This window comes from Capsicum annuum, chromosome 5 (assembly GCF_002878395.1).
Source record: "Capsicum annuum cultivar UCD-10X-F1 chromosome 5, UCD10Xv1.1, whole genome shotgun sequence".
Lineage (NCBI taxonomy): Eukaryota > Viridiplantae > Streptophyta > Magnoliopsida > Solanales > Solanaceae > Capsicum > Capsicum annuum.
Genome location: NC_061115.1, coordinates 48,664,740 through 48,736,828, shown reverse-complemented (window position 1 = coordinate 48,736,828; position 72,089 = coordinate 48,664,740).

Sequence of the window (72,089 nt, the reverse complement as noted above, 5' to 3'; positions counted from 1 at the left end):
TGGACCCATATAGCCCATAGGTGGTTTTAGGAAAGTTAAGATACATATACCTAGGTTAATGGTTTTAAAGACATGCTAAACCTAGTTCCCTTTCCCAGTATGGTTATATATATGTATGCATGGTTGTGAATTCATATGGTTAGTTTGCTTGGTTTTAACGTTTGACATTATTTCATCCTTATCCTAAGTGCATGCTAGCGTTCACCCACTATTCAGTCTTCTTGCGATGTATCCTCTCCCAATGCAGAAACTAGCCATTTCACTCCTTATACTCAATGATCAAATATGAGATTATCTTGGTTGGATTGAAGTGGTGAGTTTCCATATTTTAGAAGGCTCTATTTTATGTCATGGATGTCATTACTTACTTTGGTCATTTTATTGCCTATATTTAGGGGAATGTCCCAATCAAATGGTTTTTACTTTTGGTTAGAGTCTTTATGGGACTACTATGGGTTGGTATGGGTGGTGTTGGTAGTGGTGTCAGTCTTGGCATTGGTATTGGTATTATAGCTAATAATATTTGGCTATATTTATGATTGTTCTGTCCTATTATGTTATAGACTCATACTTCATATTTGTTTCTGTTTTGGCATGGTTATTGGTTGGGTATTAGATGGTTGGAATTTCTTGGGTTGGTCATGGTTATGGGCATATCCTAGAGTCTAGAATTGTACAAAACACTATATTCTTATTTATTAATAATTCATCCAACTCAGGGTGCAGGTTTGGAGGTTGGGTGGGGTAATGGGGGAGGTCCTTTGTCCTGGCAGGACTTAGGATGCCTATTATTATAAGGCCCCAATTCAGGTAGTGTCATATTTGTATCAAAGCTTTAAGTTTATGGTCAATTAGGAGTCCACATAGTCATGTTGAGTAGAGTCTCTTTTAAGGGTTATAGTGTGCCACACTCATAAGAGAGAGGCTACAAGGAATTTAGGAATGTTTTTCTTCTTAGTGTTTTATTTTTGATCATGGAGTCTAAGTCTTGGAATCTTCTCTAATTCCTCTTTGTTCACCTTTTACATCATGCCTCGATGATTTGATGCACACGAAAACTCCTCTATCTTAACTAGGGATAATGTTAGTGCAACACACTCTACTCATGGGATCCATATTCAGTCTAAGGGTCCTGTCCCTAATTTTTCTAGAGCTCTACTCGTTCCTTCTAGTCCTCCTCAGGAAGATGCAATGAATGCGGAGCTTTATCAGTTGATCCATGTGATTACTTAGACGGTAGCTTCTCAGGCCGAGTGTGGTGCACCTAGTATTATATCTTCTGAGGCTACAAGGGTTGTCCAATTTATGAGGTTGATTTCTCCAACTTTTTCTGTTATTAGGTGGAGTAGGATCCTTAGGGTTTTCTGGATGAGATTGAAAAAATCTACATGGTCATATAGGCCATAAATATGGAAGTGGTGAATTTTGCAGCGTATCAGCTAAACATGTGGCATACCAATGGTACAAGGAATGGGATCAAGCAAGGGTTGAGGTTGATGAGTCATCTCTGTGGGAGAATTTCTCTAATGCTTTTTTAGATCACTTCTTTCCTGAGGAGTTGAGGGAAGTGAAAGTGGAGGAATTTGTTAATCTAAAATAAGGAAAGATGCCGGTCATTTAGTATTCCTTGAAATTTCACCAACGATCTAGGTATGCTCTAAAAATAATGTCAGATTATATGCCAAAATTTTAAAATGTGAATTCTGGTTGAACGCTTTCACTTTTTAGGGTCATTTCTTTCTAGTGAGGGGATCATGATGGATCCACAAAATATGGCAGTGGTTGAGAAGTGGCCTAGACCCATAAATCCAACCAATATTCAGAGCTTCTTGGGTTTGGCTGAGTACTATAAAAGGTTTTGGAGAGTTTTTCAATGATAGGTACCCCATTGACTAAGTTGACTTAGAAGAAGGTTAGGTTCTCTTAGTCGGATGCTTGTAAGGGTAGTTTCAAGAAGCTGAAGGATAAGCTAACATTTACTCTAGTTTTGACCTTGCCTGAAGGAAATAAGGGGTTTGTGGTTTACTATGATGCATCCCGACTGGGACTTAGCTGTATTTTTATAAAACATGGTAAGGTGATTGCCTATGTTTTTAGGCAGTTAAATATGCATGAGTGGAATTATCCTACTCATGATCTGGAATTGTTAGCTGTAGGGCTTGCATTGAAAATTTGGCATCATTATTTATATGGAGTGCATGTGGATATCTTCTAAGATCATAAAAGATTGTAGTATGTGTTCACTATGAAAAAGCTTAACCACAGGCAGAGGAGATAGCTTGAGCTTCTCAAGGACTATTACATGAGTCTTCACTACCATCTCGGTAAGCTAATGTTATGGCTGATGCTCTTAGCAAGTTGTCCATATAGATTTTAGCTCATGTTTATAAGAAAAGGTGAGAGTTGGTTAAGGATATTCACCGTTTGGATAATCTTAGAGTTCGCCTTTTGGACTCCGAAAGTGGTGATGCGTTGGTACAGAAAGTAGTTTGGTCGTGTCTTAGTGCAGAGATCAAGGAGAAAAAAATGCTAGATCCTGTCTTGATGAAAATCAAGAGTGATGTAGGTGGGAAAAAGGTAATGGTATTTAAGATCAGTAGTGATGGTACCTTACGATACAAAGGGAGGTTATGTGTTCCTTATATCGATGGTTGGAACATACAAGTTGTATGTTAGCGTACTAATGGTAAGGTGTCAATCAAATGTTTCCCTAAGTTTAGCCTAGGTAATTATATTTTCCCTAGGGTACAATTTCATGGCACTAATCATATGGTTGGGTATGGTTTGGCTTGGGTGGTCGTATGTTGGACAATATTGGGGTCCTAGGGGAGGCCTAGTGTATAAGATAAGGGTAGCACTCATACCCTAGGGTATGGTTAGGGTGGGGTGGTTGTACCATCCTATGGGAATTTTAAGCAGTTTAAGTTGGAGGTAATCTGGACATTTCCCCTCTTAATCTATGAGCACCCCATGACACAAAGCACCTTTTTGGGGCTTCATTAACCTATTTGCAATCAATCAAACTCTCTTAAACACTCTCAAATTCTCTCAAGGCTCTTGGGTTAAGGAAGACTATAGTTTTCTTCAAGGTGGTCAGTTTGGGACTTACAAGGATGATTTCTCTCCGTCATATTTGTAATCTAAGGCATGTTTCTACTCCCTCGTTATTAGTTCCAACTAAAGGCATGTTTGAGGCATTGTTTTCATGGAATAAATGTTGTATGATTTTGGGTTTTGAAATACATGTTGGGGTTTTTGGTTACAATGGTTTGTTATGGTATTCCCATGTCTTTTACTTAGAGTTTTCATATTATTATGGTTGTTTGAATATTTGGTTGCTTGGGAATGGTTAATTGGTGCATGATTTAAGCTTTGGAAACACTATACCCCCAACTTGTTTAGTAAAATGTCTATGAGAATGTTTTTTGTTAAATATTTGGACATTCATTAAACAATGTATAATATAATATGGTAATGAAAACCTAAATGGTATAAATGGTTTAAATGGTTGGGAATGGTTAAATGGTAAGGTCTTGGTGGTTATGGTTGGTCTAGTTGAAAGCCTTATGTGGTACAAGGTAATCCCCTATGAAAACTTAATAACAAACACTTGTGGGGTACATGGGATTCCCCCAAGTCAACATAATAAATTATTCTATGGGTACATGGGAATCCCGCCTTCTTAAAATATATGGCTAAGGACATTGCTTGCTAGTAATAGTCGGTATGACGATACCATTACTTATAGACTTGGTTAATAATAAATTCAATGGTAATTTGGTTGTGTGGTAATGGTTTTTAATTAGGCAATAATGGCGGGGTGTGATAGGTAACCATAAATATGTGAGTCCAATGGATGGACACTAGACACTTATATTTGCTGACATGAGGATTGGTCATGGAGACCATATATGATACTTATTGGGTACACGGGAATCCCTTAAGTATACTTGTACATACGTATCATAGAGAGAGAAAGGTACTCGGGAATCCCCTACTCCTATGGTATCTCCAGTTAGTGCAGCTACATGCATCGGGGATGGTTCAGGGGGTTACACTGACCCATGTAGACCATAGGCGGTTCTAGGATAGTAAAGCTACACATACAAAGGTTAACAATTTTAAAGGCACGCTAAATTCGGTCCCCTTTCCTAGCATGGTCATATATATATATGTATATTTGTGAATGCATATGGTTGGTTTCCTTTGTTTTAAAAATTGACATTATTTTATCCTGAGTGCATGCTAGTGTTCACCGCTAACCCATCTTCAATCACTGTATCCCCATGCGATACAGGAACTAGTTGATCTACTCTTCCTGCTTAGTGTTCAGATCTAGGATTAGCTCGATGGGATTTAGGTGGTGAGCTTTCATATTTTCTAAGGTTGCATTTCATGTCATGGATATCTTTACTTACTTTGGTTATCTTATAGACTATAGTTGGGGGCATGTTCCAACAGAATATTTTTTTTCTTTCAATTTAAGGCTTTATGGCACTACTATGGGTTGGTATGGGTGGTGTTGGTAGTGGTGTCTGCTTTGGCATTTTTATTAGTATTATGGTAGATACCATTTCACTATATTTGTGATTGTTTCATCTTATTGTGTTATATACTCGTACTTTGTTAATGCTTTTGGTTTGGTATGGTTATTGGTTGGGTATTGGATGGTTGGAATTGCTTGGGTTGGTCACAGTTATAGACCTATCCCATTGTATGGAATTGTACAAAATACTATCTTGTTATATTTTCGGAATTCATCCTATTCAGGGTACATGTTTCGAGGTTGGGTTGGGTAACAGGGGTGGTCCTCAATCCTGGTTGGACTTGGGATGACCATTACGATAAGTCCCAAGTTAGGGTCGTGTCATAACCCTTGTCTTGATCCCTGTTAACTATTACCTTTTGAGTCCCTTGTTATTAGATGAAAGCTAACCATATTACTTATATATTACCTAGTAGCGTGGATCGATAGTTAAACCTCAAATTACTATTGTCATTATAATTTTCTAGTCACTACTCCCCTTTTTGAGTAAGTAGCAATATCTAGGTGGGATCCTAATGTTTGCGACTGCTGAGACAACTATTATACTGAAGATAATATAATGCATGCCATGGGTATTTGTTTTGTTCAACAATCACACTTCCCCTACTTTGTTAATCAGCCAAGGTTTGTACAACCCTAGATATAGGTTTTAGACGCTTATTCTTGTGATGAAATCAATGACATTCGTGATTGAAAGCTTCAATGAAATTACAATAATAAGATTAAAAAAAACCCAAAACCATAACTTGATTAATCAACTAGAGTTAATATAAGGGAATCCTAAGATCAAAGATGGATCTTGGAATCAAAATATATTTCTGAGAATCAAAAGTGTGTAACTTCTACTAAAAAGTACATAAGTGGTATTTATAGTAAATAAGGAAACACAAAAAACAAAGCCCAAATGAACTAGGAGAAAACAGGGTCACTGTCCATATGTGGTCTGCACCTACGGTTTGGTCACTAGTGCAGGTTGTACCTGCGGTCTGGCTCTAGATGCAGGTATGGACTACAAGAATCGGATTGGAAAAAATCTTATACGCCCAAACTACACCTCCCTTACGAGAGAGTAAGTGGTCATTGTCAAATATATAACTCAACTAGGTTGGGGTCGAATTCCACAGGGAATTCTGTGTTCACTATGTATTGTGGTTGTTACTACACTATTGATCAAAGTTTCTGAATTAAAGGGGGTTCTGATCTACAAATTGTATTTTGCTATTTTTAACAGAAAGTGTTCCGGTCAGTGATTCTTATTGTAAATAATAATTCAAAGAGAGTAGATAAACTATAGTTATGGTTACCGAGATGTTCAAGTAGCTAGGGTTGTGAATTATCATGAATTTCTAATTAATCACTTCAATTGCAAGAGTTATTGAATCCTATAATTTACCCATTTGTCTCTCGACCTAAATAGGTAGATTATCCTTTAATTCTCTAAGACTTAAAGGAACTAAGTATTGTGGTTGTTACTAGACTGTTGATCAAAGGTTCTGAATTAAAGGGGGTTCTGATCTATAAATTGTATTTTGCTATTTTTAACATAAAGTATTCCAGTTAGTGATTCTTATTGCAAAAAATAATTCAATGAGAGTAGAAAAACTAGAGTTATGGTTATCGAGATGTTCAAGCAGGTAGGGTCATGAATTATCATGAATTTCTCATTAATCACTTCAAGTGCAAGAGTTATTGAATCCTAAAAGTTACCCATTTGTCTCTCGACCTAAATAGGTATATTATCCTTCAATTCTTTCAAAATTAAAGGAGGAGTTAATTTATTAAACTATTCTTGCATACGGGTTGATCCCGTTAAGGCATCAACCTTTATCCCAAAGGTTAAATCCCTTAGATTCCATGTAAAACTCTTCTTTTTCGAACAAACACTTTTCTAGTTGAACAAGTGATGTTCTTGGGCTCACCCTTCAAGTTTGCAACGAAGAAAGGTCATTATTATGAAGAAGGATTTATACAACTTCAGTTAACCATGGAAATCAAATGTTTTCAGAACCCCAACATCTATTAAGATGAAGACACCCTAAACCCTAATTATAGGAGCTTAGCCACACATCTCAATAGAAGAAGAAGAAGAAGAAGAAGAAGAAGAAGAAGAATAAGAAGTCATTACGTTTTTCATAAATAAGTTCAAAGATTACTTACAAAAATCACAAGAATTGTTCTTGAATTTTCAGTAGGAAAAAAGAATAAAAATGGTTAGATCCATAATTCTAGCTTTAATCTCAGTGAATACTACATTACATTGAGTTTCCCCAATGGAAATATGATTTAAAAATACCTAAATAAAACCTAAACTGGGTATTTATATGTTACCAGGTACAAAGGATTTAAAATTCGAACTCAAAAAAGTTGCGTCCATGTTGACGCTCAGGATGGCAACCCATCGCAAGCCTGATGGTCCGTCACATGGACGTTCACTGATGGTCATAAAATTTTATGTTTTGTTAAGGGTTGACGGTCATGTTGGTGGGCTGTTGCTATCCTAACATCGCATCGCTCGCCTAATGGCCCATCGTATGGGCTGTCGCTTGATCCTCCAGAATGTCATGTTCTGTTTCATCTTGATGGCTAAGTTGGCGGTTTGTCGGATGGTTGACGGTCTACCACTTGGACCTTCATAGTGATCACTCATTTTCTCCATTCTGTTTTACTCTGACGACTACCTTAGTGGTACATCGTATGGTTGACGGTCCACCAGTTTGACCGTCAGTGACCTTTTTCTGCTATTTTTCCAAGTTTCTTCTTCAGCTAACTCCTTAACCTGAAAACACTGAAATCCAATATTAAATACAACATCAGTTTCTTTAAAACATACAATTATCCTTTGAAAAAGTTGTAAAATATTCCGTCAAAAGCCAGAACATAAACCACCTTAACTTAAGACAATTGCTTGTTCTCAAGCAACTCAGCACCAAATTGCATGAACAACACAATGATAGGCAATTGACTACTGAACTAGATTTCATATAACTATTCACTTGCTATTTCACTTATAAGAACTCAACACATTAGGATCTATAACTGGCATTTTTTATAATTCAGCACATACATATAAACATGGATATAACATCCCACAAAGATCAATAAAACTAAGTGTAACTCAAGTTAACTTCATAGCCAATGTAGTCCATTACTCATTATATCTTATTGGACGAAAATCTAGACTCTCACACTCATCAAAGAAGTTACAAACATAACATACATAGCCATAGGCTTGCCGTTATCATCAAACACTCCCTTATGGTTGATTCGCAAAGATCAAGCAGGTCTTTTTAGGCTTGTAATGAGGCTCCAGGCTAGGTAGGGAAAGATTTTGGGAAAAGTCACTCAACATTATACTTAACTCTCTTTTCCCTTGAATTCTACTTACCAAGGCAAGAGCTTTACCACCTCACTTACAATTTCACTTATTCATTCGCACTTTGCCAGAACCCCCATTTTATATAAATTTTTCTTCTTTTATTTTGTAAGAATCAACCACCTTCAACTTATGCTGATGCAGTCAGTTAAGGTGCATAACATCTTAGATATATTAGGTCTGACTACTTTATTTTAGCTCTAAACCACCTTTTCATTAAGATGCTATCATCTTAACAGTAGCCACCCTCAACTTAGGTCTTTTGCCTAAGTTAAGGTGCACAATGTCCAATGTTGGACCTAGGCCAATGTTCAGTGTCAAAAACCTAAAGAGAGTTAATTTAGAGTTATCGAGAATGAAGAAAAACTAATATAAGCTCAAAAAAGGTTCAAAAATGGTAAAATCATTTTGGTGGGTCAGTTATTTAGGATAAGTGAACTGAAGATAAAAGGAGGCCTGCTATCATATATTATTAAATCACTCACAAAACAACATTAATAAACTAGGAAAGTTCTAGGTGAATAACCATGCAAGAACCAAAACAAATGCTCCCACACACAAGCACATGAGTTACACTTATTCTACTAACTTCTGGGATTATTTACATCACATAGTCATGCATACTTTTCATCCTAATGCCAATTATAGAATCACCAATGGTTGTTCAATATTTGCTAAACGACAAGAGAAAATAGCTATACAAAAATGCTCATAGCCTTATCCCAGAGTCATTCGTCATCCACAGATATAACAAGATGCTAAAAAAAGACATTTCATAAATAAACATTAACAAATGGATATTTACATCACCACCTAAGAAAAGAAAATGCAATCCTAGACATGCCGGTTCTACTAGATAGCACACAAGAGAAAAAGAACATAGGTAGAAAAAACCCCTATGGTACAAGTACACCCACCCACACATAAAATAAATGTGCTGTCCTTAATGCATATAAATATAGTATAGAGGAGAAGAGTACTTGTAAATCCTCTTAATTAGAAGAGGAATCAGTGAAATATGGTGAGGCGCCAGTGGCCTCACATGTAGCAACGATGACCCCTATGGTGGTAGGGGTACTCACAATTTCTTACTCTAGAATCGGAGGTATCACATCTCGGGATGGGTCTGAACCGGGCCCTCTTGTTAGGCCTGAACTAGTAGAAACTACTGCAGCTTCATCTCCTGCTTTCTTCCTTCTCTTCTCTTCATCTCCCCTTGATCTTTTTGAAGTTTTCCTCATATCATAATCTTCTTTCTATTTCAGTGTCATTGCTTCTCGCCTTCTTCTTCTAGCGGCTTTTCTATCTGTACTTTTATCTGTACATTCATCTACCTTCTTTTCTTTGTCTTTTAATGGTTTCCATAACAAGTCAACAATAACTTCATCTTCAACTCTGCTATGTTCGTTTCCGTTGTTTAAATTCTGCCATGAACTTAGCAAGATCTAGAATGGACATCGCATCCAGCCTTTTGTATATTCTCTTTTCTATGTAGTCCATCCTAATTTGAATGTTTTTAAATATACAGATGGCCTCAGCTACAATTTGATCAACAAAAGTCTTTAATTATGAAGCCAATATGCCTAGCTACTACTTAAACTTCTTCTGCAGCTTAACTATCTTGGCAAAATTTTCCTGCATCAACCTATACTCCAAATAATCTGTCCCACCCATTGGTGGCATAGACTATGATCCTGTAGATATACTAAACACCACATAATCAGGTGGCACATAAGTAGTGATGGGAAATGAAATACCTATTGGAAATTAAGAAGTATCGGGGGATAGCACTGACTGTGTCTGGTAGGCTGGAGGTTTGGTGGACTCGCATCTCAAACTTCAAGTCATCTTTTGATTTCTTAATATCTTGCCTTTGTGTAGCCCAAATTGTATTATCACCTCCTAAAATCAGAGGCACATTAGCCTACCTACATAGCTCCATGATTAAGCACGGGAACAGTAGTGCGCTTGACACTTTGTGTGCGCTCAAAAATATTTCATCAGCAATGATTTAGCCAAAATAGATCTTCTGCCCCGCAATTAAACTAGCCACTAGCACAGCCCTATGACTATTTAAATTAGCATTACCTTCTGTTGGCATCAACGTTAATCGAATAATAACCCACCAGAACTTAGCTCGGAATATAAGGGAGAACTTAGCAATGCACTCTCGTGGGTTGGTTGTCCAGGCAGGGCTGCTATCATTAGTAAGTATCCCAAACAACCATGACCTTTAAGTTGAGGCCTAAGTTATATGATACTCAAGATCAAGAAAAATAGATGGTTCCTCATAGTCTGGCTCACACAATATCCTATTGATTGTTCGAGCCGATATATCAATATAAACTCTTCTCACCGGGACTTATTCTCTTTCTGGCAAGTTGAGATCTTCATAACTTTGGGAAAATCTTTCTCTATTAGTGTTAAATAGTTCGCAAAGAAACCCCTTTACCAGATTCGGTTGATAAGAACCAAGAGGCTTGCTTAACCAGGCCAAATCATAATCATTGAACTGCTGCTCTAATTCTTGATATCCGTGCAACTCACTTGTCACTATTTGGCACTTTTTGAAGATTGGCCTTGTGATGGGCCTACTCGCCATCGATTCCAATCCATCAAGGAACTTGTCCTTTGATCCTTCAATTTGCCACCTGAGTGCCTTTCTTATTTGAGGGTGTTTGCTCTTAACCATAGTTTTCTCATTAGTTTCTATCTCAACATGGCCAATTTTTACCTCAATGGGGTTGGGGTTAGGTGTGGTGACGTCTTCCTTGTGTGGGCTTAAACTAGTACTACTAGTACTACTCTCACTCTCCTCTTTAGACTGGGAGAGTGTGGGGATTTCCCTATCTCGTTGTCGAGTATTAAAGGCAAGTTCCTCCTTACTTCTAGATGGCTCGCCTCTTCCCCGTGATCTACCACTACCTGTGGTCAGAGGGAGTTTCCATGCCATAATGCCTACAATAGGAACATGGAATTAGTTTGTAGGTCAAATCCAATCTAAAATAGTGAAAATCTAGCTTGATGGTAGGTCTGAAATGTCTGTTGAACTCACCGTCAGGCCTTAACCAGTGTGTCATGCATCTTTGAGTCTTGCGATGGTTGACATGACGGTCTGTCAGGTTATTGAAGGTCCGCCAAGTTGTCTGTCAAAGCTTATACAGTGAAAATCAGCTTTGGCATCATTGCAACAGTCCACCTGGTGCTCCATTGTAGGTCGATGGTCCATCGAGGTGAGCATCACCATCCCTTTTTAGTTTCAGCCTTCACTTCGACATTTTGTTGAACACCTGGTGTACATTCTCATTTTTAACATAACAAATGGTATGAAATTAGTGTTTAATCACCCTTTTTCTCACTTTTACTATATGGTTTACTCAGACTTCACCCAAAATAGTGCACAACTAGGTCTGACTTTAAGATTACAATTAGAACTAAAGACAAGTAAGAAGGAATTTCCTTTTATAAACAAAAACTTACTCGCTTTGTATGTACTAATTCAAAGAAGATGAATAAGGTTGTGATCATACCTTGAAGGTGTAGTAACTTCACTCTTTTAACTTGCAACTTTAGAAGTAGAGAAAACTTAAAGTCTTTGTCAGTGATTGATAAATTTTGTTGTGATGAGAAGAAGAGGGGGAAGGTATTGTTTAAATACGATAAAAGGGAAGAGAGAGAGTCCTAAAAGGGAATAACTGGCCTCAGATACTTTGAATACAAAGGAAGTTAAATAATTTTAGAATTTAAACAGGTAGCAACATATGTAAATGCCTCTTCTTATCAGTATAAAAGCATTTGGGTCCGATACAGACAATTTAAATAGGCCTTAAAATTACCCAAACTGACCTATACCTAGGGTTAAGTTGATGGTTTACCTGACGGTCCATCGGGTGTCCCACGGTTTGATAGGTGAGCCGTTATGGCTTACCAAAAACCTAGAAATCATACCTTGTTGTGACGACTAATGCAACGGTCCATCAGTAACGGGATGGTCCATCGACCTATCCGTTAGTTTATTCTAGATCCCTCAAATTTAAGCTTCTGGTTAACGGTGGGAGAGAAGGTCCGTCAGACTAGCGATGGTCCGCTAACTTGACCATCAAGCCTTATCCAAAATGTTATTTTTTTGATCATGACTTTGATGGTTCTAGTGACAGCCCATCGAGTCTTCAATGACCCGTCAGTCTTCCCATTTCCTTGTTATCAACTGTAGAATTCCTTTCCTTCTACATTCTTAGTCCTGCACACTTCACAAACACATCAAATTATACAGAAACAACAAATAAATTCTAACTATGGTTACAACAACACTTTGTCAGTTGCCTCCCACTAGCGCCTGATTTATTGTCGCGGCACGACTTAGTTACCTTGACTACTCAGACATCATCAGGATACAAAGTGGACACATGCTTTACATCATTGGTTGGACCAATATAGGTCTTGACTCTTTGCCCATAAACCTTGAACAAACTTTCACCTTTACCTTTAAGTTCCACCATACATGATGGAAAAACTTGACTTACCTTGAACAGTCTAGACCATCTTGATTTTTATTTGCTCGAAAAGAGCCTAAGTCGACAGTTGAATAATAATACCAGTTGCCAGATTGAAAGTCTCTCTTCTCTATTCTTTGATCATGGCAGCTATTTATTCTTTCTTTGTATAGATTGACTTTTTCGTAAACACCGAGATAGAATTCATCCAATTTATTTAACTGACCCAACCTTAACTCAGCCACTTCTTTCCAATTCAAGTTCAGCTATTTAAGAGCCTACAAAGCCTTGTACTCTAGTTCGATCAGAAGGTGACATTCTTTTCCATAGACCAGATGGTATGGTGACATTCCAATAGGTGTCTTGAAAGCTGTTCGATATGCTCACAAGGAATTATCGAGCTTTCGAGACCAATCTTTTCTTCTTGCATTTACAGTTTTTGCCAAAATTACTTTTATCTCCTGATTTGAAACTTCCACCAGACCACTGTCCTGTGGGTGATATCGCATAGCAACCTTATACTATTTCACACCATATTTCAACATAGCAGCTAAGAATACTTTGTTGCAAAAGTGTGATCCACCATCACTTATGATGGTACGTGGTACCCCAAAGCGAGAGAGGATATTCTTCTTAAGGAATGCAACCACTCTTTTTCTTTCATTATTAGCCAAAGAAATGGCTTCAAACCATTTTGACACATAATCAATGATGACCAATATTTATTTTAACCCATTAGATCTCATAAAGGGGTTCATAAAATCAATGCTCCATACATTGAACAGCTCGACTTCCATCATTTTTGTCATCGGCATCTCATGGTGCTTTGAGATTGATCCTTGTCTCTTGAATTGGTCATATATCCAAACAAACTCATAGGCATATTTGAATAAGGTCAGCCATTAAAAATGGCTATGCAGCACTTTCCTCGCAGTACAGTCACCTGTATGGTGGCCCCCAACTGGAGAAGCATGAAAAGCTTCCAGGATATTCAACTTGTCCACCTCTGGAATACACCGTTTGATAATATTATTTCCACACTGCCAAAATAAATACGGCTCATCCTAGAAGTAGTGTGTGACATTATCTTAGAACTTCTTCCTTTGGTGAAATACAGCTTCTCTAAGATGATTTCACTACCACAAAATTTGCAAGTCAGCGTACTTAGAAACTTTTTCAACTGCGGAAACCAAGATCTTCTCATCAAAACATGTATCATCAATTTCAAACTCATCCTCAACTACTTTATCACCTTCAAGTCTTGATAAATGTTCCACAACTTGATTTTTGCATCCTTTTCAATCTTCGACTTTGAAGTCAAACTCTTGTAGAAGCAGCACCCATTTGATTAACCTTGGTTTTACATCCTTCTTTGCTATTAAATATCTCAAAAAAATATGGTCTGTAAAAACCACCACCTTAGTTCTCAATAGGTAAGCACAAAAATTCACAAAAGGATAGACTACTGCGAGAAGTTCATGCTCAGTAACAGTGGTATTCTTCTGTGCCCCATTTAATAAATTGCTTGCATACTAAATAGGGTGGAGCAATTTCTCTTTCTTCTGACCAAGAACAACACCCAGTGCTACTCCACTTGCGTCACACATAATTTTAAAAGGCTTAGACCAGTCTGGAGCAACAATAATAGGAGCAAAAATGAGCTTCTCCTTAAGGCATTTGAATGCCTTCTTGCACTCCTCATCAAATATGAACTTAGCTTCTTTCTCCAATAATTTGAATAATGGATTGATGATATTGCAGAAGTCCATAATAAACCGGTCGTAGAATACAGCGTGACCCAATAAACTACGTACTCCCTTTATAGAGATGGGAGGGGGTAATTTCTCTATCACCTCTAATTTTGCCCTGTCAACTTTAATCCCTCTAGCAAAAGTTTTGTGACCAAGAAAAATGCCCTCTTTCACCATAAAGTGGCATTTTCCCCAATTAAGCACAAGATTATATTCTTCATACCGCTGTAATGCTCTACTCAGATTCACTAAGAATAGTTCAAAAGAATCACTCACAACTAAAAAATCATCCATGAATACCTCCAAGGTGTCCTCCAATATACTGGAGAATATATATAGCATGCACCGTTGGAACGTGGCAGGTGCATTACATAAGCCAAAGGGCATCCCCTTGAAAGCAAAGGTACCACACCAGCAAGTGAACGTTGTCTTCTCCTGATCTTCTAAAGCAATAGAAATCTGGTTGTAGCACGAATACCCGTCCAAGAAATAATACCAACTTCTTCCCGCCAATCGATCTAGCATTTGATCCATGAAAGAAATTGGGAAATGCTTCTACAAAGTCCATGAGTCGAGGTTACGATAGTCCATACAAACTCTCCACCCAGTTATAGGTCGGAGGGAAATCAACTCATTTTCTCATTAGCCACAATAATCATGCCCCCTTTCTTGGGCATACATTGGAATGGGCTTACCCACTTACTATCAGGAATTAGGTATACAACTCTTGTGTCCAGCCATTAATGATCTCCTTCTTAACCACCTCTTTTATTGGTGGATTAAGACAACGTTGGTAATCAATCGGTGGTGTGCAATCTTTCTCAAGCTGAATCTTATGAGTGCAAATACCAGGAGGAATACGAATGATGTCGTCAATAGTTCATCCTATGGCCCTTTTATATCGTTGAAGCATAGAGAGAAGTGCCTCAACCTGGTGCTTACCTAAATCAGCAACAATAATCACAAGTAAAGTGTTTCCACTACCTATAAACACGTACCGCTGATATCTTGGCAAGTCCTTCAACTCCAACACCGATGGCACTTTGATAGATGGCTTAGCCAGAGGTATTGGTCAATTTTCCAGATCTAAGTCCAGTTTCTTGGGAGCATATGAATAAGATCCCATTTCCATCAAAGAACATAGTATCTCTTCGTACTCCTCAATACCCTTACTTTCAAAATTCTATAAGACTGCAGCCAGAGTTTCCATAATAAATTTATATTCAATTGGAACCTCTTTCTCATGTTCATAATAAATATCCACAATTGAAAACACAATCATCTCTTTGAGTTTCTTGATTGATTGGAAGACATCAAAGCGAACTACCTCATCATTAAGCCTGAATTATAACTCATTATCCCTAAAATCAATAAGGACACTCACGATTGTGAGAAAAGGTCTACCCAAGATTATGGGTACCTCAAAATCTACCTTGCAATCCAAGATAACGAAATTGGCCACCTTTACTAGTACATCATCCAATATCCCCACTGGATATTTCACTAACCTGTCTACCATCACTAGTCATATGTTTGTAGGTGTAGGATCCACCAAACCCAACTTCTTATAAACAACTAGTGGCATCAGGTTAATACTCGCTCCCAGATCACACAAGGCCTTAGCAAAATCAAGAGATACAATAGTACAAGTAATAGTGAATGCTCCTGGGTCCATATTTTTTTGCACTGAAGACGTTGTTGAAATAGAACCATAGTGGTGAAGGTTATCCACCAATAAGTATCTCGCTGTTCTCTTCTTCGTCACCAGGTCTTTCATAAACTTAGCATACCCAGACATCTTCTCTAATACCTCCACCAAAGTCACATTCAATATCAACTGTTTCAGCATCGCCATGAATTTGCTAAACTTTGTATCATTAGCTTTCTTCTTCAATCTATGTGGAAAAGAAGCCACTGGTTTTCGAAGACTAGTAACCACTGCTTCCTTCTCCTTTTTTTATTTCTCTAACTTCTCAACTTGATAATGGTTAGAGTGGATGTCACTACCATCTAGATTCTCAAACTCTATGAGACAACTTCCTTTATTTTCAACATTCTCTTCAATCATTTCTTCAATTAAATCTTTGCCCACAGAAGGGCCCGATAATACCTTACCACTCCAAGTGGTAACTGCCATGCAAGAGCCATTATTTTAAGGATTTTTCACTGTATCGCTTGACAAGGTACCACTCTTCCTCTGGTTAAATGCTGCCGAGAGTTGGCTCATCTATTGATTTAATTTCTTGATTGAAGTTCAGTGTGAATTCACTAACTGACTTATATAATATAAATTACTCTTTATTATCGTCAGCCCAACATTGGTTGTCTTAAATCCCTTTCATAATTTCTCCATCATGTCCTTCATGTACATGTTGCCTCAACTAGTATCAACATTATCCTGATTTCTAGGAGGTACATACAGTCCGCTCCTGTCACTCTTATTCTTCCAACTTCTTTTCTTCCTTTCTTTGTAACTAGCTTTGTCATAATAGTTCAGACCTTGATTCCCTTGGCTAATGCCTTAGAAACCTCCTAATTATTTAGATAATTGGCCTCCTCCTCAGAATCTAAATCAGCCCTACTCTGTGCCCCAACAACTTTTACTTTCTCAGTCTTCCCAGATAATAATTTTTTTGTAAGCAGAGCCATCTAAGTTTTCATGTGTGCCATGTCTTGGCCATATTCTTTCTCTCTCCTACGTTGTTCTATTGTCATTCTGCTAGACATAGTAGAGCTTGCTACCTCAAAACCCCTGGTATGCAAACTCTATTCTGTTTGGTCATCCTGTCAAGCATTTCAAAAGTTTTTGGAAAAGTGTTAGAATTCAAGGCTCTATATAGAGTCTCCATTAAATATACGTCAGGCATTTTGTGGTTGGGACACTACATCAACTTTTTCTTAAATCTCTCCCAAGTTTTGTGAAGAGCTTCAGTCGGGAGCTTTCTGAAATTACTGAATTCATCCCTGAATAGTAATATCCTTGAAGGTGGAAAGAACCTTTCTAGAAAAGATCCTTTCAGCTGCCTCCAGTTTGTTATGGAATCAGGAGTCAACCTATTAAGCCACAGTATTGTCTCCCCAGATAGAGACAACGATAATAGATAAAGACGGATGGTGTTCTTCCCTACTCCAGGGTTATCAAAAGACTTGTAAATAATGACAAAATTCACTAAATGCATGTTTGGATCATCACCCAGAATTCTACCAAATAGTCCTTTCAGATAAAGTAATTGAATTATGGTACTAGTGATGTTGAACTTAAATTTGGGTGACAAAGGTTGAGGAATAATAACTTCGGTTGCACCTGCTCCATCCATTTGGTCCTCATCCTCCTCAAGATCAAATTTCACTGGTTGCCAATATTTTCTTGCTCTGAAAGGATGATTTCAGTTCACATTACGGTTCAACGGTGCTGCCACATTCTCTTCATGCCTTTGGTTAGCAGGGTCTAACAAATCATCATCTCCTAAGTCCTCGTCATCAGCATTAGGCACCCATCCTAGATTATCAGTATTTTCCTGATTAACTTGCGCATTAGCTAGAGCCGCTAGTTTTTTATCTTCTTGTTAGTCAGCCATTCTAACAATCAACCGAGGTTCTGGATGTACTGGTAATAACAGTTCATCTAACCTATATTTACTTGACATATACAATGATTAACAATAGATAAAAGTAAGATTTGGGAAACTTGACCAAAGGTCAACTAACAAACACAAACTTAATTGACAACCGTATTCCCCAGCAACGGTGCAATAATTTGATATTCCTAAATTACACCTCCCTTATAAGAGAGTAAGCATTCGTTGTCAAATATATAACCCAACTAAGCTGGGGTCGAATCACATAGGGAATACTGAGTTCACTAAGTATTTTGGTTATTACTAGACTGTTGATCAAAGGTTCCTAATTAAAGTAGGGTTCTGATCTATAAATTGTATTTCGCTATTTGTAATAAAAAATATTCCAGTTAGTGATTCTTATTGCAAATAATTATTGAATGAGAGTAGACAAACAAGAGTTATGGTTACCGATATGTTCAAGTAGCTAGGGTTGTGAATTATCATGAATTTCCAATTAATCACTTCAATTGCAAGAGTTATTGAATCCTATAATTTACCCATTTGTCTATCAACCTAAATAGGTAGATTATCCTTTAATTCTCTCAAACATAAAGGAGACACTAATTTATTCAACTATTCTCTCATGTGGGTTGATCCCGTTAAGTCATCAACCTTTAGCCCAAAGGTTAAAGCCCTTAGATTCCATGTAAAACTTTTATTTTCCCAACAAACACTTTTTTATTTGAACAATCTCAGCCTTCAAGTTTGCCGCCAAGAAAAGCCATTATTATAAAGAAGTGTTTATACAACTTCAGTTATCCATGGAACTCCAATGTTTACAATATCCCAATCAGCTATTCACATTAAGGATCCCATAACCATAGTTATGGGAGCTTAGCCACACATCTTATAGAAGAAGAAGAACAAGTTGTTACGATTTTCATAAATAAGTTCAGAAATTACTAACAAAAATCATAAGAATTGTTCTTGAATTTTAGTATCAAAGAGAATAAAAATGGTTAGATCCATAATTCTAGCTTGAATCTTAGAGAATACTACGTTCCAATGAGTTTCCCTGATGGAAATATAATGAAAAAATTCCTAAATAAAACCTAAAATGGGTATTTATATGCTCCTAGGTACAAAGGATTTAAAATTCAAACTTAGAAAAGCCGCGTCCAAGTTGACGGTCAGGCTGGCCGCCCATCGAAATCTTGACGGTCCATCCCATGGACCATTACTAATGTTCCCAAAATGTCATTCTCTATTAAGGGTTGACGGTTATGTTGGTGGGCTGTTGCTGGCCTGATGGCCTGTTGCATGGCCCATCGCTTGATCCTCTAGAATGTCATGTTCTATTTTATCCGGATAGCCAATTATCCATCAGATGGTTGACGATCCGCCAGTTAAACCATCGCAGAGATCACTCATTTTCTCCCATATATTTTACTCTGACGACCACCCTAGCGGTCCTTCGCATGGTTGATGGTCCACCAGTTTGACCATATTGACCTTTTATGCTATTTTTCAAGTTTCTCCTTCAGCTAACTCCTTAACCTAAAAACATTAGAATCCAGTATTAAATACAACATCAGTTTCTTGAAAACATACAAGTATTCTTTGAAAATAATGTGAAATGTTTCATCAAAAGCCAGAACATTAAAATCCTGCAAGTCAGTTGTCAGAATTTTGGACTTATGGCACCTACTTTGTATAGCTACAGTCCATAAGTCCTACCTGTGGTCTGTGGGTTAACTTAGTAAGTGTTGGGAGTTAATTTTTTAGCTCTACTTCAATTGTTTGACATGCTTTGACCAAGATTAATCAAAAAACATCCTGATTTTCCATAATGCTCCAAAAAGTAGCCAAAAACACCTTTTTAACCTTTTTTACAAACGTAGCATCTAAAACTTGGTTTCCTGCAAAACATACCCAAACATATCATATCTAACAAAAAAATCCTCAGAAACTTGCACATTTTTCTTGTTTTAAGCATCGAAAGTGCTATATTTCTATAGCAAATCAACACCCTCAACTTAGAATGTCTGCATGTCCTTAGGCAACAAAAACACAATACAACAAAAACAACACTTAACTAGGAGAATCTAAGCTATTCAGGACAGTTTGTCAACCCATTAAGTATAATTCACAACCTCCCCTTCCAATCTTAATTTTCAAAACAAATTGTGTATGAACATACATCACAATAGTGTGACACAATGGGATCACGGTATGGCAATTATATTAGCAACAGACAACCACTCATATATAGGGATTACACTACCCAGAATAAGCCAATAGCTGGTAATATTACCCAAGTTCCCTCACAACAACAATGTCCCACTCACTCATATAAAATAATGCATATCAATGTAGGGACGGTGAAGAGGCAGTCACACTCAACAAAGAAGTTCCAATCAATACATGTCAAATATGACAGGCTTGACCTTATTTTCTTTGCCATAGCTTTCAGATGTCAAGTTAGGATCACTATAGGACTTTATTTGGCTTGTAATGCAGGGTTGTGGGATGGTACGATACATATGGACATTTAGAGTGACTAAACCTCCTTAGCAGCACATTAACTTTGGGGTCTCACTTACTTACCAATTTCCTTCTTATTTCTCCCTTTTATTCTTTTATGCACATTCAGGTTGGGTGTGATCTTTTATTCCTTCTTTTTGGATCTTTCACAAATTTTTTATATTTCTTTTTTTCCTTTTTGAACCACACCTAGCTTTACTAACTTTTTCTTACTTTACCCTTCTTCATACCCATATTACACTACACACCCCTATGATAGCCACCTTCAACTTAAGCATTTTGCTTGTGTTGAGGTGCACAATGTCCAAGGAGGACTGGTCCAAAATAGGTAAATTGTAAAACAAATGAGAAAGCAAATGGTGAAACAAGAAAAATAGGCCACAAGGCTCAAAGTAGGGATCAAGGGATATAATTCATGCATGGAATGTCATTTAGGCTAAAAATGGACTTATAATAAAGAATGGCCTATGATCCTTTCATGAATAGCTATCCTTCAACATAGGCAAGACTAACCACGCAAGTTCTGAATTCAACACACAAAGAGAACTAGGTAGTATCTCACACACACATAACACAGAGACAATATTACAAACTACTACCACTCTAGTTCATGCAATTGTTAGCAAATAGTTATCATGTCCATAATCCTAATGCCATAGGAAGATTCACAAAGTTCATACGTATATACATCAACACAGTTCTACAAACTCAAAATTTTGGAGGGATATAAAAAATTAATCAAATCATGACTACTTCCATAAATACTTAAAAATCTTCTAATTACATAAAACACCACAAAATAAGCACAATATGCCTAAACATGCCAGCTCAACTAAGAACAAGACTCTGAAAAAAATAGAAACAACAACAAAAACCCCAAGAGGACATCAAGACCCACAAGTAGCCCTACCCCAACTGAAATCACGTATTATCCCTAATGCATCAAACCAAATCAAGAGAGTTAAGACATACCTGTGGCACCATAGGTACGAAGATCAATGCCAATCATACAATGAGAATACAAACAATAAAATATGTTCGGTTGCCTTCAAAGAAGTGCCTAATTTACTATCACAACATGATGCAATTCTCTAGGCTACTCAGACTTCGCCAAGGCCTTTCTCAGTTGAAACTCTAACTTCTTCCAAGTTTCCCATGAAGTGTTTTACTTGTTATCAATTCACTTTAAATAGGAAATCACCATCACTCTTTACCTTAATAGAACAATATGGGAACACCTTGACCACAATGAATGGTCTAGTCCATCTTGATTTGAACTTGCTAGAAAATAAACGTAGTCTTGAATTTTATAATAAGACCAAATCACCGAGTTTGAATTTTCCCTTCTAGATATTCTTATCATGGTACAACTTTCTTATTTCCTTGTATATGGTCAAGCTCTCATAAGAACAGATTCAAAATTCATCTAACTTATTCACCTTTCTCAACCTTAAGTTTGCTGCATCACACCACTCAAAATTCAACCTTTTCAATGCCTATAATGCCCAATGATCATGCTCTACTGGTAGGTGACATGTTTTGTCATACACATTCTAATATGGAGAGAAATCTATGGGTGTCTTATAAGCTGTCCAGTTGGCCCACGATGCATCATCTGCTTTCTCGATAAGTTAATTCCGTTGGTGTTCAAAGTTTTCTCTAAGATGGACTGTACTTCTCTATTGAAGAATCCCACTTGACCGCTTTTATAAGAATGGTAAGGTATTTCCACCTTATGACTCACACCATATCTTTCAAGTATGGACTTGAAAAAATAGTTGTAGAAATGAGTACCACTATCACTAATAATTACACTTGGAGTGCCAATTTTGGAAAAGATATTTCTCTTTAGAAAAATGGTGAAACTTCTTCCTTCATTGTCTTGAAGTGTAACTACATCCACCCATTTTGATACATAGCTGACTGCTGCCAGAATGTATCTCATGCCATAGGAGCTCACAAACGGACCCATGAAATCAATTCCCCACACATCAAATAGTTCCAACTCTAGAATAGGTGCCATCAAAAGTTCATGGCATCGAGAAATATTACCTTGATATTGACATTGGTCATATGCCTATGCAAAATAATGAGTATTATTGTAGATTGTGGGATAATAAAACCAACATTATAAAATATTATGGGCTATCTGGTACCCTTATGATTACCCCCAACTGATGATGAATGGCAAGCCTCTAGAATGCTCATTATCTCTATGTCTGGTATACATCTTTGAATTAAACCATCGGCAAAAACCCAAAATAGATATCTCATCTCCAAAAAATTACTTACCTCATGCATAAATCTTGAGTGCTGCTAGAAGGGTAAATCTTCTGGAATGAGATCACTTGCCAAGTAGTGGACAAAATTAGCAAACTAGGGAATCATATCATGAGTTGCCGATAGCACCCGCTCGTCAAGAAAAGCATCATCTATCTCAAGATTATCCCCTAGTCTCTATATAGTCTCCTCCTCATGTCTGGATAAGTGGTCTACAACTTGATACTTTTTGTTTTTTTGATTCTTGACCTTAAAATCAATTTCTTACATTAAGAGAACCCAATAAATCAATCGTGGGTTTTCATCTTTCTTTGTATTCAGGTATCTCAAGACTTCATGATCAGTGTGAAAAATCACCTTGATCCCAATAAAATAAGACTACAACTTCTCAAAAGTAAAAACCACTGCAAGTAGCTCTTATTCTGTGATTGTATAATTTTTCTATGTTGGGTTCAAATCTTTGATGACATAGTTGTCTCATCTTTGGAATAGAAACCTGCACGACCTAAAAAACTTTGTATGCCTCGAACTGATACTAGCATTGGAAATTTATCAATCACCTTAATCTTTGCCCTGTCAACCTAAATAATATGTTTATAGAAATTGTGCTCTAGAACGATACCTTCTCTCACCATAAAGTGAAATTTTTTCAAGTTAGTACTAAATTGCACTCTTTGCATCTCTGCAATGCACTGTCCAAATCGGCCAAACAATCAGTGAAAGAATCCTCGACCACTGAAAAGTAATCCAAGAAATCCTTGATCGTGTCTTCCTCCATATCAAAGAATATGTACATCATACATCTCTAAAAAGTGGCAGGTGCATTGCAAAGTCAAAAATACATCCTGTTGAATGCAAAGGTCCTACAGGGGCAAGTAAAGGTAGTCTTTTCTTAGTCTTCTAGAGTAATCATGATTTGATTGTAACCCAAATACACATTATGAAATTAGAACCAACCCATGCCTGCTAATATGTCCATCATCTAATCCATAAATAGAATTGGGAATTGGTCTTTTTATGTCCACTTGTTTAGCTTCTTGTAATCCTTGCACACTCTCTAGCTGGTTACTGACCTCATTAGCGCGACCTTATTTTTTTCATTTGGAACCACTGTGATTCCCGCTTTCTTTTGTATGCATTAGTTAGATCTAACCCACTTTCTGTTTGCAATGGGAAAAACTACCCCAATATGTAACCACTTGATTATCTCATTTTTTAACACTTCTAGCATAAAAGGGTTCAGTCATCTCTGATGTTATATTCTGGGAATGGTGTCTAGCTCAAGCTGTATCTTGTGTGTGCATAACCCTAGTTGTATCCCAATAATATAAGAAATGGTCCACCCAATATCTCTCTTGATCTGTTGTAACAGTAATATCAAAGCTTCCACCCATGCTCCTACCAAATCTGCTGCAATAATTACCGGCAAGGTATTATTGGTCCTCAAGAATGCACACTATAAATTATATGGGAGGCTTTTCAATTCTAATACCAAAGGTTCTTCAATATACGGTCTTGCAAGAGGTGTGGTTCTATTCATCAAGTCAAGATCCAACTTCTTAGGGGCATAATTATAAGACCTATGCCATAGAGTACACTAGCCATCTAATCATAGTCCGGTATCCCATCACTCTCAAATTTTATAATCACTGCAGCTTATGATTCTATACCTAATCTCTCCTCTATCACATCAACTATGATCATTTTATCATCCATTGCATCTATAACTGCAACTACTCTTATGTCATGCGGCTGCTGCTCTATAATGCATATATTCAACACAATCTGCTTAACCTACCACTTAAAAGTGATCTCCTTCAAATCCATGTAAACCAATACTCAACCAGTAGAAAAGAAAGGTATACCTAATATCAGTGAAGAATAGATATCCATAACATAGTCTAAAATCATGAAATTTGTCTGATATGTGAATTGTGTTACTCTTATTTCCACGGCTCCTTTATAGATGAATCAACCATCAGAAGCCTTCTAGAGATAGGCTTGAGTTCTCCTAACCTCAATATCTTGTATATCACAAGTGGCATAATATTTATACCTTCTCCCGAATCATATGGAGCTTGATTAACATCATAAGGCCAAATAGAATATCGAATGGTCACTGCACCAAGGTCTTCTTTCTTTTCTAACCATGTTTCTTAAAAGTCTGAACAAAATTATTGCACTGTGTTTTAGAGCTCTTCTCTAATCCAATAATTATCACAATCACTATCAAAATCATCATCAATACAGGTCAGCTGATGTTAACCAAAACTATACCTCAAGTAGAGGAATAATATGGTCGATTACAAATATAATAATCCAACAAGGTGGGGGTCGATCCCATAGGGAAAAAATGAATAGTTGATTACCTTGATGTAATCCAAAAGTTGTGTAGGAAAGAAAATTTGAGGGAGTTTTTTATCAATTACAAATAGTAACCAATTGTTGAGTGCTTTTAAGTTCAAATCAACCTAAGATGAACGCTAAGTTTGTGTTCCTCTGGCTTCTCAACTCCATAAATTTCTCATAATCAATCCAATTATTCTATAGTTTTGCATGTAAATCCTAGAAGATAAGTCTTATCAACTACTGGGTAAGCTCGAAGAAAAATTTCACCCTTTACTTAGCTATCGTCTCGGGGTGTTTCCTTCTTTCCCATTGCTATGGCCTCAGTTACTCTTGTCGAGGAAGGATCAAATGATAAGATCGAAGGAGAGGACTATAAGGTGGAGGTAGAGATCCCAAATCATTGTCTCCATCTTCTTTTCAAATCGCAAGCTTCTTGGTTATCGAATGGATGTGAATATAAGCTATCTCAAACGTTTACATTTACTATGAGATTAATTATTTTGAAGAAGAACTAAGATACATTTAGAAACCCTAGAATAATTGAGACTCACACTTCCTCTACATAGCTAATCCGCCGAGGTTCCCACAACCCTAACTAAGGGATTAGCCGCCCATCTTTGTGCAAGAAATCATGATTATCAATGAAGAACACATAAAATCAATTGCCCAAGAATAAGATGAATAAAATCCAAAGTCATTAATTGGCTAAACCCTAAGATTTCAAGAAAAACTGTAACAATATTATAATAGTATGTAAAAGCATGTAAAATAACGTTCAAGAGTGCAACCTAATAAAAGATAAACCCTAAGGTATTTATAGTATTTCAAAATAACATAAAAATCTAATTAAAAATGGGAAAGGTAAAGTTAAGTCGGCAGTTGGTACAACTCGGTATTCGCTCGTATCGGGTCAATATGAGTTGTACCTGCTTTATCGTATCCATTGTGGTGTTTGATCTTCCCACGGCTTCAACTTTCTATTCAACATATGCCATTATTGTACGAGTCATATATGAGTGTACGACTCATGTTTCAACTCGTATCCACTTGGGATTTTAGTCTTTCCCTTATTTAAACACTGGTTTATATACGACAAACCAATAAGAGTCTTACTTAGACTTTCGACTTGTATTCCTTTGGATGGTAGATCAGGTTCTATTATGCTTACTGATTCTGTATGTGACTCGTATCCTTGCTTATGAATGGGCTACTTGAGTTGTATCTTCCTCATACTTTGCTTCTTCATTTATCTTTAGGTTCTATTACTCATGTGACTCAGTATACGAGTCATATCAAATGGTAATGAATCAGAACCTAGCTCGTATGCTGATCAGAGTTGGTCTTTTTCCGGTTTTTTTCTTCTCTTTTCATTCAAATGCTGTTGTAGACCCATTTTACCTGTAATTCATACCAAATTGCATCATATCTAACAAAATACCCTAAGTTCACACATAAATTTATGGTTTTAAGAATAGAAAGTGTCGGGTTCCTACACCACATCAACACCCTCAACTTAAATTCTTGTATGTCCTCAGGAAAATAAAACCAAATAACTATTTGATAGCACAGAGCCGATACTTAAACAAGAAGATCTCAAGCAACCCATGGAAATAATTTTGAATCAAATTTCAATTTTTGTGTTCCCCTTTTAATTTTTTAACTTTTCAACTCAAACTTGTGTATAGCAATTTAGCACATGTAGAAACAGGAAAGAATCCGATGAAGGCATTACATAAGAAATAGACACTTAGGAGTAGACATATTTTACATTCATCAGACAATCAAGCAATCTTGCACTATAACCCATGTGCACTCACAATTAAATAAATCTCATTCATTCTTCATGGATAGACTACTCTATTCAGGGATGTAACAAATGACTATCACTTTCACACAGATGTATCACCGCTGTACACAGAATACCATAGGATTTCCCTTATGCTCATTTCCTAAGTTGTTAGATAGTCATGTTAGAATTACTATTGGGCATTATTTGGCATGTAACATAGGCTTGGGGCTAGAATGATATCCATTAAGATTCATTTAGTGACTAAGACTCCTGGTACTATGCTCTTCTCGGGGTACACTAACATTTTGTCTTCTTTTATTTCCACCATTATGTCTCCCTTTCTTCTTTAAGCACATGATAATTGGGTCAGGTGCGGCTTTCTAGCAATTTATTTTTCACATTCTTTTTTCTTTGCTATACATTACATTTCTTTTTCTTTTATTTTCATCACACCTTTCTATGTTTAACTATTTTTCTTATACCCATATTCTTCACACTCGTTTTCTTATTATGCAACCCAATAATAGGAACCTTCAACTTAGGCAATTTTCTAGAGTGGAGGTACATAGTGTTGATACGAGGACCAGGACCAGTACAGTTTCATTGTAAGTTAAATGGGAAGGTGATAGGTGTAACAAGAAAAATTGGTCTATTAAGGGTCAAATATTTGAATCAAAGGGATTTATTCATTTGGTTAGGGTATTTTGGGCTTAAGTAGAATCATAAAACAAGGTCCTATAATTATCTCCTACCTAACTATTCTAGACCTAGGTAAAAGCAACTGGACAAGTTCTAGATTCTCACTGAATCGGGAACTCATTAAACCTTAAACACACTTGCATAGGGCTACACTACAAAGTACTAGTTATCCAACAATGCAATTGTTTTGTCATAAAATTTTCTATCCCTAATCCTAATGCGATTATCAGATACTCAATAGTTTCAACAAAAAGTACATAACAACAATTACTTAAACCAAATTTTTAAGGGGCACCACTTTTCATGGTAATTTAGAATTTTGAATCAGATGTTTCAGCAATCATAAATTAATCATAAACCAAAACAAAATCTTTTTAGTACATGAAAAAAATTTCAAAGTACTCAAAATCATAATCAATATAAAAAATATCCGCTGCCATAGGCGAGCTGATATACTCCGTATCTCAGCTGCCCACATCAAACCTGGAAGTCATAACATATTTATAGTTTTATCTACATCTAAAAATTTTCAAATTTCCCACCAAAATTTTTAGAATAACCCCTACCCCCAATGTGAGAACGTTCCACTGTCCCGAATGCTACAAAAATAAAATAAGAATGAGAGGCATACCTAGGTGCTCAAGGCGCTGAAACATCACCACTAGGACGTGGGCGTTCAGGTTCGGTCCAACTCTTATCAACTACTGTTCTAATAATTGAGACTGAATAAAAAGATTAGGTTGCAACATCAGCCCCCTCAACAACCACAATCAGAGCCCTCAATCCTCCAGTTCCAGCAGCTATCTCAGGACCCTTATCTTGCGATTCTGCTGATCCTAAATCCTTTTGAGTCTGGCTTTCTTCTCATCTACTTTATCTTTACATTCACCGAATCTTCAAAAATGTTTGGCATATCAACTGTGGGAATCACTGTCTTCATATTAGGCTCACTTACAACCATCCTCTCGTACAGCTTAGTCACCATTTTTTTTATCTAAGAAATCCCAGCTTTAACATCAGAAACATTGGGCATCTTCCCAATCCCTAACTATCGAGTAATGGTTAACTCAAAGGCATCTAGAAGCCTTTAGACTGGCCAATCCTGCACCTCAAACTGCTGATCCATCCAAATTCTTATTTCACCCTTCATATGACCTAACTTTGTAGTAAGCATAGCTAGTTGGGTCACAACCTCTGTCTATGCAGTCTGGGAAATCGACATAATACTAGGAGGAATACCCCATGGCCTAGGTTGCATAGACTAGACTGATGGTAGGTCAGTGGAAGTACCTGCTGCATCTGTGGGTGTGGCCTTAGTCTGTGTATCTACCTAAGTAGACTCTGCTATAGCTGAGGTATCAGACTGATTATCTTATAGAAATAGTCCCACCATAACATAGATTTCCTACCTCATGGGTCGGGCCAAAGGCTTGCTCACATCTTGAATAATCCCAGTATCAAATATCCTCCGAGGCTTAATTATATCATCAATCCCAAGAATCTCCGTAACTCTCACTGCTAGGCAAATTTGGGTAATCATGCAGAGGTAGTCCAGTAATGCTCTACCCCTAACTGTACTATCTCACATCTCTTGATCTAAGAACTCACCAATATTGAATGTATACCCAGCTATGAAACCAGCTATCATAGCTGCCTGGACAAAGCTCAAAACGTCATCTCCTATGGTGGGACACAGCTAGTGTCAGGCTAGTGTCTACTAAGCCTTACCCTTAAAGTTGAGGGTTTCCTTCTTTATCTTTGGCAAATCACCAATATCTACTACAACCCAAGTCGCATGCTCACCATGTGCAACTATCCATATAAACATCCCTATTTTATCCTTTTTGCCATCCTATAGTCTATATTTCTTGTATTAGCTCGAGCCTGATATTCTTGGCCATACAAGAATCTCCCTATGATTTGAGGTGATATATCAACCCAAACTCTATAAATCATCAAGGAGGTAATAGGCTAGACTCCTTTCCATAAGATACCCTATGGATATTGCCTTTGCAACTCTCCCTTATAAGCTGCATAAAACTCATAGACGAGGACCTCATTATATCGCATGGGTGCTCTCATCATCCAGTCAAATCCATACTATCAAAAGTATTCTGCAAATTCAGGTATCTTTTCCATCCTTGTAGTAGTCATTCTCCTCTTCGGATATAGCACTCTCATTATCTTACCTCTCAGAAAATAAGATAGCCTTGAGTTAAACATCTCCTATATGCTAGTGTATCTTTATTGTTTGATGATGAGCACAGGAGAAGGGGACAAGTTGAATGGGGGTCCTGTCTGTCTATTGGGGTAGCATCTTTCTCAGCACCCTAAGTTTCATCTGAACTCTCCTTTGCTAAATTAGATGCCTTTTTATAATCATTATCTTCATCAATTAGCTGTGGTATATGATGAGGGGATACTATTTTATTCTTTCTTCTCAAACACTTTGGTGGTGGTGTCTTAGATTCTTAGGGAATGACCTTCTTCTCGTTTGCCTTAGAATCTACCTTTCCCTTTGAAAAAGCTTTCTTTGATGAGGTTACGTTATATTCTTCTCCACTACTTTCAGATATGGATTTCAACTCAGAGACACTAATTTCCTCACTTTTAATCGGTGGTAGCTTGGTTCCTTTCTTAGTGCTTGGTTTTGAGGTTTAATCATTCTTTAGAGGCAATTTACCTATAAATACACTATTATTAGTAAGTAATAAAAAGAAAAGAAAAACAAAAGTTCAATCTAAAATTCAATATGTCTTGTATGTGTTGGGTATGAGTAGTAGGTATTGGTCATACCTAACGAACACAACTCATTTAACTGAGTCGTATCTTAGACACTGCATAACCTTTGGTTAATAGTCTACTTACAACTACTCCATACCAGTCATATTGGATGGGTATGACTCATGACCACCAGTCATAAGCAACTCAAAAATATTTATTCTGTTTTAATTTCTCTCCATGTGGGTAAACCTAATGTATACGAGTCGTACGTCTGGATACAACTTCTATGGTTAATTTGTATCTATACAATAACTTAGAATTTGTTTGTAACGCCCCAAGATCCCATCTCGAGATGTCACACGATGCTTAAGGCCACACATGGCCTCAAGCTAACCCTCTAAATTTTCCATCACTTCTAGAACTCACTTTGACAATAGTCGTGCTAATATAAGAGAGAATGACATATCATAAACATACTAGAATAAGATAAAAAACTAGCCTGTACAATCCAAAATACTAAAATTATGTACATACCAACCCTCTAGTGTGACAAAGCCTCTATACATAGAGATCAAGGAGACATTAGGACAAACCCCCAACTAACTCGAACAATACTGAAAGACATAACAACAAACAGCATCAAAAATTATAAACATGATCCTTGAACCATGAGGACTCACCACTGAGCAGACGAAAAGAGGCACCTGAATATCGCTAACGCGACTGAGTACTTGACCAACATTACGAGAAAATGTAGCCCATAGGAAAATATGTGGGTTAGCACTTTGGAATGTACTGAGTATGTGGGGGTGCATGTAACAATGTAAATATCATCATCAATTTCATAAAAATATGCATATGTACAATGATGGCTCACTTGGCTTGAGTTAGATTGAAACATACCTTTCAAGATCTCATCGTAAATAAATCATATGATAAAACCTCATAAATTATCATAAATAACTCAACTCTTCAACTTATAACTCGGAGTGACTCTGTAATTCAAGAAACTCGACTTTTATGGACATGTGAGGTTCTTATAACCGACATAAACCATGTGAGCTACAGGGAGTCCAATGTTTTTCCCTCCTAAGGAGAGAACCCCACATTGGTGGGAGCATCGTACTCTATCCAGGGAGTACAACCTAAATTTAGTGATCACAATCTCATACTCGGCCTCCGGCCAACAATTATCAATATCAATCCTACGGTGGCATATAGTTTTGGGGGAAATATCACATTTCCTGCTCGGTGCTAAGTACTACTTCCAGACACAAGCTCAGAGCACATTAGGAAATCCACTAAAAACATCACAAGGGTCTATCTTGAAGACCAAATCCAATCTCATTCTCACGTCATAATCAATTTGTGGAATCCTAACTCGAGTCAAATCAAATCAATCTTTCACAATATCAAAATGCATCAATTCATTAAGTCAAGGCAACATAAATAACTTTGAGGAAATATTAAGACTCATTTTAACAACTCAATTCTCATGAATTAATATACTCAATAATCCAACTTTGAAGCTTGACGGTCATCAAAAACCACACTCTCTCACTTTAAGCTGATGATAGCTGGATCTAAGGTCTATCTTTGAGAAATAACGTGCACCCTGTAGCTGATCAAATAAATCATTAATTCTAGAAAGAGGGTACTTGTTCTTAATAGTCACCTTGTTGAGTTGAAGGTAGTTAATGCACATACGTAACGTACCATGTTTCTTCCACACAAATAGAATAGGTTCACCCTACGGGGAAATACTGGCTCTAATAAAGCCTTTTTCTAAGAGATCTTTGAGTTTCTCCTTCAACTCTTTAAGTTCTGCAGCAGCATACAGCATGGAGGGATAGAAATAGGCTGAGTGCTGGGAAAGAGATCAATCCCAAATTCTATTTCTCTATAAGGTGCGACCCCTGGAACGTCTTCCAAATAGTCGGAGTCTCAGACTTGGTGTCTTTATCTCGAATCAAATGATAGATGCGACCCTTAGAAATCAACTTCCTAGCTTTGAGGTAGGATATGAAATGGCTCTTCGGAGTTTCAGAACTCCTGGACCACTCAAACACAGGATCAATAGGAAACTAAAACTTGACCACTCGGGTACAACAATCTATAGACACATAGCATGAGTGAAGCCAATCTATACCCAGAATGACCTCAAAATCAACCATATCTAGCTCAATTCAATTAGCACATATGACACGATGAAGGACAATAACAGGACACTTCTTATACACTTGCTTAGCAATAGCAAACACTCCTACCGGGGTAGAAACCAGAATAGGCTCAGGAATCCGTTAAGGGTACATCTCAAAATTTATAGAAACCATAGGTATTACGTAAGAGTAACTCAGACTGGGGTCCATCAATACATACACATCACAATGAAAGACATGGAGCATACCAGTGACAACATCTGGAGAATCCTCCTGCTCTGGGTAAGGTGGTATAGCATAGAAGCAATTATGGCATGAACTTCCAACAGTACTAGAAGAGGCACCCTGAGGAGAAATCGGGCAGGCTATGGGAGCGGGAGCACTGAAAGCCTGACTCTGTGGACGAGCCTCTCGACTCCCCTATCTAGCATATGGACAATCTCTAAATCGGTGGCATAACTTGACACAACTAAAGCAACCTCTCTGATCAACAAAACACTCACCAAAATAATCTCTACCATACTTGGTACATAAAGGAAGATGAGGTCTATTACTTACACTTTCCTGAGACCTGGACGGGATAGGCCTATTCCCCTGCTCGTGCTTACTTCTAGGTGTGGGAGCACTAACCAAGGAAGGCACGAGCATAAACAAACGTCTCTGGAATTAAGGGTGGTCCCCTCCATAGAATCTAGACTGATCAAATCTTTACTGCTCTGATCTAGCTCTTTTATTCCCTCTTACTCTCTTCTTTTCTTTCACCTTACCAGCTTCAATCTGTTGGGCATGTATCATCAACTAAGAAAGGTCCATCTCCCTATTAATCATAGCAGATCTGTACTCTTTCACAACACAACTCGACACACCGGTCACGAAATTCTTATGATGGTCCTGGAGTCAGCCATCATACTAGGTGCATCTTTGGACAACTGATTGAATCTAAGGAAATAGTCCTTAACAGTCATAAAGCCTTGTCTTAAATTCATGAATTCCTCTATCTTTGCTTCCCTCATCTAAAGAGGAAAGTATCTGTCCAAGAACGCATCCTAGAATAACTGCCAAGTCATAGGAGCGGCATCCTCCCCTATACTTCCCCTCTATTTTTCCACCCAATTATATGTAATATCTTTCATTCGATAGGAAGCCAATTCAACACTCTTCTGCTTAGTCATATGCATAATCTGGGTGATCTTTCTCACTTTATCCAAGTACATCTGTGGGTCTTCACTTGCCTTTGACCCATAGAACTCAGGCGGATTCATCCGCATAAATTCACGAACCTAAGATGCAGCAGGATTATTCTCTTCCAAAGGCAAAACAGTAGGCTGGGTGTTAGCTTGATTATTGGCGGTAACTGCCTGGGCTAGCGCCTGAAAAGCTGCTCGAAATTTTGCATATGACATGTGCTTGTTCAGGGAATCAATGGGTTGAGGTTGCTCATTGTTTCTATGAGCTCGACGAGGAGGCATTATCTATCATAAGAGAGCATGAATTAATATAAGAGAGAAACAATCGTAGGCACGATAGACTTTTAAAAGAAAGAGATAACTTTTCCTAAAACATCTCGTAGACTCTTGCTCATAGATTGGCGCGCGATACACCGATGATCAAGACTTTACATAACATGGCTTCTCAGAATCCCTAGGACTCTTTAACCTTAGGCACTCTAATACCATGCTTGTAACGCCCAAATATCCGATCTCAAGATGCCACACGATGCTTAAGGCCACATGCTGCCACAAGCTAACACTCTAAACCTGCCATCACTTCAAGAACTCACTTTGACAATAGTCGTGCTAATATCAAAGAGAATGAAATATCATAAACATACAGGAATAAGATAAGAAACTATTCTGTACAACCCAAAATACTAAAATTCTATACATTCCAATCCTCTAGTCTAACAAAGCCTCTATACATCAAGATTAAGGAGACATTGGGAAAAACCCCCAACTGACTCAAATAGTACTAAAAGCCATAACAAAAAAATGGTATTACAAAATATAAAAACCTTCCTCGAACCATGAGGACTCACCACTGAGCAAATAAAAAGAGGCACCCGAATATTGCTAACACGGCTAAGTACCTGAACCTACATTACGAGAAAATATATCCCATAGAAAAATATGTGGGTCAGCACTTTGGAATGTACTTAGTATGTAGGGGTGCATGTAACAATGTTAATATCATCATCAATTTCATGAAAATATGCATATGTACAATGATGGCTCACTTGGCTTGAGTTAGATTGGAACATACCTTTCAAGATCTTATCATAAATAAATCATATGATAAAACCTTATAAATCATCATAAATAACTCAACTCTTCAACTCAAGACTCGGAGTGACTCTGTAATTCAAGAAACTCGACTCTTATTGGCATGGGAGGTTATTATAACCGACATAAACCATGTGTACTACATGGCGTCCAACATTTTGCCCTCCTAAGCAGAGAACTCCACATTGGCGGGAGCGTTGTACTCTTGACAGGGAGTACAACCTAAATTTAGTGATAACAATCTTATACTTGGCCTCCGACCCACAATTATCAACATCAATGCTATGGTGGTACGTAGTTCAAGGGAAATCCCATATCTCCTGCTCGGTGATAAATACTACTCCAAGATACAGGCTCAGAACGCGTTAGGAAATCCATCAAAAATATCACAAGGCTCTATCATAATGACCAAATCAAATCTCTTTCTCATTTATCAAATCATAATCAATTTGTGGATTCCTAACTCGACTCAAATCAAATCAATCTTTCTCAATATCAAAATGAATCAATTTATTAAGTCATGGCAATATCAATAACTTTGAGGAAATATCAAAACTCATTGTAACAACTCAATTATCATGAATCAATATACTCAATAATCCAATTTATCATAAGGAATCTTAAAGCTTGACACATATCTTGAAAGCACTTGAAATACCAAATCACGGTGGAAACTTGAAATTCACAATATTAAATATCAAGTCATAACTTGGAAATTATAAAATAATAATGTATAACAAAGCTTGAATGATTTATATTCTCATAATGTCATGATGAAGTAATTTGGGTATAAATCTAATTGCAAAATCATATAAATCCATAATAAAATCAAAGCTTTGAGCTCAAGAACGAACGAATTTCTCTTATTCAAAACCCCACATACCTTGGATTATGATTTTTAATATGAACAAGCATGATTGGAAACTCTTCTTTACACTTTTGAGCTAAGTTTCTTGAAGCCTTTGGCTTGGAGAACTTAATTCTTGAACAACTTGGTGAAATGTTTAGAAGATTCTTGAATTTCTTGGAGATGGTTTGCTTTATGATTTTAGTAGAAACCCTAGTTTCTAGAGAATTTTGTAGGAGAAATAAGTGAAAAATGATCTTATCTTCTCCACTTGGATATATATATCTATAAAATCAAAATGGGCGGAAAAGACCACAATGCCCTTTTAAAAAGAGGTGAAATTGCTGATTTGGGTCTATAACGATCGAACTGACAGTCCATCAGAGGAACTAATGGTCCACCAGATCGTCCGTCACTCGAGTGCCAAAATTGGGACATTTTTCCTTGATATGACGATTGAAGTGATGATCCATTAGGAAACAGATGGTCCACTAGATAGTCCGTCACTCGAGGGCCTGAAATGGGACATTTTGCCTCGACTTGACAGTTCGCTAATTTTTTGGCGGCCCACCATTTTGGCCATTGCATGATGGCTAGAAAAAGGGGTTACTACCTTGTCTTGATGGGATAATTAATGGTCCACCAAGGACTTGGCGGTCCTTCAGGTTACCGTCAGGCCTGGGCGATTTCGACATCGCTTAGTAAAAAGGCCATAACTTTGTCGTTCGATGTCAAATTTTGATGAAATTAGTATCGATGGAAAGCTTATTAAAAGCTCTAGATGACAAAAAGTATAAATTGGAGAAATAAAACAAAATATAAACATCAATCACTTTAGAAGCCACCCCTATCCACTCAAAAAATAGATTTAGGCTTAAAAAATGATTGGGGTATTACAATATCTCCTCCTTGGAAACATTCATCCTCGAATTTTGCCAGATAGGTCAATAACAAGAGGAAAATGAGGATGCACAGCTGGAATGACCCACTCAAAGGGCATTACTTTACTCTAAACTTTTGAGTACTACACAGAATGCACGAATCATAGAGAGAGTAATCATATGGCTGAATGCACAACTGAATTGAGGAAGAATTGTACCTTTGGATTAATTTGAACTCGTGGTGAAGAGATAAGGGTAATTGGCTCACATATCTATTTCTGCTTCCCAAGTAGCACCCTCGACTGATTGATTTTACCACAATACTGTAATCGAAGGAACTTCTTTGTTCCTTAGTCTTCGGATTTGATAATCTAGGATCTCAACTAGAACTTCATCATATGAAAGACTATCTCAAACGCCGAATCTCTCTGATGGATCAACAACAATAGAATCACCAATGTGTTTTTTGAGCATAGAAACATGAAATACAAGATTGACAACTAGCAACTCTGCTAGCAATTCAATCTCATAAGCTGCTTTCCCAACAAAATTCAAAACTCTATAAGGGCCTACATATTAGGGACTAAGCTTCCCTTTTTTTCAAAACTGTTCACCTCTTTCATTGGTGAAATTTTCAAATACACCAGATCACCAACGTCAAACTCAAGGGCTCATTTTTTTACCTCTGCATATAACTTTTGACGACTCTGGGCTGTCTTCAACCTCTCTCAAATCAACTTAACTTTCTACATAGCCTCAAACACAGCATCAAGTCCAATCGCAGTAGCTTCACCCACTTCAAACCAACCTATGGGCGATCTACATTTTATTCTATACAAAGCTTCAAATGAAACCATTCCAATACTAGCATAAAAACTATTATTGTAAGAAAATTCAATCAACGGTAGCTATTTATCCCAACTTACTTTAAAATCAAGAACACATGTGCTCAATATATCCTACAAAGTTTGGATAGTCCTCTAAGCCTGACCTTCTGTCTGCGGATAAAAAGTGGAGCTAAGATGAACTTGGGCGCCAAGACCCATCTGGAAGGCTCTCCAAAACTGAGAAGTAAATTGAGTACCTCTATCGGAGATGATAAACAATGAAAATCCATGAAACCTAACTAACTCTCGAAGTTATAGCTTAGCATAGTCCTCAGCGGTGAAAGATATATGTACTGGCAGAAAATGTGTTGACTTAGTCAACCTTTCTATAACAACCTAAATTAAATCATGACGATGTCGAGAAGGAGGTAAACCAGTCACAAAATATATATTCACTTCCTCCCACTTCCAAGTAGGGATACTGAATTCTTGCATCATTCCACTGGGTCTTTGGTGTTCTCTATCAACTTGTTGGGAAGTTGAACACTTCTCTACAAACTTTGCTATATCCTTTTTCATACCATTCCACCAATAAATTTCCCGCAAATCGTGGTACATCTTGGTAGCACCGAGATGAATAGAATATCACGCGCCATGCGCTTCAGCCAAAATTCTCTACCTCAAATCATCAACATTCAGAACATAAAGTATACCTTGTTATCTCAACACCCCATCTCCCCTTTGGGAGAAAACCTCTACCTTCTGGTCCTTAACTGACTTCTTTAGTCGGACCAAACTAGGATCCTGTCCTGCTTCTCCTTTACCTCTGAGACCAAAGAGGACTCTTCTTTACACTTTTGAGCTATGTTTCTTGATGCCTTTGGCTTGGATAACTTAATTCTTGAACAACTTGGTGAAATCTTTAGAAGATTCTTGAATTTCTTCGAGATAGTTTGATTTAGGATTTTAGAAGAAACCCTAGTTTCTAGAGAATTTTGGAGAAATGAGAGAAAAATAATCTTCTCTCCTCCACTTGGATATATATATATAAAACTAAAATGGGCAGAAAATAACAAAATTCCCTTTTAAAAAGAGTTGAAAATTACTGATTGGGGTTTGTAATGGTCGAACTGATGGTCCATCAGAGGAACTGCTAGTCCACCAGATTGTCTGTCACTCTAGTGCCAAAACTGGGACATTCTGCCTCAATGTGATGGTCAAAGTGATGATCCGTCAGGAAACTAATGGTCCACTAGATCATTCGTCACTCAGGGGCCAGAAATGGGACATTCTGCCTCGACTTGACGGTCCTCTTGATGGTCCGTCAAATTTTTGGTGGCCAACCATTTTGGTCGTCCCACGATGGAGAAAAAATGGGTTACTGCCTTTTCTTGATGGGAAAATTAATGGACCACCAAAGACTTGGCGGTCCTTTAGGTCTACCATCAGGCCTAGGCGATTCTGACATCTCTTAGTAAAATGGCCATAACTTTCTCGTTCGATGTTGGATTTTGATGAAATTGGTATCGATGAAAACTTATTCAATGCTCTACATGAAAAAAAGTATAAATTAGAGAAATAAAACACAATATAAACACCAATAACTTTGGAAGCCACCCCTATCCACTCAAAAGATAGATTTAGGCTTAGGGAACGATTGAGGTATTACATTGTTAGACTTCTATGTTGTCAGTAGGTAAGAGTATCATTACAACTCCATATCGATCGGTACAAGTTGTAAGAAGTATTGTATTCACTGCCACATAGAAGTGTGACTTCAAAGTTTGACTCTGATTTAATTTCCTAAAATACAAACAACTAATTTTCAGCTATATTCAGTATTTCAACACAAATAGACATCAAAATAAATTCCTAAATCCTAGTTCTACCTATATTATCAAAGTTCATTAAAAATTCCTAAACTAGAGAAGCAACAAACCAAGAAATATAGAAATTCTACTTAAATCAAGTTTACAATATCACATAATACTCATTTCAACTTACAATGTAGCAAAAATAAGTTGAGAAACATACTTGGTCAGTGGAGAGTAGCAAATTTTGATTTTGCATTTTAGTGGCCTCAAATTAAGTTAAAACCATACAAAATGACAAATTCGAGGTTGTTGATAGTTAGATTTGGCTGAAAACACTTTGATTTTTAGGATTTAAGTTGGAATTTAATTAAGAAATGAGGAAGGTACTAGAAGTCCAATCGGGTGCCCTCCTCTTTTATTTCAATTGCATTTTGGGTCAAGTCAACCTGAGAACTGACCTCATAAGCCTTAATACGAGTGGTGAATAAGACTCATACCCAGGCTTATGGTTTATTTCTTTGACTCGTATAGACTAGGGATTTACCTGTGCTCGGGACTAGATACGACTCTTAGTCACGAACTGCACCCAAAGGGTTTGACTTGTATGAGAATCATATTTATTATAGAAACTAATGCCTGATTATTATTTTTCTCCTAGGTCAATATGACTCCTACTCATGAGTCGTACCGTATAGATATGACCCATAAAGAGTACGTATGATAACTTTTTTTTAACTTCTCAGGCTTTTGTCTGCATTCTTTAGTCCTGCACATTGAACAAACACATTACCCTTTAAATGAAATAAGTACAAAAACATGTGTTTCCTCCCACACAATGCTTGATTTAATGTCATGACACGACGTGGCTCAGTTAGATATTCAGATTTCACCAACTAGCCTCATTGGTTGCCTCCCATGAATAGCTTGATTTAATGTCATGACATGACGCAATTTCCTTATTTACTCAGACTTTATCAAAGTCAATATCAACCAATTCTTTTACTTCTTCTGTAGTTCCCATATAGTTCTTTACTCGTTGTCCATTTACCTTGAATAGGCTTGCACCACCCTTCTTTATTTATAAATCACCACAGGGATAAGCCCTTGTCACTATGAATGGACCATTCCATCTTAACTATAACTTACCTGGAAACAAGTGAAGCTTGGAATAGTATAATAACACTTGGTCATCTTTTTCAGAAACCCTCTTCTCAATCTTGCAGTCGTGATGCAACTTCATCTTTTCTTTAAAAATTACTGAATTTTCATATGCCCAGAGGCAGAATTCATCCAACTCATTGTTGTGATTCAACCTTGACTTGGCTACATCCCCCTACTCCAAATTTAGTTTCTTCAACGCCTATAGTGCCTTATACTTAATTTTAATATATAAATGGAAAGACTTGCCATACAGCAGCTGGTAAGGTGAAATACCTATGGGGTTTTTGTAAGCTATATGGTAGGACCATAGTGCATCATCTAACTTTCTTTCCCAATCATTCCTATTGGCATTCACAGTCTTCACCACTATGGACTTGATTTCTCTATAGGACGCTTCAACTTGTCCACTAGTCTGCATATGATAAGGTGTTACCACCTTGGGGTTTACTTCATATATTTCAAGAATACTCTTGAATAGATGACAACAAAAATATGAACCTCTATCACTAATAATAGAATGTGGCATATAGAATCTAGCAAAGATGTTCTTCTAAAAAATACAGTGACACTCCTTGCTTTATTGTTAGGAAGTGTGATTGCTTCCACCCATTTCGAAACATAGTCAATAGCCATAAGTATGTACTTTATTCCACATGAACTCACAAAAGATCCCATGAAATCTATGCCCTATACATCAAAAACATTCAATTCAAAAATAGGTGTCATAGGTTATGCATGTCTTCTAGAAATAGTACCTTGTTGTTAACATTAATCAGAAGTAGCAACAAAGTCATGAGCATACTTGTATATGGTCGCAAATAATAGCCACATTAAAAGATCTTATGGCCCTCCATGATGACCCCCAACTGGTGATGAATGACAAGCTTCAAGTTTTCTCATTTTCTCTAATTCAGGTATGCATCTACGAATGATTCCATCTGCACAAATATTACATAAGTAAGGTTCATTCCAGAAAAAGTTTCTTACCATATGCATGAACTTCTTTCTTTGCTAATATAAAAGATCTTCTGGGGTTAGATCACTTGCTAAGTAATTTGCATAATCTGCAAACCATGGAATTAAATCTTAGGAAGTTACCAATATTTGTTCATCTAAGAAAATGTCATCAATACCCAATCCCTTAGCCACCTTCTGCAAAGCTTCCTCCTCTAGTCTAGACAAGTGATCTGCAACTTGATAGTTTCTGCCTTTTTTTGTCTTTCACCTCAAAATCCAATTCTTGCAATAGTAGCGCCCAATAGATAAGGCTCAACTTTGAATCTTTCTTAGCCATCAAGTACCACATTGACGCATGATATGTGTGCATAATCACCTTTGATCCAATCAAGTAAGATCCAAACTTTTCAAAGGCAAAACCACTGCTAATAACTCTTGTTTCATCATGCTATAGTTCTTTTGATCACGATTTAGTGCCTTACTAGCATAGTAGATGGGACGAAGGATCTTTTATTTTTGTTGGCCTAGTACAACCCCTATGGCCAATCTGCTAGCATCACACATAATTTCAAAAGGTGAAGACCAATCAGGAGACACATCTCCTTTAGGTTTTAGAAAGCCTTCTTACATGCATTATCAAAATTAAAATTTACCTCCTTCTTAAGAAGCTTACAAAGTGGACTATCAATCTTCGAGAAGTCCTTGAAAAATTGCCTATAAAAACCTATATTCCCTAGAAAACTCCAAATTCCCTTCACAGAAATTGGGTAAGGTAATTTTTCAATCACCTCAATCTTCGCTTGTCAACATCTACGCCTCTCTTTGAAATTTTATGCCCAAGAACAATTCCTTCTTTGACCATGAAATGATGCATTTCCCAATTACGCACCATATTGCATTGTTCATACCTCTGTAGAGACTTTTCCAATTGAATAAGACAATCATTAAATGAATTACCTACAACTAAAAAATCATCCATAAAAACATCAATAGTGTCTTTGACCATATCAGAGAAAATAGATATCATACATATCTGAAAAGTGGCTGGGGCATTGCATTCACTTCAATGCAAAGGTACCATAAGGACATCTAAAGGTAGTCTTCTCTTTGTCCTTAGGTGCAAAAGTGATGTGATTGTAACCTGAGTACCCATCAAGAAAAAAGTACCATTCTCTGCCTACTAACCTGTCCAACATCTGATCCATGAATGATATTTAAAAATGGTCCTTCTGACTCTATGCATTTATCTTTGAATATTCCATGCATACTCTCTATCCAGTGACTGTTCTCATAGGAACTAGCTCAATCTTCTTATTAGGCATGACAATTATTCTACCTTTCTTCGTAACACAATGTACTGGACTGACCTACTTGCTATTAGCAATGTGATACACTACTTCAATATCTAACCACTTAATTATTTATTTATTCACAACCTCATTCATGGGAGGATTGAGTCGACACTGATGTTGAAAAGATGGAACACAATCCAGTTCAAGTTGTATACTATGAGTACATAAACCTGGTGAAATTCAAATAATATATTTAATAGACCATCTAGTCGCCCTCTTGCAATTCTGCAAAACTAACAACAATGCTTCTACCTATGGCTGGCTTAGATCATCTTCAATAATAATTGATAAAGTATTGTTGGCCCCCAAAATTCATATTGCAAGTGCGATGGGAGGGCCTTCAACTCTTAAACCCACGGTTCCTTAATGGATGACCGGGCAAGTGGAGTAGTTCAATTCTTTAAATTGAGATGAAGCTTCTTTGGTGCATAATTTTAACCATCCCAATGCAATGCACTCACTAAATCCACATACTCTTCAATACGTTCAGAGTTAAAATTCATAATCACAACTGCAAGAGCTTCGATACCTAGCCTCTCTTCAATAGGAACAATCGTTTCAGAACCATCACTCCATAGAGTAACTGTATCAACATCATGGAATGACTCTATATTCTCATCATCTACATCAATAATAGATACCACTCCAAATTCATCAGGCTGCTTTACAGTTTTGAATACATTGAATGTCACCTATTCATCATTGAGTCGAAGCATCAAATGTCCTTTCTCCAGGTTAATCAACGTCTTACTTTTGCCAAAAATGGTCTTCAAAAAAAATTGGGACCAAAAAGTCCACTTCACAATCAAATATAGCAATATCAATAGGAAATATAAATCAAGAAACTCTGACCAAAACATTGTAAAGGCTACCAATAGGCTTCTTCAATATTCTGTCTGCCATCACAAGTCTCATGGTAGTTGTTTTGGGAGATCCCAACCTCGACTATTTGAATACTACAAAGGAAAAAAGGTTGATACTAGCCGCCAAATCATGTAATGCTTGAGTGAAGTTTAAAGACCCAATAGTGCAAGGTATTATGAAAGTGCTAGGGTCCTCCTTATTCTCTACCAAAGATCTAGTAACTACAACACTAAAATTATCAATATTGTCAATAGGTTCATAACTGACTGACCTTTTCTTGGTGATCAAATCATTTATGAATTTTTCATATCCTGGCATTTGCTCTAATGCCTCTACAAGCGGTATGTTGATGGTTAACTTTTTGAACACAGATAAAAATTTCTAATACTTATTTTATTCTTGTTTATTTCTCAATCATTATGGATAAGGAGGAAGTGGTGTTTGAATGGGCTTCAACACACGTTTTGTATCCTTCTCTTCACCTTTATTCTACTTGCTGCTACTACCAAAATCAATTAGCTCATCCTTATTCTTCTTCTTATTAGCTGTGGGTACAAATAGATCTATAGTAACCTTACTACTCTGAGTGGTAATGGCATAGCATTGACTATCATTCTTGGGATTTACCATTGTGTTAGTCAGAAGAGTGTTAGGTTGTCTCTCGTTTACTATGGCTAACATCTGACTAAAATATTATTCCAACTGTTTAATTGTTCTAGCGTGTGACTCAACTTTTTAGTTCAATCCTGATACATCAACTTTGATATCCTTCAAGCTATACTATTCACTTTTTTTTCCTTTGACCAGCTTGTCCAAAAATGCCTCCATTCTGGACTCTGTATCTTGACTACCTAGTGGAATATATTTGACACTCTTCTCCTTATAGTCATCCTTACTCTACCAATCACCATCTCTATCTCTACTCCTATCTCTATATTTATTTTTATAGTAGTTTCAACCTTGATTCCCTACATTTTGGCTTGGAAATCTGCCAATCTATGATCAAGATAATTTGTCTCTTCTTAAAATTTGATCTTGAATGGTTTAGAGGCAGACCCTTATGCTACTACTGCATTCACCTTCTTAGCACTCATTGATACAAATTATTTTTTAGGCAACCCAATATTAATACGAAGCTATGCAACTTCTTGTGATACAATTTCATTCAATGCTCCATACATATTTGTTGCTCCAATAGAACATGTACCACAACCATGTTTCAAATCTCAAGTATGCCATCCTCTATTGGTAACCATGATATCATCTAGGATTTCTTGTGAATCTTCCCAAAGAATATGCATAAATGTCCCTCCTAAAATAGTATCTATCATAGCTTATTACCTATTATTCAATGATCGATAGAAGATCCCAAACAAGTTAGATCCTCTAATTCTGTGATTTGGTAACGTGCTCCACTTCTTCTTGAATCAAAACCATGCCTTATATATAGACTCTGTAGGTAGGTATCTGAAAATGTAAATTTCATCCTTGAACTATAACATCCATGTAGGTGGGAAAAATATACTCAAAAACTATCTTTGACTCGTGCCAAGTATTGATAGATCCTCTTAGAAGTTCCCATAGCCATAATGATGCTTCACCTATCAAAGAAAATGGGAATAACCTCTATCTCAATGCTTCCTGATTAACCCCTGGCATCCTTAGCTACACCAAAAAATACACCCTTCAAATTCATCAATTAGATCATAGCACTAGTGATTTCAAACTTCACATTAAGGGCTAAAGCAGGAGGAATAATAGCTCCAGATTCCGTAGTCTCAACATAAACCAAAGCTTTATCATCTTCTTTATATAGGTCTAGGTATTGATATACCAAAATAAATGGAGCCTTGCCTCTCCAAACTCGATGATCAACAACTTGTATCGGCTATACCAATCCTCCTTGTTGAGCTACTGCTGCCTTTGCAGCAAGTCTGACTTCTTCTGCTTCTCTATGTCCTTCCGCTAACAGTTGTTGTGTTTGTAAGTCTACAATATTCTTCAGATCTAATGGAGCATACGGGAGCATTGCATTTAGATTTGCAAGTAGGGGATTTTGAATCCCTTCATGAATTTATCTAGATATCCTTCTCGGAGTTTGAAGAATTCTCTCTAGTTCTGGATTAAACGTAAGTAAGGAATTGCCTCTATTCCTAGTACATATCATACACCAGCTTATGCCAAAGAAAAAATAAAAATTTAAAACCCACAAACTTTACCAATTCAATTCACTACTCAACCATCTTCCCCGGAAATGACGCCAAAATTTGATGTCACCCAAAATTATACCTCAACTAGAGGTATAATGCGGTTGATTGCAAATATAATAACCCAAAAAGGTTGGGGTCAATTCCACAGGGAAAATGTGAATAGTTTCTTACCTTAATGTAATCCACGAGCAGTGAAGGAAAGTAAATGTGGGATGTCTTTTATCAATTACAAATAGCAACCAATTCTTGAGTTCTTTTGAGTTAAAATCTATCTGAGACGAATGCTAGGTCTGTGTTCCCATGGCTTCTCAAATCCTTAAATTTCTTGTGATCACCCCAGTTATTCTATTGTTTTGTATGTAAAGCCTACAAGTTAAGTCTTATTAACTGTCAGGAAATCTCAATAATAAATTTCACCCTTTAATTAGTTATCGTCTTAGGGTGTTGCCTTGTTTTCCCTGGTTATAGCCTCAGTTACACTCGTCAAGGTTGGATCAAGTGTTAAGATGGAATTCGGGAACTATAAGCTGGAGGTAGAAATTACAAATCACTGTCTTAATCTTCTTTCCCAATCGCAAACTTCGTAGTTATCGAATGGATGTGAATACAAACTATCTCATACATCTGCAGCTACTATGAGATTAATTATTTCAAAGAAGAATTAAGATACATGCAAAAATACTAGAGAAATTAAGTCTCACAATTTATCTATGCGACCAATCCACCAGGGTTCCCATAACCCTAGCTAAAGAGATTAGCCACTCATGTTTGTGCAAGAAATCATGATTTTCTATTAAGAACACATAAAATCAATCCAATAAGAATAAGATGAATAAAATTCAAAGTCTTTAATTGAATAAACCCTAAAATCTCAAGAACAATTATAAGAATATTGTATTAGTATGTCAAATCATACAAAAGAATGTTTAAGTGTGTAACCTAATAAAATATAAACACTAACGTATTTATAGTATCTCAAAAGCACATAAAAATACTATCAAAAATGGGAAAGGTAAAGTTAAGTCGGCAGTTGGTACGACTCGATTTGTACTTGTATTGGCAAAATATGAGTCGTACCTTGCCTGATTGTATTCGTTCTAGTGTCTGATCTTCCCATGACTTCAGCTTTTTGTTCAGCATACGACATTATTATACGAGTTATAACTAAGTGTATGACTCTTATCCTCAACTCGCATCCACTTGGGACTTCAGACTTTCCCAGCCTTGAACATTGGTTTGTATACGACGTACCAATACCAGTTGTACTCAAACTTTTGACTCATATTTCTTTGAAACTTCAACTCCTGGATGGTTGCTTAGGTTCTGTTACACTTGTGGATTTCATATACGACTCATGTCCTTACTTACGACTTGGTTACTTGATTTGTATCTTCCTCATACTTGGCTTCCTCATTTGGCTTTTGGTCTTTTAACTCATATGACTCAGCATACGAGTCTATCAAATGGTTACGACTCAGAAGCTGGCTCGTATACTGATCAAAGATGGTCTTTATAGGTCATTTTCTTCTCTTTTCATTCAACCACTGTTGTAGACCTATTTTACCTGCAATTCACACCAAAGTGCATCATATCTAACAAATACCCTAAGTTCATACATAAATTCATGATTTTACGTATTAAAAGTATCATGTTTCCATGCCACATCATCATCTTCTCAAACTCTTCCTCAGGTGGTTCATCAACATCATTGTCCTTCTTCTTACACTCATTAGTAGTTGTCGAAAAGTGCTGATCGGGTGAGGAGTCATCCCAAGTGTCAATAGCCATACACTGAATAAATATAGGAGAATTCATCATAGCATCACTAGTAAATTCTCCTAACTTTTTCTCAACTAAAGTTATAGAGATTTGCCCATATTGCTGCTCCAACTACTTAATAGCAATCATATGTGATTCTACCTTTTGGGCTAATCCTAAACTTTTAACTTTAAGTTCAATAAGGCGATCCTCCTGGCTCTCTTAAACCTTCATCAACATAGTCAACATCTCTTCTATTCTAGACCTTGCCTCACGTCTTTTAGGTGGAATGTACTTTTCTATCTTATAATGATAGTTCCAACCTCGATTCCCTTGACCTTAAGCTTAGAAACCCACCAACTGTCGATCCACAATCTTTTACTCCCTAGATATCCTAAATTCATGTGCTTTAGAAGAAATGGTGGATGTGAATTATTTGACTGACTCACCAATCTTTGATTGTAATAGTGAAATCTCTTAAGCTACTACATTTTTAGTTCCTCACTATTCACCAAATGCTCCAATGGCATAAGTATCAACATTTCTCCCAACCTTCTATGTTTTCCACCCTCTGTTAGTCAATGAGATTTGATCCATAATACCCATAGCTATCTCCTATCATAAACTCAAAAAGGATCCTCCAAAAATAGTGTCCACCATTACTTTAGAACTTATAGTTAGGGCTGTATAGAATATCTCTGACAAGATTATCCCTGATATTCGATGGTTAGGTACCATGCTAAGCCTCTTTTTGAACCAGAAGCATACCTTATACATAGATTCTAAATGCAACTGTTTGATATTATAAATCTTGTTCTTCAATTGCAATACCCAATATGGAGGTAATAACCTGTTTAAGAATTATCTACGTAGCGCCTTCCATGTAGTAATAGACTCTCTTGGCAATTTCCTAAGACATAATGATGTTTCTCCAGTAAGTGAGAAAAGGAACAACCTCTGTCTCAGTACCTCCTAATCTACCCATAATATGATATATGAAGTGCATATTCTAATAAAATTTGCCAAATACAGGTTTCCATTGATTGTAGGCAACCCCGCCAACACGCTCTTAAAGTATAAGAGCTGGATCATAGCACTAGAGATATTGAACTTGATATTAGGAGGTAATGAAGAGGAATAATGGCTTCCGTATTAGCTGGTTCATCATATTCCAAATCTTCATCATCTGCATACGGCTAAACATACTGATATGCTGGGATCACTTAAGGTCAACCTCTTTTGACTCTATCCTGATTTCCATTGAGTACGATTCAATGGTCTGCTACCTATCTCTACTTAGCTAACTCTTTCTGAGCTAACATATCACCAGTCTATCTATCAACAACCTTCTGAACTCTGTCTTCAGGGAGATTGTCCCTCTTTGGCTTTGACATCCTACTATGCAAGTGTAGGATCTTCTCTTAAATTAGTGAGAGTAAGGGATTTCCTTTATCGGTGTGCTAGGCATACGCCGGTGTATTCCCAACTAAGAATAGAAGGGAAAAAACAAAAATCTTCAATGATTTCTATCCATAAATCAACATTGTACTCCCCCATAAACAATGCTAATTTCTTGATGATTTTCAAGAAACACCTTCTTTTAGATGATGATACACTTGCTGTCAATATATAATAACCTAACTAAGGTTAAGTTTGAATCCCAAGGGAGCATGTTGAATTGCAGTTATCAATAGTTGTGGTCTACGGGCAATACTGGAAAAGTAAATGGGGGGGGGGGGGTTAATTGTAATAATATTGAGCAATTCACCATATTAACTTTAGTTGTAATAACTCATAGGTGAACACTAGGATTTTATTCCCCCTTGTTTCTCAACTCTATAGGAATATAGTGCTACGCTGAACTATCTCAATACCTTGCATACAGAATCGATAAGTTATGTACCTTCTACAATCAGGATATCACTTTACTAACCCTTATTTTGATCCCAGTTAACTATTACCTTTTGAGTCTCTAGTTATTGGATTAAAGCTAACCATTTTACTTAGATATTACCTAGTAGCGTGTATCGATAGTTAAACCTCAAAATACTATTATCATTATCCTATACTAGTCCGTACTCCTCTTTTGGAGTAAGTATCAATATATAAGTGGGATCCTCATGTTTCCAACCACTAAGACAACTATTATACTAAAGATAATGTAATGCATGCCATATGTATTGGTTTCATTCAACAATCACATTTTCCCTACTTTGTTAATCAGTAATGATTTGCATAACCCTAGCTATGGTAATTAGTTTCTCATGCTTATGAAGAAATCAATGACATTTATGATTGAAATCTGAGATGAAATCACAATGTTAAGATGAACAGAAACCCTAAACCATAACTTTATTAATGAAATAGAGTTAATACAAGGGAATCTCATGATCAAAGATGGATCTTTGAATCAGTATATGTTTCGGAGTATCAAAAGTGTGTAACTCCTACTAAAAAGTACATAAGGGGTATTTATAGTAAATGAGGAAACCCTAAAAACAAATCCGGAATGAACTAGGAGAAATAGGGTTGGTGGCCACATGTAGTCTGCACCAGCGGTATGGTCATGGGAGCAGGTTCTACCTACGGTCTAGCTCTGGGCATAGGTACAGCTACAGGTACCAGATGGGAAAAAATTATGCAAGCCAGCTCTTAGGATTTTGGACTTCTAGAACCTACTTAACTCAGTAAGTGTCCAGAGTTAGTTTTCTAGCTCTTCTTTGATTCTCGAACATGCTTTCATAATGATTGAGTTGATAAACACCTTGATCATCCATAATGCCAATAAAATTAGCAAAAACACCTTTTTTCACCTTTTCCCCAACTTAGCTCTAAAACATGGTTTCCTGCAAAACATACCCAAAACAGATCATATCTAACAAAAAAGCCTTAGAAACTCCCATTTCCCCTTATTTTAAGCATCATAATTTCTATATGTCTATATCATATTAGTCGCCTCAACTCTTGGGTCAACACCTTAAATGTCAGGTACACCAGCCTTATCACACAACTACTAAATAAGGCAAGGGATGGGCAGTGTAATCATATCACCAAAGGCTCGCTTATGTACCTCATACCTGATAATAGAACCAAACTCTATATTGAACCCAAAAATCAGACTCGCAATAAATAAAATACCATCAAGTCAACAAGTTGTCTGCAATAGTTGGACAAAATCGATAATACACTACCATTCACCAAAACTTTGCGGCAAAATTCTGCACCGCCTTGTTAATTTCCCCATTTCCCTTAATCTAGGTGGCATCATCACTATGGTCTGAAATGTGATTTACGATCCATCTCACAAAATCTATCCTCTTCCCCCTATGCACAACATCCTACATAACACATTTGTCTCTTACAAATCTCAATTGGAATTCAAAATTGGTAGTACATACAAGAGATATATAGTTAGTTCCAACGAGAACTCAATGGTTGGTCACCACTAAAATATCCAGATGAACTTCTCTTACCAATATCTTCACTAACAAGGCTACTCTAAGACCCTACCACCTCTGGGTTTGGTCAAAGATACTGTAGCTATTTAGGAAGCATAGAACTCCTGCACTAATGCCTGGATATATGAACCCTATGGTCTAGTCATCCATCCTAGCTGATAATAATCAAATATGGCCAGCAAGTATGGTGCTCCTGCTAACCCGATAATTTAATCCATCTCTCATTCAAATAGTTCTCTTAGGCTAGCCTAGCTTACTCACATTGTTATCTCACTCATAAATCATCCGTAACCCCTCTACATACCACCTAAGGTTTACCTCAGCAATAGTATCAATCGAGATGTGAGTAAGATCAAAATTATGGTCAGTATGGGATTGTTACTCTATATCTTGAGCTAGCACTTGGTAGGATATTTGAGTTATACCCTTCTCAGACTAGGGTACCGCAGATGATGCCTCAAGAACTATTGATGTGGACTCCTTCTGTGGCCCCTCCTCACACTAGAGGTCCTGTGTAGCTACCTATGCTAGTGGCTTGGACTCTACCTCATTCTCATCATCTTTCTCTCCCTCCCTAAACAGAGAAGAGTATGGTGGTGAATTCCTATCCAACTTCACACTCAGCCTAGAAATTGGTCAGCTAGCCTCTAGATAGGCCCGAGCTTGAGTAGATGTGGCCCATCGACCACACTATATCTATGTTAGAAGTTGGATGCCTAAGGTGGCTCTAACAATATGCTCAGCCACAACATATATCTAAGCCCTAGTCAATAGGCACACTTCTCTAGTTAGGGCAATTGGGTACTCCTCTACCAAGCTACTATGCTTGAGGGATTCATCCTATCACCTTAATGGCCCTGCCTTCTTTGGTGTCATAGTACCTAGAAGACCAAGTATTAGTTCCTGAAGGATAAAAAGGAATGTAAAAGTTTGAGACAGAAATCAAATCTATAAAAATTCATTTTTTCCCCAAATTTTCACATCCCTATATAGTAATTTTTTCCCGTACAAGTTTACTTTTTGGACATAAACCTAAAATCACAATTATGGGATATAAAACTTTTGGGCATCTACAATATTTTTAACTTCTACTTCCATTCAGGGCATGATCATAAAGTTTTTATTAAAGAGCAATGCACAAATTTCAATTTTTTAGTTTATTTTAGGCTCCTACCTACAACATTTTTGAATTTCAATATTTTTCAAGTATATTCAACCATCAACTCTCAATTTTTTTTTAATATTGCATTCTAGTAATTATAGAAGCCAAGAAGTTTACCTAGATTTTGAAAGATGGAAGTAGAAAGATGAATAAGTGAAGAAACGCTAGCCTTAGTGAGTGAATATGCACACAGGTGATGGACTGAGGGATAGTCTTGCCTTTTATAGGATTTAAGAGGAAGTTGGAAAGTTTTTATTTTAGAAGGAGTTGGAAATTTGACGATCATCGAGTAAATGAACTGATTTATAAGCTTTAAAAATTGATGATAGGATAGTTTTGGTACGGGTAGGGTTAGAGTAGGCCCAATTTTGAAAAAATTAGGCCCAATATTTTGGGTCACTTACGGCACCACTTATGGGGCGTAGATGGCACCTATGGCTTTCAGGTGGCACCAACAGCCTGTAGGTACTCTATTGTAGGTAAACCAAAAGTTTTTCACACTTTTCTTGCACTCTACACTTTTTGTTATGACACATATTAATCTAATTACGAGGTGTTAAGTGATATTTATTACACTAATTACGAGGTGTTAAGTGATACTTATTACACTATAAGTAGGTTCATACGTTAAAGTTCAGAGATCCCCAAAAATCCTCCAAATTTCCTTCTGACATTAATTGCACAACTTACCTAGCCCGAGTGGGATTTATGACCACCATGAGTGGCTCAATGCGTCTCTTTACCTGGAATATTCTGAATTAAGCAATGATTTACCATGTTCTATGTTGTTCTTCATGCCATATACCTACAAAAAGAAAAATAACGTGAACACTAAAATAGTAGGTTGCCTCCCACCCAACGCTTGATTTAATGTCGCGGCACGATATAGCTATGCTAGTTACTCTAACCTCACCAACAAGACCATGGGTTGCCTCCCATAAAGTGCTTGATTTAACATCATGGAATGATGCAGATACCTTGATTACTCAGAATGCATCAAGGTAACCAAAGGAGTGGCCTCCTAGGTCATTTATATATTGTATTACCAATACCACCCTTATGTCGGTTGGCTACTTCTTTGCTCTATGAATGTTGAATGTGACCTTCTATCATTTAATGTGAACTTGAGATTTTATTTCTCCATATATACCATCACTCTACCCATGAGTATGATGGTTTTGCCAAGATTATGGGTATCTCAAAGTCAACTTCACAGTCCAACATAATAGTGTTAGCCGAAAAGATGAAGTTGTCGATTTCACCAAAACATTGAATGATATGCCAACAAGATTCTTCACTGTATGGTCAACAATCAACAATCGCATAGTCACTGGTTCCAGAGAGATTAATGTCAACTATTCAAACACAGCTAATGATATTAAATTAATGTTGGCTCCGAAGTCACACAATGCTCTGGAAAACTTAGATATCCCAATGGTGCATGGGATTATGAACACTCTGGGATCACCCTTCTTTTGTGTTAGAGATTGAGAAGCGATTGCACTATAATGTTGCAATCCACCAACATCCTAAAAAATAACCAATCTTCTTCATCATCGACCCCTTCAGAAACTTAGCATAACCAGGCATCTGCTAAAAAGCCTCGAGAAGAGGGATATTCAAGATCAACTCTTTTAGCATAGCAAAAAGCTTCTTGAATTTCCCTTCTTCTTTATATTATTTCAACCTTTGAGGAAAAATTGGGGGAGGTCATGGTATTGTCTTCAGTACATACTTATAAAACTTTTCCTTACCTTTATCTATTTTAGAACCATAATCGAAACCTATAGCCTTTTTTAACTCCACTTCAGGTGTCTCATGTACCTCAGCACTATCACTATTTGGTTCATCAACAATAGTCATAGGGGGATCAATAGTTATTTTACCACTCAGAGTGTTGATGGCTTGACAATGACTATCATTTTTAGGATTCTGAACGGTGTTGCTATTAAGGGTGTCTAAATTCCTCTACTTCAAAGTTGCAAACATTTGTCAAAATTGCTGCTCCAATTACTTTACTGCAGTAGCATGCGACTCTACCTTCTCGTTCAACCCTAATATGTCTGCCTTAATCTCCTTAAGGTAATTTTCCTGACTTTCCCAATCCTTGAATAGCTTGGACGACATAGCCTCTATCTTTGACTCAGTGTCACTGCTGCTTAGTGAAACATATACACCACCCATCTTCTTGTAATTATCCTTGCATTTCCAGTCACCATCCCACTCTCTACTCCAATCTCTATACCTATCCCCGTAGTAGTTCTGACCTTGGTTTTCTTGACCCTTGGCTTAGAAACCCACCAACTCTCTATCTAGGTATTTTGCCTCTTCTAAATCATAATCATATGATCTCGAGGCATTACCCTATAATCCTACTGTATTCAGCCTCTCAGAATTCATTGTTGTAAACTTCTTTGTCAACAACCCAACCTCCATCCTTATCTGAGCAAATTCTTGCACCACTATGTCATCAACTACCCTATGCTCGCTAGAAGCATCAATAGCATATGTTCCCATTCTTCTCTTTTCCTCCCGAGTATAGAACCCTTGGTTAGTGAGAGAGGTCTATTTAAATATCTCCAATGCTACCTCCCAATGTATATACATGAATGGTTTACCAGTTATTGTATCTTCCATATCTCTCGAACTGGTTTTAAGGGCTTGATAGAAGATCTCAAGAAATCTCTACCCCAAAATTTTATGGTTAGGAACCGTCATCAACTTCCTTTTGAACTGAAACCATGCCACATACATTGATTCAAAGTGTAACTACATGAAAATATATATCTCGTCCTTCAACAGAAGAATTTTGGATGGTGGAAAGAAACGATCAAAAAACTGCCTCCGTAACTCATTCCAAGTAGTGATTGATCCTTGAGAAAGTTCCCCTAACCTTAAAGTAGCTTCACCAATTTGAGAGAAAGGGAACAATTTTAGTCTGATAGCCTCTTGATCTACCCCCAATATAGTGTATGCCGAGCAAATCGGAATAAAATTAATAAGGTGCATGTTTGCATCATAAGTAGGCAAGCCCACAAACACACCCTTCAGGTTCATAGAACGGGTGATACAAAACTTCACATTCAGTTGTAATGCAGGAGGAATGATAGCTCTAGTCTCGATAGGCTCAACATATCCCAAGTCCTCCTTTGGATCATTATATGGTGGTAAGTACTAATAGGCAGGGAGTATTTGTGCTCTACCTATTCTACCTCTATCTTAGTTTCCATCGAGTTATGCCCAACGATCAATGTCACGACCCAATTTATAAGTCATAATGATACCTACTAAATCCCTCTTGTAGGTAAGCCAAACCGTAAACCGAAGCTATTCGCAATGGGTTACTAGGTGGAAAAATTGTCTTTAAAAGGAAAAAAATTAGACAATCCAACACAAGAAATAAGTAAGACAATACAATATTCTAAAGGTAGCCATAAGAGAAGAAACCATCCCATGAACTGGTAGATCCAGTACAAGAGAAACCATAAATATAACGCAAGTATCTAAATAGTCAATCAGATCTGTCTTGAAACAAAAGACTAAACATAGAAACATAGAAGGATATAGGTGACTCCGACTCTAAGAGCTTAGCTATCTTCAGATATTAACACAACATGAACATCGATCAACGACAGCAACTAGTACTCGGATCTGCACCAGAAAGATACATAAGTGTAGTATAAGTACCAAAAACATGGGTACTCAGTAGGCATCATCGGTCGATTGGGTGAAATCATGATATAAATACGATAAAATGCTTGATAGTATAACTAAGTCATGTTAAGGAGATGAACTTGATAACCATCCCAACATAACTTCACATGAATAAGTAAGTAAACCAGAATAATAACATAACATAAAGTAAAGTATCAATACGTGCAATCATAACTACAAAGTCGAGCCCCATAAGCCAATTAGTGCAAAAAAGTAAATAACCCAACACAGGCCCCTATAAACCAAAAGGGTACAATCAGGATAATATAACACGAACCACAATCAATCACCAATACTTAAGGTACAATCAAAATCTATCCATATCATGCCATATTATGAAAATTTCCATTTCCAAACTCAAATTTGATACCCCTATCATCACTATCATATTTCCCTACCTAAATCATAATTAGTATCATAGAAGTATCCTGACTTGAGCTGGTAATCATATTGTCAATATCATAGTGAATTTTCCAGACTTGAACCAGGTTATTCCATCAATATCATTAGCAATATTCAGACTTGAACTGGTAATAAATCATCTTATCATCATCATTACACAGACTCAAATCGGTAAGTATAAATACTCATTATCATAAGTAATAACATATTCATTAGTTCAATCATTAGCATAATCGATAAGCCTCAATTCTTAGTATTCAACTAATCATCACCATCAATTGCCAGAGTTACTCAACATGACCTCAATAAGCAATTTCAAGATGTACAATAAGTGTACAAAAGGTTTTAAATAGCTAATACCAAATCTTGGCCTAAGGTGGGTCAAGGGCCCACTTCTAAATCTCCAAAATCCACTACTAAGAAAATTCTACTCTGGACTAGGCTATGGTATCTAAATCCATTATTAGACGTTAAACAAGTTTTAATTATCCCATAAGATAAAAATTTTACTAGAAATGAAAATAACTAAGCTAAACACCTAATTTACGATTTTTGAATGACCTAGAAGGTCCAACTAATCCAAGTATTGACAATTTGATCATTAACACCTAAAACCCATCCTAAGTATAACACAACATCAACAACATAGTATGACATAGCTTAACCTATGAAGGGGGAAAACCTAGCCTACTTGGACCCTGAAGAAAGGTCAAAGAATCCACTAAATCACTGACTTTCCCTTTTGAGAAGGTTTTACAAATGTTATGCTGTCAAAACCATATTCTAATCATCAACACGAGAATAATGATACCCATATTTCACCATTACAATTTGAGTTCAAAAATAATACCAAAATCTCAAGTGGATCCCACTTATGGAAATTGAGTTATTGGAACCAACCCAATATTCCCTCATATGCTCAAGGAATTATTACCCTAAAAAATAGGTGACATTTGAGCTAATTTGGGGATAAAATCATGCCTCCAAGGTTTTGGAATTTTTGAAAAAAAATGAAAAATCTACCATGAAAAGGGAGAAATCTGACCACAAATTGAAAGATAACTACCTAAAAGAGTGTTAGCCAAGTCCCCAAATCACCCAAAAACTCCAATTTTAAGCTATATCCTTGTTTAGAGTTTAAGTCTTAAGAGAATGGGTGAAGAATGGGCAAAAATAAGCTGGTAATGGTTTTTTACACCAATGCTGAGTATCTGAGTGTTGTTACTACAAACTGCGACTCGCGATCGCCATATATGATGGTTGTAAAGGGAGTTGGGATTGCGACATTTGGCTCTCGATTACCACATTGTCCTTCGAAGGGTATGATGATCGCGACCCTTGTCTCACTATTGCGATGCACTTGATATTTTCAAAGTCTCTTCCAAGACCTGGGAATACATCAAAAATTCTGTATACATAAACAAACTATGTAACTATGCAAAATTTGAAATTATGGTCTAAATGGCACGACCAAAATTTTTATTCGACCACTAGGTCGAAATAAACTTAGGTGCCTCCGGACATAAACCAAGAGTCCACCTAGCCTAAAGTTGATGTTTCAGAGCTAATGGAATAGTCAAAATTAGCTTACGAAGTTTAGATGGAGTTTTTACCCAATAGCCAATTTGAACTAGAAAAGTCTTACAAAATAGGGAATTGGCTACAAAAACCAAGAAATTTCCGGATAACCAAACTTGTCAATCCCCGTAAGTCATAAATAACATGGGCTACTATAGAAAAGATCTAGCAGCGAAAATAATAGAAATATGGAAAATAACCTGAAGGGTCATTACAATACCCACTACTAAAGGAACTTTCGTCTATAAAAGTTAAGGATTATGATATACTTGAAGTCTTAAAAAGGTAAGGATATTGGGTCCACATGTTACTTTTGATCTCCCAAGTAGCCACCTCTACTGGGCAGTGCCTCTACTGAACCTTAACTACAAGAATCTTCCAAGTGCGCAACTGCTTTACATTACTAGCCAAAATGAGCATAGGCTTCTCCATGAAGGTCAACCGCTCATCTAGCAGGACTAAGTCCCACCAAAGCATATGAGATTAATAAGGAATGTATCAATGCAACATATAAACATGGAAAAATGAATGGACAACAACAACATCTGGGGGGTAAGGCTAACTCATATGCCACCTTACCAATTATGCAAAGAATCTCGAAGGGTCCAATATATTTGGGGTTGATCTTGCCTTTCCTCCTGAATCTCATCACACTCTTCATGGGACACACATAGAGGAATACCTAATCTCTAATTCCAAATCTTAAGGAACGAAGCCTACAGTCCACGTAGACCTTTTTCCTACTCTATACTACTCTTAGCCTATCCTCAATCACTCTAACTCTACAAAGTTTGCCACGTCTCTGTTCATACCACTTCGCTAATAATGTTTCCTCTAATCTTTATACATCTTAGTTGTACCCGAGTGAATAGAATATCTAGAGTTGTGATCCTCATACAATATCAACTAAATAAAATCATCGATCCTCTAAACATAGATGCAGCTATCAAACCTCATAACACCCTTAAAATCTATGTTGTCCCTCCAGAACTCACCACCCAACACTTCATCATGAAATAAGGAAAGCTTAATGAATTTAAACCGTTGATCCTGAATCTTCTCAAATAGTAAAAACATTGCCTCAACACTAGCAAGAATACTCCTACAATCTGAAATATTGAGGTAAACCATAAAATTTACCAAGGACTGGATGTCCAGCGCTAATGACCTCTGAGAAACTAAAATGCAAGCCAGGCTATCGAGAATTAAGATCTTGCTGGGTCATAAGATGTTAAAGAGTGCAATTATTGGTGAAAATCTCACAATGCACACACAAAAGATAATGTCTCTAAATTTTAAGCGCGAAAACTACCGTTGCCAACTCTAAATCATGAGTTGGGTAGTTATGTTTATACACTTTAAGCTGCCTTATAGCATAAGAGATAACACGACCCTACTGCATCAATACACAACCTAAACTAACACAAGAAACATCACAATAAATGGTGAATCCCTCATTATTAATTAAAAGATCCAAAATAGAAGTTGAAGCAAGAAACTCCATGAATTTTCTAATGCTTGACTCACACTCCTCGGACCATTAGAAAAGAACCTCCTTCCGTATCAATTTCAGTCCTCGGTGCTAAAATAATAACAAAACTCTCGGCGAATCACCTATAATAACCACACAAACAAATAAATCTACAAATTTTAATCAAAGATGTAGGCCTAGACCAATCAAGAATATCCTCAATCTTTGCCAGGTCTACCATAATTCCATTCTTATACAACACATGTCCAAGAAAATTCATTGGCTCTAGAAAAAACTCATACTTATAGAATTTGGTGCCAGGAAATTATCTCTTTATATCAGGAGAACAATCCTTAACTACTGTGTATGCTCACCTCTACTATTCGAATACAGAAGGACGCCATCTATGAACATAATTACGAAGGAATATAAATAGGTATAAATAATTAATTCTTCAAATCCATGACCATGACTGGCGTATTTTTCAATCCAAAAGACATCACTAGGAACTCATAATAACCACAATGAGTTATAAAAGTTATCTTCGATAAATCCTCACCCGAATTATCAACTTATGGTAACCATAAGTCAAATCAATCTTAGAGAACATCGCTGAATGCTGAAGCTGGTCTAATAAATAAGCAATGTAAAGCATAGGATTATGGTTCTTCACCGTAACCTAATTGAGCTGCCGGTAATAAGTACACATACGCATAGAGCCATTTTTATACTTTACAAAAAACATAGTATATCCCCAAGAAATACTCGATCTAATAAAACCCTTACCAAAAAGATCCTAAAGATAAGAATTCAGCTTCTTAAGCTCAGTAGGATCAATATGACAAGGTACCATAGAAATAGGTTGGATGCTAGGCTCATGGTCAATAACAAACTCAATCTCATAACCAAGAGGTATGCTAGGCATATCATTACAAAAAACATCAGGAAACTCACGGACTATAGGAATACAGTCAAACAATGGACTTTCCATACTAACATAATAAATAGAAGCAATATGAAACTCCCAACCTATAAAAATAAGCCTCTTAGCACACATATATGACATACTCCCCATCAACTCATGACTAACAACTCCATGCCACCCAACTAGTGGTATGTCAAGCAAGGATAAGGTAATGGTCTAGGCAAAATAATCCATAACTGTATGATAGTAGGTAACTATTCTATGCAAACAATCATATTAAAATCTAGCTTATCCAGAATAATAATGTCAACATGAGAATCAATATCTCTATTAATCACAACAAAGAATTTGAACAGTCGATCCACTTCTAAAGAATTACCCACAAAAGTAGATACACATAGTGGCATAGATAATATATCCCAAGATAACTCTAACAGTGGAGCATAATAAGTAGACACATAAGAATAAGTAGATCTCAAATCAAGTAAAGCAAAGTTTGACTAGTGGCACACCAATATAATGCCTGTAAAAACAACATCTAGAGAGTCAGCCTCGGGTCGAGCAGGTAGTATATACTAAAAGTCAAAAGGGTGGGGGTCAATTAAAATTTTCTTCTATCAGTCGACTACTGACTCCTCATAGTTGACTCTCCTGCTGATCAAAACTCTTGAAAATCTAATTAAACATAATAACATAAATAATAAAGCATAAAGTAAACAATACAAAGATTTATTGTTGTTCAATACCCCAATCCAGTGCCTACATCTAGTCCCCTTGGCTTTAAGTTTATTTTATATCGTTAAAGGTTTGGTTTGAGTACAATGAAAGAAAACAAGTTCTGAAGACTTATTTTTCTATTTAAATATTGTGACACAACTTCAGTTAATGTTACAAAGATGAATCGATCCTACTACATATAAAACAATTGTAAACTAATATTACAGAGCTTTGTAAGACTAAGAATGAGACACTTTAAATTTTCTCCTTAAAGTCCCATGAAGAATGTTTATCTTTGGTCTTGTACTTTTATAGTCATTGGTTGTAACCCTTCATAAGGAAACCCAAGTAATTTCTTCTCAATCAAGGATTTAGATTGATTCTTTAATTTAGAAATGTAGCCGTTTGATATGTACATATACGACTTTGGACTACATCCATATTAGATATGCCCATGATATTTCATTCTTTTTAGTCTGGATCTCTTATGGAATAATTATGTCCTTTTTTTAGATTCTAATTGATTCTTTGATTGAACTTGATCTCCCATTCTGCTGTAATTGAGAGATGATGATTGTTCTTTCTTTTTCAGTATATTTGATTTATCTACCATGCTTTTTAGAATGCCATAATATTTTTTGCAATTAGATATCCTTATTTTTCTATAGCTAGCTTTCTTCATCTGTGGTCTTTTTATATCCTACACGAATTAACTTGTTAGGTTATCATTATTAAAATATAAACCTTGGAGGCTAAAGATCTCCCCCTTTTTGTTAGTGACAAACATGAGTAAACATCAGTTGACTTCTTTATTAGTTAGATTGCTCTCCCTAGATTTGTAACCATCAGTTGGCTTTTACATGATCAATGTTGACTCTGACTTTACTCCCCCTAAATCGTGATCACCTTGGTTATTTTCACTTTGATCCCCCTAAATTTTTATTAGCTTGGTTGTTCTATGTTTTACTAGTCAACCTTTGTATGTTAATAGTCGACTTGTTCCTACTGGCTGATGGGTGCTTTCTAATCTTTCTCCCCCTTTTTGCATGATAAAAAATTTATAGCAACAAATGAAAATAGTATATACATATAGAGCAGCACGTAATAAAATAGGCATTTAATAACCAGGATAGCCATTACTAAGATAGCAAAATAAATTGTCAAAGAATGTACAAATCATCTTCACTACCCGAGGACATAAGAGATTGGACCCCTTTTTGAATGAGAAGTTCATAATTCACTATTTCTCCAGAAAATAGGTAGGAGTATTATGCATATTTTGGTAGAACTTTCCATAAGACTTTTCAGCAGCTAGATCATCATTTGAGGAAGAGACTTGGAATTTCAAGGAGTCCATGCAAGAGAGTACTCAAAAGAATAACTTGACTCCTTCTTATTTAAGCCCCTCAAGCCCTAATCGGACCACGCTTATGTCTAAGCTTGTACTTTTCCCAAGGTCCAAGATTTTTGAATTAGACTCTTGGAGTTACATGATACCTTCTTCAATAGGCTTGAACTGTTGCTTGAACTCTTCAAGTTCCTTTATCAGGAAAATAGAGGGGTTAGAGACAATTTTCCTTACCTTCAAATTCTCAGTTTTCACTCGAGCCAACTCCTTTATGCACCATTCATTTTATACTAGGACATAGTCTATGCTATTGAAGGTTCTTGAGTAATAAGTTCAAGTGACTTCTATAGGTGGCCAGGCAGAAAGATCGATGAAGTAGTTTAGTAGGATCCAAGTGATAAGCAGTCCATATGGTAAATTAGCCAAAGCATTTTCTTCCCTTGTGCCCTTAACCATGTAATCCTAAATCTAAGTCGACTAGTTAATTTTGATCTTTTTGACTAAACAATATAGCATAAAAATATCACAACAAGTGTTGTTGCTTAGAGATCCTTTTCTGGGGATCAAAATGGTGGCAAAAATATGAGCCATTATGAAATATTTGAAGCAGAGAGATAGGGGACCAAAGCTAGATGACACAGATTTAGAGTCAGACAAAAACTTTTTGGCTTGCTCGAAGCTGACTTAGAAGCCCTCAGGACAGTTATAATTCATAAAGGGCACTACACTAGAGAATTTAGTATTAAAAACTTTCTCAAACAATAATTTGTTCAAGACAATTCTTGTGACGAGAACAAGAGCCTTGAACTTTCCACTATCTAGGGAAAGTCTGAGATTGGCATAGAATATACAAATAGGGTCCTCAAAAACAAGAGTTCCATAGAGTCAAAAAAATAAGGACATGTTTGGAGATTTGAAAAAGTGGTTGACATTACATGAGGCATCTTTAAGTTTGCTGAGATTGAGGATGCACCTAGAACTATTGAGCTATTATTGAAAGAAAGGAACTTCTCTTTGGAGCAGTTTGTCCATAATTGGTGCATTTTGTTTGGAGGAAGAGTGTTAGAGGGATTTGGATGGTTTTTATTTACTAAAAAGAGGGGGCTAGGAGAGGGTCATTGTGTCTTAAGAAGAATGGATGAAGATTTACTTAAGGATCCTGAAAGATGGATAGGTCCATCAAAGGAAATTTTAGAGATGCCCGTCATTAATTAGGGTTTGAGCATGAGAGAGTAAAGAGAAGTGTTTTAAAAGAAGAGAGAGAGAGAGGGGGAGGACAAAGGCTAATTAAGAGAAACTGAGAGGTGACTGTTCAGAGAGGATAGGAATAAAAGAGTGAAAAGAAATGAGGTAAAAAGGAACTGATGGAGATGAAAGGACATATTATATTATATTATCCAATTTTTTCATTCCTCATTGATTTTTCTTATAAATTTAGTCTCGTAACTTTTCTTCTCTTTGGAGAGTTTATTATATTCATCTATAACTTTTTGAAGTTCGTGAGCAATCATATCTTGGGTAGATTCAAGAGTATTACAATTATAGCAATAATGTAGTCTTACCTTGCTGGATTCACCAGTTGCCATGAAGCACATATTTGTAGCTTCTACCTCTTGTTCATTTTTATCTTTATCACTCCAGGATCCAAAGTTTTGATTCTTCTTGGATATTCTTTTTTTCAATTCAGGATAATTTTTTTTGAAGTGACCAAGCTTTCCACAGTGGTAGCAACATTTATTATTTCTCATGGAATAATTACTTTTGCCAATTTGGGATCCTTGTAGTCTCTATTTCATGATCTGCCTGAGGGTCATTCCTTCGCTATTAGCATCTTCCAAAATGTCCTCTTCTCCAGTTGAAGTAGCATTAAAAACTACTGGTTTCTTTTTCCATCCGTATGAAACTTGTTGATATATTTTTTTCTCATAAGCAATAAGATCACCTCGCAGTTTGTTGTATGCTATATTATGGAGATCTCAATCTTTTAGAATGGAAGTCTTAGTTTTCGAACTCTTTGGAAGACTTTGGACTAGTTTCTAGACTCACAGGCTGTGTAGATAGATCATCCCTAATGATTTCACTAAACACATAATTTTGCTGAATCTGGCGAACATTGATTCAATTTCCTCATTTTTTTCAATCTTGAACAACTCATATTTATTTACAAGAGCAGCAATTTTTGACTTCTTGTCTTTGGTGGTTCCATCTGAGGTTACCTGTAGTTTATCCCATATTTATTTTTCCATCTCAAACATTGAGATGTTGTTGTATTTTTCTCCCCTAGCTGGACACAAAAGTAAACTTATAACACGTGTGTTATTTTGAATTGCCTTGGAATTTGCTTAGGACCCTTTTTGATGACAACCCAATCTTGGTAGTCACTTAATTTGACAATGATAGTAAATCTATTTTTCCAGTAATAATAGTGTTGTCCATTGAAGTATGGTTGCCTTGTGGAGGAGTGACCATCCTGAAGAAGAGCACCTGGTATTTAATAATTGGAAATTTGTTCAATGCTAACTTGTGGTTAGGAAATGCAATTTTTGAGATCTTGCTCTGATACCAATTGAAAGTTAAGAGGGGGTGAATTGAAATTTTCTTCTGTGAGTCGACTACTGACTCCTCACAATCGACTCGCCTACATATCAAAACACTTCACAACTGAATAAAACTTAAACAATTAAGAATGTCAATAATAAAGCATAAAGTAAACAACATGAAAATTTATCCTGGTTTGGCACACCAATCTAGTGCCTACGCCCAATCCTCGTAGGTTTCAAATTTCGTTTAGATCATTGAAGGTTTGTTTCGAGTACAATGATAGAAAACAAGTTCTGAAGACTTATTTTTCTATTTAAATCTTGTGAAATGTTAGAAAGTTGACTCGATCCTACTCTTTATATAACAATTGTAAAATAACATTACAGAGCTATCTAAGACTAAGAAGGAAACACTTTGAATTTTCTCCTAGAAGTTGCGTGAAGAATGTCTGTGTTTGATCTTCTTCTTTTATAGTCTTCGGTTGGTACCCTTCAAAAGGAAACCTATGGTATTTAATCACAATCAAGGACCTAGATTGATTCTTTTATTGAGGAATATATATGTTTGATATGTCCATATATGACTTCAGATCATGTCCATATTATATATGTTCGTGATCTTTCTTTCCTTTGAGTCTGGATGTCTTATGTGATAATTGCCTCCTTTCTTGTTTGCTTACATTTTGATTAGTTCTTTTATTTATCTTGTTTTCCCATTCTTTTGTGATTGAGAGATGATGATTTTTCTTTCTTTTCATCATATTGGATTTATCTTCCATACTTGTTAGAATGGCATTATCTTTTTGTGATTGGATATCCTTCCTTTTATAGATCCGACTTCCTTCATAAGTGTTCTTTGATATCCTACAAAGATGCACTTGTTTTGTCATTATTAAAATATAAAGCTTGGATGCTAACACATATAACTGACCATACTCGCCACCTAGCTGGGCTTCTAATTGATCTCCTATCCTACCTACCTGAGAACCACCTTGAGCAACATGTGAACCACCCTAATGACCCTGATAACTAGCTCTAGTTGAGGGATGAGCTGCTCTAATAGGAGAAACACTCCAAGCTGAAGCAACAATCACTCTACGACTAGGTCACTGTTGCGAATAATGACCATGACCTCCATAACTATAACATGTCCTATGAACTGGACCAGCACTAGGAGATCTGGTGAACTCAGATTAGCGACCTCGACTAAAATAACCAAAATATAAATCACTCAATGATAGACCAATACCCTGGGCAATCACTAGAACAAAACTAGCCTCTATCAGTAATCTAAAACTGTAATACCTTATACTTCTACCTAGCTTAAAATCATCCCAAGAATGTTAGAAACTTGCTTTGGAATTTGAATCCATTTTTGTACACATGGAATTTTTAATATTTTCACTTTTATCATGTGGTAAATTAAATTAGCTTTCTAATGATACCAATTTTGTCCAAATACGGTATCGGAGTAAAAAGTTATGGATGTTTTACTTAGGGCTATTAGAATTGCCCAGGTGCGATGGCCAGGTTGACGGATCATCGATCTAGCGATAGACCGTCACCTAGACCATCACAGCCAAGGCAGTGAGACAACCTTTTGGATAAGGTGTGATAGATAGGTTGATAGATCATTGAACTTGCGATAGACTGTCGCCCAAGCCATCGCTATAAGGCATTGAGTCTTTTTGTTGGTCCACTTACGACCGTCAAAATGATGGACCATTGAGCTAGCAATGGATTATCACACGAGCCGTCGTAGGTCCCATTCAATAAATTTTAAGTCATTTTAAAGGGTATTTGGGTCTTTTTCCACACATTTTAACCCCTAATTATATCAGACCAAGGCTCATAAGTTCATTATTCATTCACAACATCAAATTAGGGTTTTCTCTCAAAGATAAATCCCCAAGAACAAAAAACTTTAGGTGTTTAATTTCAAGTCAAGGATTCAAGTTTTCCTCTATCAATCTTCAAGAAATCATCCACCCAGGTATGTCATGTATTGATTCATGTGTCCCTTTCACCCATGAAGCTCAAGAATCTCTATTCAAAATCCAAGATTTGTGTATTTATTAATGTTCATGATTTAAATTGAATTAAAATTCATGTTCATGATGTTATGGGGTTTTGATTCACGGTTTAAATTATATATTCCAATGATTGAACCTAGAATATGGTTATTTGCATAATAATCATGCTAAACCCCCTTCAATTTACAAGTTGATTGATGTATCCATGATTATTAGATATGTTGATGAGTGTATAACCAAAGCATGCTTCCCATGTGTTTGATTAAATGCCAATGTGAAGGAAAAGTTCCATTCTAGTATAATAATATAAAATTCCCATTCATGTACATGTTCATGCATATTAAGTGTTTGTTGAAATGTCTTAGTCAATGAATTATAGATATATGTGTAGCCATTGTGGTTCTTTAGCGCTTGTACTTCATGAAATCCCCATCTTATTGTATTATGGATAGTGATGTTGGTTGGGTATTCAAGAAAGTCATGGATGGGAATCCACCTGTTATATGTGGGCATGATTCTTAGAAGCAATCCTTGCATCATAGAACTATGTTGCCAGCGTAGGTTGAGATATCATAGCATGTTATATAAGGGTAGATGAGGTGTCTTAATGTGTTAATGAGGGTAGATGAGGTGGCTTAACCTGTTATATGAGGGTTCCCACTATTCTCACTAGAGTTACCTATTATATGGGGGCTACTCACAGATTGTCCTTACCAGTGGTGCGTTATGGATACCTTTCTAATTGGGGTTATAGATTGGAACAAACTCAGCTGTAATAGCATATTAGTGGTATGTCAGTTAGATGACTATTTCCCATAGTATCATTACAAAATTAGGACTGTTAAATATAGTGATTTAGTCTTAATAATAGAACTCAGATAGTTCTATAGGATTAAGGACTATCAGGTATAGTCAACTCAGAATAGTATGAAACTTAGCTAGTTCCATCAGAAACTAGATTGTCAGATACAGTTGGTCAGTATTATTTATTTCAATTACATAGTTATCATTATCTCATGTTATCAATACTCATACTCAGTAGTCATGTTATCACGAACTCAGTTAAAGTTTTTATGTATTCATGTATGTATACTAACGCTCATGTTAATCATTCAGTTAGTATAGTTAATTCATGTGAACCCTTTGCATTCATCCTACCTGACATGCATACCAGTACATTCCAACATTCTGATGCATTTTCCCTATGGTGTTTTATACCATGGTTCATAAGCATGAGCTCCAGAGCATCAATAGCATTCTAGTCTCCGCAGTCAGAGTTAATAGTGAGTCCTCATCATTTGAGGACATGACCATTACTTTATTATCCCATTAATTAATTTATTAGTTGGGGACATGTCCCATCAACTCCTTATCCAAATAGTTCAGTCAGTTAGAGGTTTTTTAGACTATAATGTTCAGACAGTTATTTCAGTTGTTTTGGGTATTTCATACCCCATCCAGATGTTATATTTTTATCAGTTATGTTATAGTTTTGAACCTTATGGCCTTTTAACCTTTAGTTTTGCATTCGTACTGTATATTATATAGTGTTCAGGTACATATATCAGTCATGGGTTAGCTCATGGTCCTTCGAGGTCATAAGCACCGTGTAGCATTTCGAGTACCACATTGGGGTGTTACAAAAGAACTGCCTAAATGGATCTAGTAATATGAATTTGATGCCTATACGAAAATTAAGGAGGGTATCTACTTTGAGAACTGCTACCTCCAAATCAAGAGCTACTATGACTCTTACTAAAACTACCCTTATATCAAGATCTCTTATCAATGCCTCCTTGGGACTCATGATATATCTCCTTTATAAGCTGAACATGACTAGAAACGTCAGCAAAAGACCCACCAGTAATAACCAATTTGAGTAGATGTGTGAAGAGGAAGTCTCAATCCTCGCACAAAGAAAAGAACCCTCTCGTACTTAGTATATAGAATAAAAGTACCATGCCTAGACAATATATGAAAATGATTAATATACTCTATAATTATCATGGAGCCCTACTCTAATCTCATAACAAGTCTCTTAAAAGATCCCTAAGGCTATGAGACATTTACCTCTCCAAGAATATCTTAGAGAACTAAGCCTATGTAAAAAGAGAAGATCCAGCTAACCTGGAATTGATATGACCCCTCCTCCAATATCAAGCACAAAGAGTTGTAGCACCCCAAGTTCTTATACTTTATACCCTAGAAGAGATGAACAAATGAATAAACCAAGTTTTTAAAGTGATAGCAAAACTGCCAGTGATAATCTCTTTGACCACTACTCGCTATCACACACAATGAGTCTTTAGGAGGATTTAATACAATGGAAGTAAGAAAGCCAAAGCTTTGTTCCCTTGACAACGAGTCTCGGGTATGACCTAGTATGAGTCACAATGAGTTCTTATAAGGGACTTGTTGTCACAATAAAAGGATACCTAAGAGTTTATCCCCTGACGATGATTCTTCATGATGACTTGATATGTTAGAAAATGAGTCATTGTGAGAGACCCATTGCCATAATAGTGAGGGACTAGGTTGTTGATCCCTAGGTAATTACTCATGGCCATGACTTGTGGTCAGATCTCATGAGTTATTACCCAAATCATGATAACTATTTATTGAATTTTCTTACATGTTTTAATTAGGGTGTTTTTGGTATTTTCCTTTCTTCAAACTCTTTACCATGACTTAAAAACACTCAAGTGACCCATTTTTCTTTGGTTATAAAGATTAAACCTTACTTTTTTCTTCTTTAACTCTAAAGGAAATAGATACTTGGGTTTTTTAAGGAATTTAACACTTAGGCCCCAATCTTTGAGTCCTATTTAATTTCCTCCATATTCAAGGCAGGTTTCTCATTCCTTAACTTTTATTTTACATTGTGACATGAATTTATTCAATATCCATGTGTTTTGAATGATGGCTTTGAATCTTGGTTGTGGGTTTTTGGTTGTTATTACTTGAATTGATTTTTCCATATTTTTGATGGAAATTGATGGTTTTGGGACTAAATTTGTGCATTATGATTATGGTCGAAATAGGTGACATGGTTTTTGCGAAAATTGATTAACTTTTAGCTTTATAAGGGCATTAGCCTCAACCCATTTTGTAAACTTGATCTTGCATTGGTATAATTGCATAATTTAACTTATATTTTAAAAACATTGTCTTGCATTAATGGATAAATAGATAAAAATGGGTTTTGAAGGCTCTTGGTTGCCATGGTTAGGATTTTAAATGGAACTTAGGAGTCTAATGGTCATATTTATTGGTTTGGCTTAATTGAATTAGCTTTCAAGCATATTGGTATGATGATACCATTTTGGAAAATCTCTTAATATAGACACTTTGATTAATGACTACGTTTATGTGTACACTATTTTAATTTGGGACTAAAGGGAATTATGTAGCTCACCATGAAAGTGTAGTCCCAAAGGGACGAACAATGGAAGCCACATTTGCCATTGTGGCAGTCTATGTGACCATGTGCTTGGTTTAAACATTATATTTTGGATGACGACCGCCTTTATTTGTTTACCCTTATTTTATTTTTACTCGATATATGCGGCTAATATGCACTAGAGAAGTTTCGGCATGGGGATTCATACCCATATATCCTATGGGTACCTTTAGGATGGAGCGAGCTACACAATTTAGGTTAATATTTTAAACTCTCATGTTCATGTCCCTTGTCCCTGACATCCTATATATTTAAATTTAAATATTGGGCATATGATTTTGACTGGTTTTATGTTATGGCATTATTTGATCACTTTTCCTTGAGTTACATGTAGTGCTTGCCCCACTACCATCATTAGACACTGCATTATTTCATGATGTAGGGTTTGAGGGATTTTATGTTACTCCTATGCAACATTAGGTGGTGTCATATGTTGGTTGAGTTTCTTTGAAATAGAAATCCTCCACCTTTTGAAAAGAAATAATATTTTAAGGTTTTTTTTCCTATTTTGTGAATTATGAATTTTCTTTTGTCATGGTCGGGGGCATGTCCCAACCTCAATTGGTAGTTCTAGTTTAAGAGGCTTTCGTAGATAGTATTGGAATGGTTGGTTGTCTTGTTTAGACTCTTAGATTTTATTTGATTAATCAATCCTATCCACTATTTTTGTTGGCTTTCAATTTTTGTTACATTATGCTCTAGAGGTTACGATAAGGGGTGGTCTCTGGGCCATGATGGGTTTGAGATATGTTTCATGACTAGGAACTAGTTTTGGTGATGAGAAAAATAGTATCTAAACCAAGTTCAGGGTCTTTGGGTGTCCATAAATCCATGTAGAGTGGAGTTCCTTTTATGGATGTGTATGGCTCCACACTTATGAAGGGTAGACTATGTGGTATTTAGGAATTTTTCACTTTCTTGTGTTCTATTTTGGGTTATAGAGTCTAGTTACCTTGAATCTTCCTTAAGTCCTAGCTTACTCGCATTTCAGATCATGACTCTCTAAAAGTTTAATGATCATAGAAACTCTATTGGAACCTCTGTCCCACCTTGGAAACATATGGCAGGAACATTCCCTATTTATAGAGGGAAAACCCAATTTAATGTCCCTGCTCCAGACTGTATTGCTCCACGTGGGTTACCAGTCCCAACTAGACTTTTTTTGATTTTCTGAACAGTTGATACTTATGCTCAGTAACCTTAGGGAGATATTTATAAAGCCAAGTTCCATTAATCTATTAATAAGCTTGCCCAACTAGTGACATCAAAGTCTTGTCGGTCTAATCATGTTTGTTTTACTATTGGTTCATCTAAGGCCACTCAAATTGATAAATTTATGAGATTGAATCCCCCAACCTTTACAAGCACTATGTTTGAGGAGTATCCTCAGGGATTTATTGATAAGATGGTGAAAAATTTTAATGTTATTTATTTAGAGAGAGTGGAGTTTTCTTTCCATTATTTGAAGGATATGGCTTACCAGTGGTATGAGGAGTGAGAAGCGATAAGGGGTGAAGATTTAAAGTAGGTGGTGTGGGATGCATTTTCAGGTGCTTTTCTTGATCATTTTTTTCCTCAGGTGTTAGGGAAAACTGACAAAGAGTTTGTGAACTTAAAGCAGGCTAAGATAAGTGGGAAAGGATATGCCTTGAATTCTAACAACTACCTTATTATACTCCGGAGTTGATGTCCAATATAAAGTAAAAAATTAGGAAGTTTGTTTTTGGTTTATCCCATGATTTGGGGTTGGAGTGTAAGGCTACTACTTTGAATAATGATATAGATATATTTAGGCTAGTTTGTATATAGTAGGTAGATGATAAGAAAAAATACAATTAGAGAGAGGAGAGAGGTAGACCAAAAAGTTTTGATATTCAGAGTAGGTTGTAAGTTAGTAGAAAAGTGGGAGAGATGGTAGACAATGGACTAATAAGAAGAATTAGGGGAAATTCTTATTGGTTGGCTAGTGCACCTTATGGTAAGACTTCAGGTGATCATCGCTTTTAGGCTAGTAGTGGTACTAGGGAATAGGGTGCCCAATCTTAGGTTAGTGGAGCTTAGTCG